We start from the raw sequence: 72,089 nt of genomic DNA, 5'->3' as shown, positions 1-72,089 counted from the left end.
GTCCTGACTTTCCTTCTAAGTACACTAGAATTACAGTCATATGGTAATGGCTTCAAATGGGTAAGACACTGCCTGTCTGATCCCTACTTTCCCCATACATACAATGAAGATTCTTGGAAGAAAAGTTATGGCAAATCTGGACAGCACATAAAAAAAACCTGAGACATCACCTTGCCAACAAAAGAGTGTAAAGTCAAAGCTATGGTTTTTCTAAGTAGCAATGTATGGCTATAAGAGTTGGACCCTAACGAAAGATGAACCCTGGAGAATTGACACTTTCTTTTTTCCCCCATTTAATAGTATTTTTTTTCAAGTACATGTAAAGATAGTTTTAAACATTCATTTTTATGAGATTTTGACTTCCAAATTTTCCCCCCTCCTTCTTCACCTGCCCCCTCCCCAAGACAGCAAGCAATCTGATATAGGTTATACAAGTACAATCATGTTAAACATATTTCCATATTAGTCCTGTTGCAAAAGAAGAATCAGAACAAAAAGAAAAAAAACACGAGAAAGAAAACAAAGTGAAAATGGTATACTTCGATATGCATTCAGACTCCATAGTTCTTTCACTGGACATGGATAGTATTTTCCATCATGAAATTTTTTGAATTGTCTTGGATAATTGTATTACTGAGAAGAGCTAAGGCTATGATAGTTGATCATTACACAATGTTGCTGTTACTACATACAATGTTCTAGTTCTGCTCACTTCACTTTTTATAAGTTCATGTCTTTCTAAGTTTTTTTTTTTGAAATCTGCCTGCTCATCATTTCTTATAAGGGAATAATATTCCATTACATTCATATAACACAACCTGTTCAGCCATTCCACAATTGATGGGTATCCCCTCATTTTACAATTCTTTGCTGCCATAAAAACAGCTGCAATAAATATTTTTGTATATAAGGGTCCTTTTCCCTTTTTTATAATCTCTTTGGGATACAGACCTAGTAGTGGCATTGTTGGAAAAAAGACTATGCAGAGTTTTATAGCCCTTCGGGCACAGTTCCAAATAGCTCTCCAGAATGTTTGCTTCAGTTCACAACTCCACCAACAATGCATTAGTGTTCCAATTTTCCCTGCATCTTTTCCAACATTTATCATTTTCTTTTTCTGTCATATTAGCCAACTGAATAGGTATGAACTGGTATCTCAGAGTTGTTTTAATTTTCATTTCTCTTATCAATAGTGATTTAGAGCATTATTTCACATGACTATAGGAAGTTTCAATTTCTTCATCCGAAAACTACTTCTACATATGCTTTGACCATTTATCAACTGTGGAATTATTGTGTTCATATAAAACTGACTTAGTTCTCTATACATTTGAGAAACGAAGCCTTTATCAGAAACATTGGCTATAAAGATTGTTCCCTAGCTTTCTAATTTCCTTTTAATCTTACTTGCATTGGTTTTGTTTGTGCAAAACCTTATTAATTTAATGCAATCAAAATTATATCCATTTTGCATTTTATACTGTTCTCTACCTCTTGTTTGGTCATAAATCCTTCCCTTCTCCATAGATCTGACAGGCAAACTATTTCTTGCTCTCCTAACTTGCTTATGGTATCACCCCTTATGTCTAAGTCATCTACCTATTTTGGCCTTATCTTGGTATATGGTGGGATATTGATTTACATCTAGTTTGTGCAATACTATTTTTAAGTTTTCCCAGTAATTTTCATCAAAGAGTTAGTTCTCATTCCAGAAGCTGGAGTCTTTGGTTTTATCAAACGGTAGATTACTATAGTCATTTACTACTGTGTCTTACCTACCCAATCTATTCCACTGATCGACCACTCTATTTCTTACTCAGTACCAAATGGTTCTGACAATTGCTATTTTATAATATGGTTTTAGATCTGATATGGCTAGGCCACCTTCTTTTGTATTTTTTGTCATTATTTCCCTTGATATTCTTGATTATTTTTTCTTTCAGAAAAGTCATTTTTTTTAGCTTTATCAAGTAATTTTTTGGTAGTTTGATTGATATGGTACTGAATAAATGAATTAATTTTGGTAGAATTATCATTTTTATTATTTTAGCTTGGCCTATCTATGAGCAGCCAATATTTTCCCAACTGTTTAGATTTGATTTTATTTATATGAAAAGTGTTTTGTAATTGTGTTCATATAGTTCCTGAGTTTTTCTTGGCAGGTGGACTCCCAAGCATTTCATATTGTCTATAGTTATTTTAAATGGATTTCTCTTTCTATCTCTTGCTGCTGGGCTTTGTTAGTAAGATATAGAAATACCAATGATTCATGTAGGTTTGTTTTATATCTTGCAGTTTTGATGAAGTTGTTTATTATGCAAGTAGTTTTTTAGTTGATTCTCTAGGATTCTCTAAGTATATATAGCATTACATCATCTGCAAAGACTAATAGTTTTGTTTCCTCATTGCCTATTCTAATTCTTTCAATGACTTTTTCTTGTCTTATTGCTAAAGCTAAAATTTCTAGTAATATATTGAATAGCAGTGGTGATAATGGTCATCCTTGTTTCACCCTTGATCTTACTGGAAAATCTTCCAGCTTATCCCTATTACACATAATGCTTGCTGATGGCTTTAGATAGATATTGCTTATCATTTTAAGGAAAACTCCATTTATTCTTCTGCTCTCTAGAGTTTTTAATAGGAATGGGTGCTGTATTTTGTCAATAGCTTTTTCAGCATCTAGTTTTATTTATAATTTCAATAGTTGAATTTTATTAATTTTATCTTTCCTTTGATTTCCAAAATTTCTAATTCGCTATTTAGTAGGAGATTTTTAATTTGTTTTTTTCTTAGCTATTTTTAGGTGCGTGACTAATTTCATTGATCTCTTTTTTTTTCTATTTTAGTCATGTAAGCATTTAGAGATATAAAATTTTCCTAAGAACTGCTTTGAGTGCATTCCATAAATGTTGGTATTTTGTCTCATTATTGTCATTCTCTTTGATGAAATTATTGACAGTTTCTTTGATTTGTTGCTTGACCCATGCATTCTTTAGTATTAGCCTATTTAGTTCCCAATTATTTTTAATCTATCTTTCCATGGCCTTTTATTACATGTAATTTTTCTTGCATCACAATCTAAAAAGGATGCATTTAAATATTTCTGCCTTTCTACATTTGATTATGAGGTTTCTGTGCCCTAATTCATAGTCAATTTTTGTGTAGGCGTAATGTACTGTTTATAAAAATGTGTATTCCTTTTTACCCCCTTTCAATTTTCTCCGGAGGTCTATCATATCTAACTTTTCTAAAATTTGATTTGCCTCCTTAACTTCTTAGTTCTTTATTTTATGGTTAGATTTATCTAGTTCTGACAGGTGGAGGTTGAAGTACTCCACTATTATAGCTTTGGGGTCTATTTCTTCCTGTAACTCATTTAACTTGTCCTCTAAGAATTTGGATGTATACTACTTGGACTATATATGTTTAGTATTGCTATTACTTCATTTTCTATGGTACCTTTTAAGCAGGATGTGGTTTTCTCCCTTATCTTTTTTAATTAGATCTATTTTTGCTTTTTCTGAGGTAAGGGTTGCTACCTTTCTTTTAACTTCAGCTAAAGCATAATATATTCTTCTCTAGCCTTTTACCTTTATTCTGTGTGTATCTCTTTGCTTCAAGTGTTTTTCTTGTAAACAACATATTGTAGGATTCTGTTTTTTAATCCACTCTTCTTTCCACTTCTGTTTTATGGGAAAGTTTAACCCATTCACATTCACGATAATGATTACTAACTGTGTATTTCCCTCCATCCCATTTTTCCCATTTATACTTTCTCTCTCCTTTCACCCTGTCCCTTCTCACTGGTGTTTTGCTTCTGACCACCACCTCCCTAAATCTGCCCACCTTTCTTTCAGTCTTCCCCTTGTCTTTCCCCTTTACCCCTTCTACTTCTACTCTCCCTTCTGTTCTCCTTTCTATCAGTCCCCCCCTATTCCTTTTTCTTTCCCCTTTCCCCTCCTACTTCCCTACAGGGTAAGATAAATTTCTATACCACATCTGAGTGTGTGTGTTATTCCCTCTTTGATCCAATCTGATTAGAGTAAGGTTCTAGCAATGCTCATCCCCTCCCTTCTTTCCCTCTACTGTAATAAGTCTTTTGTGCCTCTTCTTGTCATATAACTTACCCTGTTCTCCTTCCCACTTTCCTCTTCTCCTAGTACAATCCTCTTTCTTACCCCTTAATTTTTTTATATCATCACATAAGTTGAACTATACCTATACCCTCTGTCTATGTATACTTCTTCTAACTGCCTTAATAGAGATACAGTTCTCAAGAGTCACAAATATCATCTTCCCTTGCTGGGATGTAAACATTTAATCTTACTGAATAACATGGGTTTTTTTTCTTTCCTGTTTACCTTTTTATGTTTTTCTTGAGCCTTGTATTTGAAGATCAAATTTTCTGTTCAGCTCTGATATTTTCATCAGGAAAGTTTGAAAGCCCCCTATTTCATTAAATGTCCATCTTTCCCACAAAAGACTATGCTCAATTTTGCTGTGTAATTGATTGTTGTTTGTAATCCAAATTCTTTTGCCTTCCAGAATATTATATTCCAAGTCCTCTGATCCTTTAATGTAGAAGCTACTAAGTCCTGTGTAATACTGACTGTAGCTCCTTGATATTTAAACTATTTCTTTCTGGCTGCTTGCAGTATTTTCTCATTGACTTGACAATTGTGGAATTTGGTTACAGTATTCCTTGGTATTTTCATTTGGGGATCTCTTTTAGGAGGTGATTGATTTTTTCAATGACTATTTTACCCTCTGGTTCTAAAAAATCAGTGCAGTTTTCCTTGATAATTTCTTGAAAGAGGCTGCCCATGTGTATTTTTTTTTCATGGTTTTCAGGTAGTCCAATAATTTTTAAAATTATCTCTCCTGGATCTATTTTTCAGGTCAGTTGTTTCTCCAGTGAGGTAGTTCACATTTTCTTCTAACTTTTCATTCACTTGGTTTTGTTTGACTGCTTCCATTTGCCCAATTCTAAGTTTTTAGAAATTATTTTCTTCAGTTAGCTTTTGTACCTCCTTTTCCATTTGGCCAATTCTACTGTTTAAGGAGCTGTTTTCTTCAGTGGATTTTCTCCCCTTTGGCTAATTGTATATTTTAAATAACTGTTTTCTTCAGTCAATTTTTGTCCTTTATTTTTGAAGCTATTGACTCTCTTGCATAACTCTCATTTCTTTTCCCAATTTTTCTTCTACTTTTCTTATTTAATTTTTAAAATCCTTTTTGAGCTCTTCCAAGAAGGCTTTTTGGGCTTGAGACCAATTCATATTTCCTTTTGAGGCTTTGCATGTAGACCTTTGACATCGCTGTCCTCTTCTGAGTTTGTGTTTTGATTTTCCCTGTGACCATAGTAGCTTTCTATGGTCAGGCCTCTTTTCTGCTTTTTGCTCATTTTGAGTTTATTTCTGCCTTAAGGTTCTTGTTCTGGGGGCCAGGTACTTGGTCACTGACTTTCTATACCAGGGCTTCAGATGCTGGTGACTTGCCCACTGCTTATGGATGACCTGGCCTAATCACACTTGTTGTGCTATGGGTTCCAAGGCTGGCAGTTTGCCTTCTGCACTGGGGCTATAGACCTTACAGTTGGTCTGCTGTATCCCTTGCCTGCTGAGCTAAGAGCAAGGGGCCTTAGTTGCTGATCTGTGCAGTGGCTGACAGCCACCCTCTGGCTTTCCTGTACAGTGTCTGAGCTGGGCTGCCCTCCCCTTTTATTTAAGTGAGACAGACCTTTAATGAGGTCTTCCTAAGTTATCTTAACCTGTAAAATTGTTTCACTCTGTCTTTTTGTAGCTACTGTTACTCCAGAATCCATTTTGAAGCTTGATTTAATGTTTTTTCTGAGGGAAACTGGGGAGATCTCAGGCAACTTCCTGGCTTTTCTCTTCCATCTTAAATCAATACTTTCAAATTTTGGTTCTGGAAAAGACTTTTGAGAATCCTTTGGACATCAAGGAAGTCAAATTGGCCAATACTTAATGGAATTAATTCAGGCTGTTCACCAGAATGTTAAATCCAGAAGCTAAAGCTTAAATACTTTGGCCACATAATGAGAAGATGAGACTCATTGGAAAAGACCTTGATGTTGGGGAAGATTGAAGGGAAAAGGGGACAGCAGAGGATGACATGGATGAATAGTTTCACAAAAACAGTGAACATGCACTTGGACAGACTTCGAGAGAAAGTGCAGGATAAAAGAGCCTAGCATGCTATGGTCCATGGCATCATGAAGAGCTGGACACAACCAAACAACTGGACAACAAGAAAGAAATTGAACCAGACAATCTCTAAGGCCCACTCCAGTTTGAAATCTATGATCTTATAACTTTTGTGTTTTTCTTCATAACTTTTTCACTGTGCCTAGAATTCTGTGAACCAAATATCAGCCTGTTGTTATTCTACCCATTCTTCAAAGCCCAACTCAAGTGCATTCTCATCCAAGAAGACAGAGCACTGAACCAGGAGTAAGAAGACCTGGGATGAGGTCTTCTTTCTGAAGTGAGAAATTTAACAAGTAATTTGAACTCTTTCGGCATGGTTGTTTTCATTCTTTTTCTTCTGGTCTTTTTTTTTTTTTGGCGGAGGGAATAGAACAATGGATTAAACTACATAACTTTTAAGATCTCCTTTATCTTTCCTGATAGTTGGTGATTTCTTCCCTTTACCTCCCCCAACCACTGTTGGAAGTGATCTCTCCTATGAATCCTCATAGGGCTCATTCTCATTTATTTTTATATGCATATGTCTGTTTTTCCTGTACTAGATACCTTGCAGAACAATGTTTCTAAAGTCGAAGTCTCTTTAATGATAAATTACATTCTCAGAATGAGTTTAAACTTCAGAGTTCATCTAACAGAGGAAGTCTTTACCTTTTTTGTGTCACAGACCATTTTGGCCATCTGATTAAGCCTCATACATCAATGGCTTGTTGCTTAGATTCATAATTGAAGGGGTTGTTTAATTATAGTTATATATACATGCACATGCATGTACATACACACATGTATATGTGTATATGTATGTATATATGTATGTGTATACACACACAGAGGATAGTGAAAATAAAAAGGTAATTTTTCCTCAACAAAGTCCAAGACCCCCGAAACTTATCCATGAAACCAGGGACCCCAGATTACAAATCTTGATTTAGTCCCACCTCTGACTCAAGCAGGACTTTTCTCTACAAAATTCCCCATATCTGGTCATCCAGCACATTTGTGCCTTATAGGCAAGTCATTTTATTTTTTAAATTTTTATTTCTTACATTTAAGGAATCATGTCTTTGTAGAGTAGGCTTACATTGCTCTTGTTGTCCAGTTTTTTCACTCATGTCCGAGTCTTCATGACCACATTTGGGGTTTCCTTGGCAAAGATACTGGAGTAGTTTGCCATTTTCTTCTCCAGCTCATTTTACAGATGAAAAAAAATAAAAACTCAAGTAAACAGGGGTAAGTGACTTGCCCAGAGTCACACAACTGTCAAGAGTCTGAAGCTGAATTTGAGCTCAGGTTTTCCGGACTCCAGGCTGGGTGCTTTATCTAGGGTATCACCTACTTTCTTAGATTAGGATTACTAAACCCCTGACATTATACAGGCAATACATCTTCAGGTTATGTTTGGAAGTGGCTCCACTTAAAATAGTCCTATACAAGAAATTAAAGGTAATCACTTACTCAGCCACAGAGGACAGCCATAAGACTGAGATAGGGGTACATGCTGAAGACAATAAATGTTGCCTCAATCATGGAAAAGAAACTACTACATAAAAGTATACCTAGTTCTCTACTCTCCTCCCTCCCTCCTTCCCTCCTTCCCTTCTTCTTTCCTCTTCTATTATCTTCAGAATCAAAACAAAATTTTCAGTTTGGCATTCAAACACTTCAAAACTTGGTATTTCCTACCTTTCTCATCTTTTTACAACTTACATCTTCCCTACCTCTTCCCGTTGTACACTGTGATCCATTGACATTGGCCTCCTTGCTCTTCCTCACACAAGACACTCTATCTCCTGGCCTGGAACATTTTTTTTCCTGGCTGTCTCTCATGCTTAGAATGCTCTTCTTCCTCAACTCCACTTATTAACTTCCCTGGCTTCCAATAAATCCTAATCAAAATCCCTCTTTTATAGGACGCCTTTTCCAACTCCTCTTAATTCTAGTGTTTCCATTATTAATTATATACTATTCCTCCTAAGTTTAATTTGCTTTGTATATGTTTGTTTGTCTGTTGTCTTCCCAAATAAATTGTAAGCTCCTTGAGGGAAGGAATTGTCTTTTACCTCTTTTTGTACACCCAATACTTAGCATAGTACTTGGCACATAATAGGCACTAAATAAATGCTTATTTATTCATTGATCTTCTCCCAGACAAACATCCCAGGTCCTTGATGGAACTTTTATGTATTTTGGTCTTTAGGCCTTTCTCTAGCATCTGCTCCATCCTAGTCACTCACCTCTAGACACATTCAAGTGGCCCATATAATATTTTCTCCTTGATAGGCACATATGATTATATTATGGAATTGATACAAAAATTCCTGATCTAAGGATTTATTTTCCATAGTTATTATCCCAAGGAGTTCCTATTCTGAAGCATGGTGGATTTATACACATGTAACACCCAAGGTCTGATCTCTGTTATGACATTCATCTTTTCTCATGAACAAAGATAGGCTATTTCATTGGTATATCCATCAGATGATGAGGTTTCCTTCTCTTTATCCATGAAGATACGTGTCATAACAGAGATCACCTGTCATGATTTTTTTTTCTTTTACTATGCAGAAGATATAAACAGTGCCAATTGCTGACAAGAAGCTGGTCCTCACAGGGCCAAAGCTTCAATCTGCCCATTTTCTACTGAGAAATGAATGTAAACTATAATGTATTGTGACTGGTATTTTTTAGTGGTTTTTTTTTTGGCTTCCTTTTCTTTAGCTTTTTTCTTTTCAAAAGCCAGAAAAGCAGACACTCCCTGCTCTCAAGGAGTTTATTTTATAATACTTTCTCTCTTTCTCTTTCTCTCTCTCTCTCTCTCTCTCTCTCTCTCTCTCTCTCTCTCTGTCTCTCATTCTCTGTGTGTGTGTGTGTGTGAGTGTGTGTTAGTATGACAAGAACTTTCATTTGCAAATCAGATAGAAAGACCCCATAGTCCTTAGAGTTCAGTAGCAAAGCTGATGCTAATGTTTGTTCTTTAATAACAGATCCATTGATAAAACTAAATCAATTTCTGATGTAGAACCATTTGACAATAGCAAGAACTTTCTTTTACAGGTCCTTGGTGTCTGTGGCTGCTGAGGAAACACAGACTAAAGCATCTTAGTGGCAGTTGGTCAGTAATGGGAGATGTTGATTTGACTTGCCCTGCACATGCTGCCTCCTATCTTTCCTTCTGAGTGCCATGATGTTTTACCTAGGTTGGTTTCTCTACCTTAGAGATGGCAGCTAGATTAGACAACTTGTTAAACTTGTCCATAGAAGACAGACCTAGATACTATCAGGTATACACTACAGAAAGGTCAATTTAAGCTTAATGTAAGGTGTTTGATGTAGGATAGTCTCCTAATGATTAGAGATATGAAAAGGGAAATAGTTGCCTTGGGAAGTAGAAGGTGCCACCTCACTGGGGATCTTCATGCAAAGCACTTAGCACAGTGCCTAACACATAGTATTTGCCTAATAAATACTAGTTGACTGACTGTTTTACTGCTTTGCTGATGTATCCTAAAGACCATGGGCCCTTTCCATCTGATTTGCAACCAAAACCTTCCATATATGTTATCTCCACCATAAATTATTAGTTCTTTGAGGGCAGAGAATGTTTTTTTCTATTTCTATCCACAGAGCTAGGCATACTGATTTACATAGAATAAGTCCTTTTTCATTCTTTTATTCCTTTATTTATTCATGAAAGAGGCCGGGCAAACATTTACCAGATAATTTGTAATAGGAATTTTTGGTCAGATTATATTTTTGATTAAATGGCTTCTGATGGCTCTCTTCTCAGGGGCCCTCAAGCCAGAATGAAATCCTATTTTATATCACATTTCCCCTTCTAATTATGTGTATTTGCAGCTATTTGTTGGTCTTCTATTATATATCTCTCCCTGCCCCCCCCATACATCCAATTAATAATAGACAAGCATCACAAAAAAGTGATGATCAAATACAGCTTTATGTTAAGGGTAAGATGCATTTGAGGACACAAATCTGTAATTATAAATGAACTTAAAGAACAGAGAAACCATGGACTTACTTTCTGTCATTTGCATAAGAAATAAAGGCAGAAGGGAAAGAATTAAAGAACTTTACTAGTTTTCTCACTCTCTGTGAAACAGTTCAGCCACATTTCTCAATGGGGCTTTTAACTAGGTGAAGATGACTTAGCACCACCCCACCAACATAATCTTAACTTCCATTCAAGTATGTGACCTTCCCCTTGCTTCCTCCTCCTCCATCAGAGTTCCCTTCCATCTATACAGGGGTGTGCTGGAGCCAGCTCAAACTGATTCTTGAGAGCTGATTATTAAATTTGTAGTGAGAGCGTTTACAAGAATCAGCAAATTCTACAAATCTGGGCTTTACTTATTGTTTTGTATATTGTCTAGATTTGGAAAGTGATGAATAAAATAATGTAAATTAAATTTAAAAGTGCTAGGTGATGCAGTTAATTGAATACTGGGTCTGGAGTCAGGAAGACTAAATCTTTCTGAGTTCAAATCTGTCCTCCGACACTTATTAGCTGTGTGAATCTGGGTAAGTCACTTAACCCTGTTTGTCTTAGTTTCCTCCATTTTACAGTTTCCTGTAAAATTAACTGGAGAAGGAAATGACAAATTTGCTAAGGAAATCCCAAATGGGGTCACAAAGAGTTGAACATAACTGAAATTATCAAACAACTTCAACAAAACTTAGTGTATCTGGCATACTTTTTATGAGAGATAGGTTCGAAACATTTGTCAGTACATTGGTATATTATTCTCTTTCTAAAATTGAAATAAAAGCCTCTTCTCTGCAAAAGTTCAACTCAGAAAGGCCAGGAACCAGCTGCAATAAACAATTAATCCCTCCCAAGATGGGAAGAAAATGTTGTCTGCCTGAGACTACAATTCCCACAATTCAGAAAGCTTTGAGGAATTTCCTTATCCCAGAGGGAAAAGTCTAAAAGCTTAGTTACTAAAGAATAAAAAGGTCTTCAATATATTCAGTAGACCCTATGAACTTGGTGTGAATTTTAGTCTTTGCTCTATACAAGGATATAACTATAAACAGGCAACTGATTTGGAAATGACTACAAAGTTAGTAAACAGTTATTTCTTATCTGTTAGGAGATAGTAAGTTTGTGGTGTGTGTATGTGTGTGTCTGTGTGTATGTGTGTGTGATTTTGTTCAATGTGTATTCAATGTATCATATCCCTCTGCATGAAGAAAATGTTAATAAAACAGAGATATAAGGCTTCTGAATAATCTGCATCCATCTTGCTTCTTTTATCTCTTGATCTGTCATTTTTTCTGACATTTTTACTTCCCTCCCTTGTGCCTATCTTCACAATGAAATAAGTAATTATAAAAGCCTATAATAACATATTGGCATATCTTCTCAAATTCTTCAGATTTCTTCACTTGCATGTTTTGAGTATAATCCTAATCATCATCATTCCCATCACAGACTCTTCAATAGTGCTTTAAGGTTTGTTTACAAGGCAGCTTCATTACATCAAGCTTTTGAACCTTTAGCCTCTTAGAGTTCTTGATTATGGCCCAATCCTTTTTTCCTTCATCCTCATATACTATTCTACTTTGATGCTGTACTTGGTTTAGAAAACCTTGTCGAGTTCTTCATCAATTTCTTCTGTTTCTTTATCTTCTCTACCTGATGTGACACATGAACTGCAATTATTTTTGTGGCAGTCAGTTTGTTTTCACTCATCATGAGCAGACTAAATGTCCTATTTCCCACTCCTTCTAGGTCACCCGATTCACCTAACATAGCCAATTCCTTTTCCTCCTCAAGGAAACTCATTGAGTTTTCTTTCCATTTAGTTACCACTTCTTTATGTCTGAAGATTTTATCCATATGGAAAAACTTCAATGTGAATTGGATTTGGCTCTACATGTAGTTTGTCAATTCGTTGGTCTTTGAATTAAAATCACAGATTGAGTGCAAATAGTTAAATGAATGATCAAAGGTAGTTTGAAAAATATTCTTCTTGTCACTCTGCTCACTTTTCTGCCACTCTGACACTATTGATGCCAAAGCAAAAGGGAGTTGAGAATGCTTTTATATTTTTCATTAGTTTTCACAGCCAAGGAAAACACATTAGTTTTCAATCAAGCCTCAGGAAATAAGCCTGCAGTGGTAGTTAATGTTGCCAATAATTAATCATGTTATTGATAAAAAATAATCACTTAACTACCTCCACTAAATTACTATTTTGCTGCCACATTATGGATTCAAGCAAAGCAATCTGAGTCCTCAAAGAATAGGCCAGTGGAGCCCAAGCTCTCAAATGTCCAAAGAAGCCAGAAAACCTTCAAATAGGCAGCAAGTGAAGACATATATCCTACCTGAAGACCAATATAACCAAAAGGAAAAATTCATCAAATTCAGAGCAGGAGAAAGAAAGGTTTGGACACAGAAACTCTACATTATAAAATTTGCAATCAACAATGGAGGGAGTAACCATTCTGACAAACAACACGGCTCCCTGAAACACTAGAGCATTTTTTTTTGGTTTGTTTGTATTGTGTTTTTATCTGGTCCAATGTTAATGGAAGTAACTCTCTTCTACGGACACTTCTTTCACTGATATAGTACCTTAACTCACAGATAATTTGTAGTCTTAAATAATTGAGTGGACCATGTATGTTTAAATGGCTTTTCCAAAATCACATAACTAATATCATAGGCAGATTGTGCCTGATTTTATCAATGCATCTTACTGAAGAAATAATCATCAATAACAATAAGTTTTTCCACAAGCCAAGATGGCAAAGTAAACAGGAAATCACCATAAATCTCCCTTACTCAGCTCCAAACAACCATAAACAGCGCCCCAAAACAAATCCTGGAAGAGCAGAACCAGCAAAAAATGAGGTGATACCATCTTTCAGGGAAAGAAAGCTGGAAGATCAGCAGCAAAAGTCTGCCTCACTAGGGTAAAAGGGAGCACAGTCCAAAACAGAAAGCATCTCAGCAAACTAGTGGGAGATCCTTAGCCCCATTGTGGTGGAGCAGGCAAACACCAACACCAGGACCTTCCACAAGCCTCAACAGAGCCAGGGAACAGGTAGATGCCAGCTCTGAGAACTACCATGTGCTTCATCATAGCCTCAAGCAAATAAGCAGCAACTAGCACTGGGATTCACTATGTACCTCAGCATTGGGGCAGCCCCCAGCTCAGAGACCTGCCTCATGCTTCCATATCGCTCCAGGCAAGCAGGAAAACAGGAACATCCCAATGGTTCAGCACACACTAGACAACCGCACTGGAATGCCACATCAGCACCAGGTAATTCCAGATGCCTCCAGCCTCCAGCAGTGACAGCCACCTCACAACCCTCACCCCAGTAAAGTAACAGGCACAAGGGTCCCCTGTGTACCCCATGGCAATATCAATGCAGCATCAGGTAAGTAGCCTGAAGGCCCTAGAACATGAAGCCTGAGACAGTGCCCCTTCCAACTAGAAGTAGAATTCAAATTTATAAGTAAGGGAAAAGGATGAAAAAGATGGGCAAAGAGCAACAAAGAAGAATCTGATAATAGAAAGTTATTATGGTGATAGGGAAGAGAGAAGACCAAGACAAACATTCAGAAGAGGACAATAATGTCAAAACATGTATGGGCAACCCCTCCCCCCCAAATGAGAAGTGTTCTCAAGCCCAAAACGAATTCATGGAAGAACTTAAAAAGCAGCTTAAACATCAAATAAGAAAAGTAGATGAAAAGTTGAGAAAAGAAATGATTGGTGCAAGAGAATTATGAAAAAAAAATAAAAGAGTCAACAACTTAGAAAAAGAAAGCAACTGCTTGAAAAGTATAACTGGCCAAATGGAAAATATGCTGAAGAAAATAATGCCTTAAAAAGTAGAATTGGCCACATGGAAAAGGAGGTAAAAAGCTAACTGAGGAAACCAACTCCTTAAAAATTAGAATTGGGCAAATGGAGGCTAATGATTCTATGAGACACCAAGAAACAATACAACAAAATCAAAAGAATGAAACATCAATGAAAAAAACAAAGAAAATATAAAATACCTCACTGGAAAAACAACTGATCTGGAAAACAGATCCAGGAGAGATAATCTCAGAATCATTGGACTACCTGAAAAATAATGGTAGATAGATGTAGATACGTGCACACATATATACATATACATACACATACATATACAGACATACATGCACACAGAGAGACACACATATATACATAATTATATACCTGAAAATAGTCATAATCAAAAGGAGGGCCTGGACAGCATCTTTCAAGAAATTATCAAGAAAAAATTGCTCTGATATCCTGGAACAAAAGGGCAAAACAGGCATCGAAAGAATCCACCAATCACCTAAGGAAAGAGATCCCAAAATAAAAACTCCAAGGAACATTATAGCCAAGTTTCAGAACTATGAGGTTAAGAAAAAAATATTGCAAGTGGCCAGAAAGAAACAATTCAAACATCAGAGAACACAATCAGGATTGCACAGGACTTGGCAGCTGCAACATTAAAAAACTGAAGGTCATGGAACGTGATATTCCAGAAGGCAAAGGAGCTAGGACCACAGCTAAGCTTTACCTACCTGGTGAAAATAAACATAATACTTTGAGGTAAAAATGATCATTCAATGAAATAGAAGGATTTCAAGCTTTCATCAGGAGAAGACCAGAATTGAACAAAAAATGTGATTTCCAATATCAAGGCCCAACAGAAGCCTAAAAAGATAAAAAGGGAAAAGAAAACATAAAGGGTTTAATAGAGTTAAATACTGTTTACATCCTTAAAAGGGAAGATGATACTTGTACTGTTAAAAATGTAATTACTAACAGTACAGGTAGAAGGAATATACAAAGACAGAGAGTATGGGTGTAAGGTGAATTTGAGGGAATAACATTTAGAAATTAAGAGATGAGAAAGAAGAGTACACTGGGTGCAGAAGGAAGGGAGAAGTAGAAAGAGTTAAAATATATCACATGAAGAGGAATGAAAGACCTATTACAGTGGAGGGGAAGCTGGGAAGGTGGGCTATGGGCATTGCTTGAAACTTACTGTCATCAGAATTGGCTCTGAGAGGGAACAATATGTACAATCAGTTGAATATAGAAATCTATCTTACCTGGCAGGAAAGTATGAATGGAGGAGATTAAGTAAAGTGAGGTGGTGGGGGGAATGCTGACAGAAGGGAAGACAGATTGAGGGAGGTGGTAGACAGAAGCAAAACACTAATGAAGAGGAAAAGGATGAAAGGAGAGAGTGGACAAACAGGAGGAAAAATAAGATGTAGGGAAATATACAGTTAATAATCATAACTGTGAATGTAAGTAGGACAAACTCTCCCATAAAACAGAAATGGATAGAAGATTGGAAAAACAAAAACAAAAAAAACAACCCAGAACCCTCCAATATGTTGTTTACAAGAAAAACACTTGAAGCAGAGACACACATGCAGAGTAAAGGAAAGAGGCTGAAGCAGAATACATGATCCTTCAGCTGAAATAAAAAAGCAAGGGTACCAAACCTATGCTCAGAAAAAGTAAAAGCAAAAATGATTTAACTAAAAGAGATAAAGAAGGAAACTATATCTTGCTAAAAGGTCCCATAGACAATGAAGTAATATCAATATTAAACATATATGTACCAAGTGGTATAGCATCCAAATTCTTAGAAGAGAAGTTAAATGAGTTACAGGAAGAAATAACAGCAAAACTGAACTGGAGGGGACCTCAATCTCCCTCTGTCAGAACTAGATAAATCCAACCAAAAAATAAACAAGAAAGAAACTAAACAGATTAATAGAACATTGGTAAAGTTAGATATGACCAATCTTAAGAGAAAATTGAATGGGAACAGAAAGGAATATGTCTTTTCTCAGCAAGACATAGCACCTGTGAAACTATGTATTAAGGCATAAAAACATTAAAATCAAACATAGAAAGGCAGAAATATTAAATGTATTCTTTTCAGATCATAATGTAATAAAAAGAATATTCAACAAAGAGCAGTGGAAAGATAGATTAAAATTAATGGAAACTACATAATCTAATCCTAAAGAATAAGTGGATCAAACAGCAAATCATATGAACAATCAATAATTTCATTAAAGAAAATGACAATGGGAAATTATACTAAAATTTATCAGATGCAGCCAAAGCAGTATTTAGGGAAGATTTTTTTTTTCTAAATTCTTACATAAACAAAATAGAAAAAGAGCAGATAAATGAATTGGGCATGCAACTAGGAAAACTAGAAAAAGAAGAAATTTAAAATCCCTAATTGAGCATCAAATTAGAAATTCTGAAAAAAAACAAATGTGAAATTAATAAAATTGTAAGTAAAAAATACTATTGAGGTAAAAAAAAATAAAACCAGGAGCTGGTTTTCTGAAAAAAAAAAAAAGAACACAATAAGAGAGATAAGCCATTGGTTAATTTGATTAAAAAGAAGAAAAAAGAGAACCAAATATCCCGTATCAAAAATGAAAAGGGTGAAATCACCAGCAATAATGAATAAATTAAAGTAATTATTAGGAAATAATTTGCTCAATTATATACAAATAAATCTGACAATCTGAGAGAAATTAATGAATATTTATGATAATATAAATTACACAGATTAACAAATAAGGAAATAGAATATACAAATAACTCTATCTTTGAAATAGAAATTGAAGAAGCCATTAATGAACTCCCTAAGAAAAAATCTTCAGGGCCAGATGGGTTTGCAAGTTAATTCTGCCAAACATTTAAAGAACAATTAATTCAATATTGTATAAATCATGTGGAAAAATAGCTGAAGGCATCCTACCAAATTCCTGTTATGATACAAATATGGTACTGATACCTAAACCAGGAAGATCTAAAACAGAAGAAGAAAATTATGGACCAATTTCCCTAATGAATAGCAAAAATAAAATACTAGCAAGGTGATTACAGCAATATATCATAAGGATTATATACTATGACCAGGTGGGATTTATATCAGCAATTCACAGTCAGTTCTATATTATGAAAACTATCAAAGTAATTGATTATATCAATAACAAAACCAACAGAAATCATATGCTTATTTCAAAAGATGCTGAAAAAAGCTTTTGATAAATAGCACCTAATCTGATTAAAAACACTAAAGAGCATAGGAATAAAGGGAGCATTCCTTAAAATGACAATCAGTATCTATCTAAAATCATCAGCAAGCATTATCTGTAAAGGGGATAAAATAGAAGTCTTCCCAATAAGATTAGGGGTGAAGCAGGATGCCCATTATCACCATTATTATTCAATATGGTACTAGAAGTGTGAGCTATAGCAAAAAGAAAAGAAAAAGAAATTGAAGGAATTAGAACTGGCAACAAGGAAACAAAACTATCACTCTTTGCAGATGATATGATAGTATACTCAGAGAATCACCTTAAAAAATACTTGAAATAAGTATTAACTTTAGCAAACTTGCAGGATATAAGATAAGCCACATCAATCATCTGCACTTCTTTATATGACCAACAAAGCCCAGTAGCAAGAAATAGAAAAATTCCATTTGAAATAATTGTAAACAATATAAAATACTTGGGAATCTACCTGCCAAGACAAACCCAGGAACTATGCTAACACAATTACAAAGCACTTTTCACAGAAGTAGTCAGATCTAAACATTTGGAAAAGCATCAGTTAGTTGCTCATGGGTAGGCTGAGCCAATATAATAAAAATGACAATTCTGCCTAAACTAATTTACTTCTTCAGTGCCATACCAATCAAACTACCAAAAAAAAATTTGATAGAGCTAGAAAAAAATTTAAAAAAATCATCTGCAAGACCAAAAGGTCAGGAAAATCACAGGAATGGGGCAGCTAGGTGGCACAGTGGATAGAGCACTGGCCCTGAAGTCAGGAGGACCTGGTTTCAAATCCGACCTCAGATCAAACACTTTACACTTACTAACTGTGTGACCTTCGGCAAGTCACTTAACCCCAATTGCCTAAAAAAGAAATCAAGGGAATTACTTGAAAAAATACAAAGGAAGGTAGCTTAGCAACACCATTCAAACTACATTATAAAGCAGTAGTCATCAAAACTACTTGGTACTGGCTAATAAATAGAACGGTGAATCAGTGGAATAGATTAGGTACAGAAGGCACAGTAGTAAATGACCATAGTGTTTGATAAATCCAAAGAGCACAGCCTCTGGAATAAGAACTCACTATTCAACAAAAACTGCTTGGAATTTGGAAAACAATAGGGCACAAACTGGGTGTAGATCAACAGCTCACACTGTATATAGTCAAAATAGGTATATAATTTAGACAGAAAGGGTGATACCATAAGCAAATTAGAAGAGTAAATAATAGTCTGCCTGTCAGATCTATGGAGAAGGGAAGAATTCATGACCAAACAATAGATAGAGAGCATTACAAAATCTAAAATAGATAATTTTGATTATATTAATTTAAAAAAAGCTTTTGCATAAAAAAAGCCAATGAAACCAAGTTTGGAAGGAAAACAGAAAGCTGGGAAATATTTTTTTACAGCAAGTGTCTCTGATAGCCTCATTTCTCAAACATGTAGAGAACTGAGTCAAATTTACAAGAATACAAGCCATTCCCCAAATGATAAATGGTCAAAGGATATGAACAGGCAGTTTTCAGATGAAGAAATCAAAGCTATATATAATCATATGAAGAAGTACTCTAAATCACTATTGATTAGAGAAATGTAAATTGAAACAATTCTGAAGAACTACCTTATACCTATCAGATTGGCTAATATAACAAAAAAGAAAAATGATAAATATTGGAGAGGATGTGGGAAAATTGAGACACTAATACATTATTGGCGGAGTTCTGGACTCATTCAACCATTCTGGAGAACAATTTGTAACTGTGCCCAAAGGGCAACCAAGCTGTGCATACAACTACTAGGTCTGCATCCCAAAGAGATCATAAAAAAAATTCAAAAGGACCTACATGTGTAACAATATTTATAGCCATTCTTTAGTTCTGAAAAAAATATTGGAAATTGAGGGGATGCCCATCAATCGGGGAATGGCTGAACAAGTTACAGTATATAAATGTAATGGAAAACTATTGTGAAATAAGAAATGATGACCAGGCTAATTTCAGAAAAACCTAGAAAGATTTGTATGAACTGATGCAAAATGAAATGAACAGAAGCAGGAAAACATTGTACACTATATCAGCAACATAGTGCAATGATCAACTGTGCTGACTATTTTCAGCAACAAAAATAATCCAATACAAGTACAAAGGACCCATGATGGAAAATGCTATCTGTGTCTAGATAAAGAACTGATGACCTCTGAATGCAGATTGAAGCACATTTTTTTCACTTTTTTTCGTGTTTTTTCCCCTTTTGATTTTTTCTTTCGTAACTGTGACTAATATGGATATGTGTTTTACATAATTCTACATGCATATAACCTACATCAAATTGCCCACCATTTTAGGAAGAGAGGAGGGAATGAAGGGAGAAAAATCCAGAACTCAAAATCTTGTAAAAATGAATGCTAGAAATTTTCTTGACATACAATTGGAAAAAAGTAAAATGCTACTTAAAAATAACAATTACATATTCATATCAATGATACTTTGCCATCACTGATTAAAACTAAAACATTTAAAAGGGAAGTCTACCATAGATGAACTGATGTGAATGACATTGATTCTGATTTCCCCTTAAAATTGCCCCTTAAGAATGTGTTTCACAATTAATGATTGCTATCTAGCTACTCAGAGTGGTATTGACAGAAATTCACTAAATCCTTTTCTGTGAGAATCAGTGCTACTATAACTTAAAAGGAATAGGGACAAAAAAAGAAAGAAAATAGAACAAAGCAAGAATAAGGACCACAAACTGCAGATATAATAAATGATATTTTGACATGCCAATGAGAGAGTGCAATTACTTTGGATATTTTAATAAAATAGTCAAGGACTCCTAACATGGGACTTGAAATTTAAGGGGCTCAGATTCTGGCTGGAGACTTGAATTGGACATAGCATAGTAGAATTCCATGCATAAATGGAAAGATTTCACTGGCAGCTTGTTGTAATACAAAGAGCAGTAATCTGGATGTTAAAAAGCCTGGTTTTGACTCCCATATCTTCTCTTAAATAATTGTGTGACCATATACAAAACATGGAGGATTTGGTGTCAGAATAATATCAATTCAACTCTGACAAGCTGCATGACTTTGATAGGGGTAATGACACCTGCTCTGCCTACCTTTCGGGAGTATTGGGAAGTTCAAATGAGTTAATGGATGATAAAATATATTCTAAACCATAAAACAGTTTACAAATATAACTTATTATTGATGATGAATTCCTACTTAAAGTGACATGGAACACTAGAACAAATGACCCCAAACCCTTCCATACCACATGTTATCTATGGGCTTTCTATCTATACAATTGCCTAATTCTACTGGCTTTTTTCCCTTTGCCTTAAAATGGCATTGCTTAGTGGATAGAGAGCTGGTCTTGGTGCCAGGAAGATCTGGAGTCAATTCCCATCTCCTACAAAGTTGGCTGCATGACTCTGGGCAAGTTACTTAACCACTCACTATTCTAGACTATAATTTGCAGATAGTGCTTCACTGCATTGGTCAAAGGGAATTTCCTTACCTGGAACTTCCTTATATCAGTGAAATCAGCCTATTTCTGGAAGCAGCATCTTGAAGACAGCAAATGAAAGGCATCATAGAAATAATATCAGTGGATGCCTGGGAACAAGATTGACCTCACCTGTGAAATATATAATGAATAAAGGAAAAAGTATCAACAATCAACTTCTTAAAACAAAACAAAACAAAAAAACTACAAATAGAAACAAATGTAAAAAAAGGTCAGGTCTGCCTATAGCATTAAGCGCAGCACAAGTCTTTCCAATACTGGTATGGATCAAAGAAGACCTAAAAGATGGCAACTCACAGAGATGATACCAGTAGAATTCAATTTTTGTGAACTTGGCAGGGCATCAGAATTGCTGCTATATCTAAAAACCTCTTGAAATTAAAGCATGTTGCTGAAATGTGTTATATACTATGTTTGCTATTTATTATTTTACACAGCACATTTGCAAATGAAAATATGGGGTTTCTGTAAGATGGTGAGGTTATGTTTGCTGATTACAAAGCAAGGCAAAGGTCAGATACAAACAAAATGTTTTCTGTTTATTTTGCTTAAAGTTATATACAAGATTTGAACTCTAGTTGTAGTCATGAGGATCCATTGCTGGATTTTGAACAAGTATATATGTAAGGCAGTAAAATATAAACTTTTTGAAGGTGCAGTTTACTTTGTTGTCTTTTTTATTCCTAATACCTACCACAATGCCCTAGCGTAAGGGGTTCTTGGTAAATACACACAGTTTCAAGTAAATGTTCAAGTAAATGTCAGCTCCTTGCTAGTCATATACATATGGTAAAGAAAGAATGACACTACCAAAAGTTATAGGGGATATTTTTACTGTTTTTTTTAATCATTATTTCATTAAATGCATGGCCTTGGATGATAATAATTGTGTCTTCTGGCTAACTGAAAAAATTAAAAACATCACTGAAGGGGGCTGTGATCTATGCTCAGGAATTGATGCAGATCCACAAAATAACCTAAAATAAGGGTAATATTGGCTGAGGGACCCACATGGTAATTGGGAAGGGATCCCAGGTGTTCTAAATGTAAAGAGAACATTATTAGCCTGATAGCATGTGAAATATAGACTGGAATAGGAAGTGAATGGAAGTAGGGTCATTTAGGAGTATATTGCAAAGTATAGACAATCAGTTTTAGTGCCTCATAAAGAAAGCAATATTTTTAGAACCTTAAGATCATTTATTATTTAAGAGATTTTATACATAACCATCTGTGCACTATATACTCCTTGACTTCCAGTTAAGATGACAATGTGAGAGGCCACAGAGTTAGTCACAGAGGCTAAATATATCAAACCCCAGAAAATATCTGAAACAGACCTCAGAAAGACCAGTGAAATAGAGTCCTTCTTACCCACCCCCCAATAAAGAAGAAACAGAAGCTCTTCCATCTAGTCTAGAATAGCACAAAAAGATCAGATGAAATTTTTGTTGCATAAAGGAAGCCAACTTGATTAGAAGCCAGCATAGGTGTGGAGAGAAACTGCACCAAAGAACTTTGTGGGTGATCAGGTAAATGTGGAAACCTACAAAGGCAAAGAAAAAGTAGCCACGTGCCATAACTCAGAGGTCTAACAAATGGACATTAAGCCAGCCAGCACCTGGAACAGGGCAATGCAAGTCAGTATAAGTTCCAATACTTAGGAACCTGAAGCCAGATCCTAACACTGGCCAATAAGAATAGAAACAGGTGCAGAATCAGCCCATACAGAGTACTACACAAGTATATGTGGCCCAGATATGCATTTGTCAGAGTACTGGGAGTTAGAGAGTGTCACAGGGCCAACTCAACCCTTGGGCACAAATGGCAGTGGGGCTTTTCAAGGAGGTTAAGACTAATATAATTTCCAGTTTCCCACTGAAGTTAATCAGGAACATAGTCCAGAGATGGAACCAACTCCCAATTTTGGAGTTGGAAAAATAGACAGATATCATATGAGGTCAGAATCCACAGTGAGAATCCACAAAGAGAGAGATAGAAACCAAATATTAAGGCAGAGTATACCAGTCAATGCATAAAGATCAAGAACAGCAATGCCACCTAGGTTACTGAGGAGATAAAACCAAACAATGCTTACTTGATCCATTTGAATATTCCAGGAAAGACTAGCTCAAACATGGAATCCTGATCTAAAAGTTAAAGCTTAAAATATGAGTAAACAAAAGAATATACTGAACAAAGCAATACCACAGATTAACAAAAATCCAAAAGATAAAAACCCAAAACAGAGTATCCCCATAACAATTACAAGTAGAGCCCTAGAGGAAAAAAAAAAGACTTCTTCATTTGCCCTCAGGCTACATTCCAGACTTTCTCTACTTTGTCCCAGAAACCATCTCGAAAGCTCACTTGGGCCCTGGAATTCAAACATTGGAAATATTCTGCATCCCAATAGCCTTTCCCTTTGAACATATTGCTCCTCCTAGAAACTCTCTTTAAATAGGGTCACTAAGTGAGTCGTCTTCATTACTCATGAGGCTACAACCTGGGCTTTCTTCGCCACGCCCTCTTGTTGGGTACCTCACCATTTTCCACTTCTTTTAAGTGTTCTTTTAGTCCATTAGGATGTAAGTTCCTTAAAAGCAGGGGCTGCCTTTCTGTCTGTATTTGTATGCTCAGTGCTTTTCACAGTGTCTGGCATGTAACAAGCATTTAATAAAATATTGTCAATTGACTGATAAACACAACAATAGTGGCTACAAAACAAATAAATAGTAACCAAAGAAAAGTAGAAATAGAATAAACAGAAAAGGATATCAATAGCTTAGAAGAGAAGGAGAAAAACCTTATTCAAATAGTGGACACTCTGAAAACTAAAATATAATGAATAGAACTCTATGAATCCATGATATAAGAAATATTTAAACCAAATCAAAAGACTGAAAAAAATAGAAGAAAACAAAAGTCAAATATGTTAAAAAAAAAACTTATCTGAAAAACAGGTTGAGTAGATATAATTTAGGATTCATTTGACCTCCTGAAAAATGTGATAAACAAAAAACCTGGGCAACATATTTCAAGAATACTGTGCAGATCTATTGGAAGCAGGGGAAAAAATGAAAAGAGAAAGAATATGCCAATAATCTCCTGAAAGAAACCCTAAATTAAAAATGCTCAAGAATGTAATAGCCAAAATTGAGAGCTCTCAAATCAAAGGAAAAGCATTTCAATAAGCCAGAGAACTGAAGCACCAAGGATCCACAACCATTAATATACAAAGCTTGACATGAAATATTTGAATGCTGAGAAACTCTTGCAATGTAATATTTTTAAAAAAATAAAGGCTAACAATCAAGAATAATTCATCCTGAAAAAATGTATGATTCTATGAGAGAAAAAAAGTATTTTTAATAGGATTGAGAATCTTAAAGGATTACTGAAGGAAAGATCAGTACTGAATAGAATCTTTAAAATGTGAACAGTGGACTCAAGCAAAACTTAGAAAGATAAATACATTTGAACAATTGGAAGGGGTTAAATGATAATAAAGTGGCTACCTATCAATAGAGAGGAAAGGGACAAGCATCACACCAGAATTGCAATGTCTTCAAGAGTCACAGAGAGTTGAATATGGCAAACAGAAGCCTGGGTTTGGTCTTGTTCTATGTCATTGGGTTTAAGAGAAAAAAACAGAACATAAGGAAATTGATATAGTTGGGAACGAATGAGGAAGAAGAAGAGTGGTCACAAGAAAAAGAAACTAACTCTTGATGAGTGATCATTTAGCAATGGTAAAAAAGAGAGAAATAAAGCATAGAAACCAGATCTCAGGGCTAGACTTCATGAAGAAAGGAGGGGCAGAAAAATAAGATCAAACCACTTCAATTATAAACTACTATTGATCAAATTCTTTCTCTTTATCCATCCCCTTAATCTTTGTAAAGAAGAGAGACAGAGGAAAAGAAGGGAACGTATAAGATACTATGATAGAATGTAATAAGTAATCATAGCCATGAATGTGAATGGTATGAACTCACTCACAAAATGGAAGAGGGTGACATAATAGATTGAAAAGAAAATCTAACAATATGTCATTAACAAAAAAACACATTCAAAATATAAAAGTGCATAGACTTACATTGAGTGATTGATACAGGATTTATTACACTTTAGACACATTTTTAAAAGCAATCATGATTTCAGACAAAGTAACAGTAAAAATAAGCAAGATTAAAAGAGATACACAAGATAGGGACAGTTAGGTAGTGCAGTGGATAGAGCACTGACTTTAGAGTCAGAAGGACCTTAGTTCAAATCTGGCCTCAGACACAATACTCACTAGCTGTGTGACTCTGGGCAAGTCACTTAACTCCAATAACCTCATAAAAAGAGAGAGAGAGAGGGAAACTAAGTTTTCCTTAAAGATGAAAGAAAAAATGTACACATTTGTGCATATGAATGTGCGCAGAAAACAAAATAGCATCTAATTACTTTAAATAAAACTTAATAAAAATAGGAAGAGATAAATAGGAAACTGTAACATTTGACATGTCATTGTTGTCTGTTTTAGAACTAGACAAAAAAAAATAAAGAAAGAAATTAAGAACCCGGATAAAATTTGGGAAGAGATAGATGCAATTGAAATCTCATTTAACAGGAATATAAAGAGATATACACAATTCCTCAGTTGTGTAGATAAATTTACTCCTAGCTAGGACTAAAAATCCTCACAAACAAATTTAGAAAAGCAGATATCTAGAAAACCTTCATTGACCACAATGTAATAAAATTATAATCCCAATAAAGTAATTCTGAAAAAATAATTCAAATAAATGGAGACTAAACAATTTAATCCTACCCTACCTGCCTGAATTTTGTGCCATGGAAATAATAACCAATTTCATTAAGCAAAATTAGACATAGTACCAAAATCTGTGAGATGTAGCTAAAGAAGTTTTTTTGAAAAAAAAATTAAGCATCAACAAAAGAAAGAGCAAATCAATGAAGTAACCAAAAACAAAATTATGAAAATAATAGTATAGTCATAAGTAATTATTATTGTATAGGGGTAGCTGTGGGAATCAAAAGGAGGGGCAATAAGTTAATGGAAACCCACAAACTGATATTGAGTACATTGTTCTTAATAATATGATTGATATAAATAATTAAATACATAATGATAAAACTTCATCAACATGAGTACTCACTCCAGTGACTCAGATCACTTATGAGGTTATCTTCATGAGCTTCTGTGGCTCTCAAAATGTCATCACTGAGCAACCATACCTACTCAAATATTTTGGAATGCTCTCCAGAGCCACAATTGTAATGCCATACATATCTTTGTGCATTTCGTTCACAAGAACACTTAACTTCCAGGTTAAAGAGCTTCAATAATCTTTAAAACAACATAAAGAATCGGAGAGGTATCCCAGAATTGGAGAAGGGAATATGCTATTTAATTTTCAAGGGAAAAAAGGGAGAATGGAATTTAAAAACTTGAGGCCAGAGAAGTTGTCTTTTAACTCCTAGGAGAAAAAAAAAATTGAAAATCAAGTAGTATTCAAGAGACATCTAACAAATATTTAGGAAAATAAGTGATCACAAAAAGCCAGCATGGCTGTCTGAGGAAAAGACAGTGCCAAGCCAAGCTAATTTCCTTTTTGAAGGCTTTATTAGACATCAATCAGGGGAAGGCTGTAGATCAATGTAACAAGTGTGAACTAATGTGGCAAAGAAATATATTTCCCATATGTCTAGGCTCAGAAAAGTCCAGGTTACTTGCACTGAGAATAGTGTGTGGATGAGTTGATGGAAGGAAAAATAAGTTGTAGAATATAGAGGTCATTGACAGATTTGTGACTGGGTGAATAAAGAAGATTTCTGAGGATAATCAGAATGAATAATTTTTGAGGTATTACATAAAGCACAAAGAGTTCTGCCTAGATGAAACAAAGAAGGATGAGACTCTTTGCAGTGAAAAACCAGTGAGTTGATGACCATAACTGGGTGTGATGAATCATGACTGAGATAAACACATTTCAGAATAATGTTAATAGATATCATAAGTGGCTGAGTGATCAATGAGATAGCCAATAATAGTAGGAAGAGTTTATATGAAGATAGGACACTGAAGTCTTGAACTCTCTCATTTTGGGTATATCAAACCTGACCTTTGTTGAAACACGAGTCTTTTGGATGAACTCATTGCCAAAATTACTTGAGGGTTAGCAAGGGTATAGCAGTAGTGGTGAAGGAACGAAACTGTCCTCTTTCAGAAATGTCACTGAGATTTTATTTATTCATTTAATATACATTTTTGTCCCGTGAAAATATTTTGCATATAATTTATGCACTGTGGACCCATTCTCACTAGGCTAAGTCTGTTACGTCTCCCCCATCAAAGCACCCTGAAGGTTTTGTGAGTATCTCTTTTCATTGTCATTGCCTTGAACCCTCACCACCTATGTTCCCTCATATTTAAGGGCCAAGCAATGAGCACACAAGTTTCATTTAACCACTTAACATTGGGTAAATTTTACAAAAGAACAGTGATTTCACAGATCTAACAAGAACAAATGTACAAATCTTTCTCCCAACACCACAGGGAATAATCTCCCCTGTAATATCTTGATCTCTGATGGAAAGAAATGTGGTAGAGTACTCTTTAAACTTAATTCATTCTCTACAAAGCATTGATCCCACTAAACTTAGGTCCAAAAGTGGAATTGCTGCCAACTTCTGCTAAGCTAGTGTTCCAAAGGTGTGATGATGAATCACTTCTTCTACTTCAGGGCAAAAATGTGCCATTGACTGCAAAACCCATATTTTAAGACAATGAAATGCTGAGGGAGGCTCCACTGTCTTCATATCTCTGGATATAAATGCAACAATGGCTACAAAATCAAACTCTGGAACAATGGAGTTCCCAGGAGCTTTTTGGATCTTTGAACTCACAACGTCAAAGGTTTTACTCCTTGTATCTAGAATAGAAAAGAATAAATGAAAAGGTCAAGGACCAGGGCTCATTTCTTTCTTCTTTTTTTTTTTTAAAGGCAATTGGGGTTAAGTGACTTGCCCAGGGTCACACAGCTAGTAAGTATCAAGTGTTTGGTCTGAGGCTGGATTTGAACTCAAGTCCTCCACTGCACCACCTAGCTGCCCCCCAAAGGCCCATTTCTGAGAGATCATATGGCCTCAGAGAAGAAACGAGGGCCTAAACAACATTGTCTCACTAGATTGCTGAACATGAAAGGATAACCTTGACCCACCAGGCAAGAATACAGCAAAGAGAGACATTGGATCTGATTAAGCTTTATTTAAAGTTACTGACAGTTCCAACTAAAAAGCCAATAGAAAGAACCCTCCACATACCCTTAGGCTAAGCCAAGAACTACTGGTTAAAGAATATTCTCTAATGCACTTCCATCATATATTATCATGATTCTCCTGGAAAGAGTGCCCTAATCTATTTCATTTGAAGGCACCATCTCAAGAGAACTGGTTATGCATCAGATCCCCATATATACCATTGAAATGCTGTTCTTTGCCCAAGTTTGTAACTATAGTGAGTAACTAAGTATCTACAAGGGGTGGGGAACCTACAGCCTCGAGGCCACATGTGGCCTTCTAGGTCCTTGGGTGCGTTTTTTTTTTTTCCTGAGTCCAAATTTTATAGATGAAATCCTTTTATTAAGGGGATATTTTTGAAGTTTGGATTTGGTCCAAAGGCCACATTTGAGGACCTAGAGGTCCACATGTGCCCTCAAGGCCATAGGTTCCCCACCCCTGATTCTAGACTTTAATTAAAATTTGAAGTTTCCAATTTTCTAAATAGAGCAGTAGGTGATGCAGTGTATAGAGTGTTGAGCCAGGAGTCAGAAAGATTTGAGGTCAAATCTGGCTTCAGACACTCTCTAGCTCTGTGACCCTGAGCAAGTCATTTGACCTCTATTTGCTTCAGTTTCTTTAATTTTAAAGTGAGGACAATAATATCACCTACCTCTCAGGATTGTTATGAGGATCAAATGAGATATTTGTAAAAGCGCTTAGTACAGTGTCTAGCACATAGTAGGTGCTATATAAAAGATTTTCCCCTCCCTCTTTAACTGTGCAGTGGCAAAGAAATCAAAAAGTCATTAGAAAAATTAGAAAATCTCTATGATTTGAAATTAAGCACTTAAAGTGCTACAATGAGGAGAACACTCCAAATATATGGGAAGTGGTTATCTGAAATCTTTATTGATATTTCTGAAGTCCAGGCTGTTCCCAGTGGTAATGGCAATTTACTTAGTAGAGATTTTTCTAGCTAAGTAAACAAGCTTAATCCTAGGGAATCATTACATAATTATGTGGGGCTACCAGGGCTTTCCAGGAATTTGAGAAATGGTACTCTGTAGTAAATACAGACATTAATCAAGCATTGCTGATTTTGGAGGAAACAATGGGCTATGATGAGGATACTAATGAAAATATTTTATACATATGGCTATGGAGTCTTTGGGAAAAATACAGGATAGTGTCATTGGTAATATGTTTAAGAAGTACAAAGCAATTGCTATCTCTTGTGAACCATCTGAAATGGTGGGGATTTCCAAAACCCTGAAGTCAAGGAAGAAAATATACTTAGAAATTAGTTGCTAAGACCTGTACTTTTGACCAGGAATTCCAAAATCAATCTTAGACCGACACTAAATAAGGAAGCATGGACTATGGACATGGTGTAAAATGGAACACTATCTTCTTTGGGAAATTATCTCATACCAATATAGCTATGAATGAAGACTATGGAACATGACTTTAGTGCAATTGGCTAGTGAGCATGCTGCTCTATGAAAATTTAAGTTTATTATCAGTGGAAAAGCATGATTACCTGGAGAGAAGCCTTAACTCTGAATAGAAAATAACTTTGATATGAAGTAAGAATGGCAGGGATTGAGGCAGATAATTAGTTAATTCCTAGAGATATTCTGGGAATATGCTTTAGGCACTGGAGGTACATTGAAGATGCAAAACTTCAAGGTCAAAGTACTCAAGTGTTTGCAAATGTTGGGTAACAAGTTTAAATTTGGTGGCAAAAAAGCCTTGAGGAAACATATTGAAGATTTTTAGCTATTTCCTAATAAGAAATAGAGAAGGCCCCCTAACTTAATGTAGCAACTGTGAAATATAGAAGTCATTATACACTGACAAGTGATCAGAACTGTGTATCATATCTCCACAACGAAGTGTGAATAACTCCTTAATCAACTGGAGAGGATTATAAGATCTTGGTGACTGGAAAGAAGCAATTGACACTACATACCAGTCGTTCTCCTTGGAATTACCTATAAAAATAACATATTCAGTAGCTGCAATCCAAAATTGGAAGGGACACCCTTACAGGGTAGAGGTGGGATTTTATCTCCTCTTCATTCCCACAGCTCTTTGTACGATTGAACATGTCATAGGTATGACTGGACCTGTAGAAGAAATTGCATCTATTTGTGAACAGAAACACAAGTAAGAAAGTTGCTCCAAAGCTTGTGTCTTTTTATGAGAGAAAAGAATTGGCTATAAGTTCCAGGAAGGATTAAACCCAACTGAGTGGTCATCCCAGTAGAGATAATGTATCTAAGAGTTTTATCATGACTCTTCAAAAGAGAAATGACATTGTACTCTAAATTTACATCCATTCTTCCCATGAATTCCATGTGTAAGGGGATCCAGGTTCTTTGTTTTCTTTTTTTTTTTCTTGTGGAGATTTATTTGTACCAACTGTTTTTACTATAATATCTCAGTAAATGCCTTTGATAAAAATTTGTTAAATCTACTGGCTAATTGTTGATGGTAAGCACATTGATGGGGTTTCATGAGTTGCAGCAATAAGAGTAGCCATTGACAAGCTTATCTCTAAAACCTAGGAAAACCCTTACGTAGCTCCCCCAAGTCTGCTCTCCAACTCTAAACCTGTGTGAGAGAGTAGAAGTAAGAGAGTGGGCCAGAGACAGTGTTATCTGAAAGTGGGATGTACCCAAAGAGTGGCACATGAACTCTACCTCATCAACTCTCACATCTTTGAAAGTGGCTTTGGAAAGTTACTCAGAGATAAGACCTGAAGGAGCTGTCAGTCAATTGCATCAATAAGAAGCCTGGGTAAATTAAGTTGCATGTTGACAACTAGGCTTTAAGTACGTAAACTGAGATAGCTCAGTTAGTGAAATTTTAAACCCTACAGTCAATTAGGCTTGGTCATGGTGAATATCTTTTGAACATAAGTCTGTATCTCTTTGCTAAGATTTTCTTTTAAACTTTTATTAGAGTGTACTATAAATCACTTTCTCTACTTTATCTTTTCCTGGTTTTAGTATCATGATTATATATACATTATAAAAAGAACTTTGCAGAGTGCCTTTTTTCTCAATTTCTGAATATATTTTTGTCATAGTTATTTATCATGACTTTTAAACATTTGATCCTATATACTTTTGGACAGCCAATTTCCCTTCTCCACCCCTCCCCTCTGGTAATTCTTTATGGTTTGCTCAAATTATCTTTCTGAGATTGGCATTTTAAAAAAACGTCTCTATTTTTGTTCATTTGAGAATTTGCTAATTTTAGAGGTAATAATCAATACCCTTTACATTTCATTTTTGTTGTCACATAATTTCACGTAGTAGTTTCTACTAATGATTTTTATTTCCTCTATTCAAGCCAGCTCTTCCCATGGAAGGAGGAAGAGAAAGGAAACAAGCATCCATCAAGTGGCTACCATATGCTAGACAATGTGCTAAGTACTTTACAAATCCCATTTAAATCTCACAAAAATCCGGTGAGGTAGTTGCTATTATTATTTCCATTTGAGGAAACAGAAAAAGAAGTTAAATTACTCAGGGTCACAGAGTTAGTAAATCTCTGAGGACAAATTTGAACTCGGGTCTTCCTGATTCAAGATTCAGTGCTCTATCAATTGTATCACATAATATGCCATATATATATATATATATATATATTAGTGGGAAAATGAGCCTAAGGTGTTCTTTCTTTTTGTGGGGAGGGTTGTTTTGTAGCAAGTGTTTTTACTGTAGCAACTCTGTTAATGACTTTGCTAAAAAGAAAACTGTTAGTCTATTCATTGGTGAAGCTTTGTGAGTTTTAGTGGTAGGAGGGGTCATACACAGGCTTACTCTTAGAACCTATGAAAAGACACTACCCTGGACATCCAACAGAAAACCTGTAAGTCAGTAGGAATTAACATCGTGCATGTTTTATTTTGGTAATTTGTTTTCCTTCCTCTTCTCCAAAAACAACACAAAACTTATGTTAGTTAATGTATTATTTACTTTGCTAACTTTGTTTTTGGTTTTTATGTCACTTCTATGAACTTTTATACATTTGCTCAAAGACAGCACTTGCTTATTTGGTGTTTTTTTTTGTTATTTGTTAATCTGGTGAGTTTGTTTTTTTGATTAGTATGCTTCTGTAATTTTTTTTAATATTTTATTAACCCATTTTCACAAATATAACTTTGCTCTGAGTACTGCTTTGGTTGTATCCCTCAAATTTGGCATTCTGTCTCATTTGTATCATTCTCTTTTACATAATTATTGTTCATGTACCCCCTGATTATTCATAATATTGTCACTTAGTCTCTTTTTGAATCTGTATCCTCTACTTGTCTTACCATATTTATTAATTTTATTGTGTTGTAATATGTAAAGGATATGGTTAATGAATTTAACTTTTTACATTTATTTATCTTTGTGTTCTAGAATATGATTAATTTTCATAAAAGTATTATGTGACATTTAGAAATATTTATATTATTTAATGTAACTGTTCAGAATACAACATACATCTCCCAAATCTAATCTTTATAACGGTCTGTTCAGCACCATGTTTTCTTTTTTATTTAACTCCATTAGATTTATCTGAAAGAGGAATATTAAACTCTCCTACAATTATTGTGTTACCATTTATGTCTTTTTGCAATCTTGTTAACTTTCCATTTATGTATTTACATTGCATGCCATTTTGCACATTTATATTTAATAACGATACTGTTTCATTGTCTGTATAGCCTTTAAGCATAATATACTTCCTCTGCTGGTCACTCTAGACATTTGTGAATTTTTATTGTTGAAATAATGTATGAAATCATAATTAGGACTCTGTGTATTTGAAATTGATTGACATATAACAAATCTTATTCTAATCCCTCATTTTCTTTCTGTAAAGTCTTTTTTTTTATTTATATCTTGCACTTAGTGAGTTAGAGAATTTTATCTTACATTTTTTCTTTTCTTTCAATTTGGGGGGGAGATTAATCAATAACATAATTATTGATTTGCATTTCTTCCATTTGATCATTTTGTATTGGTTTCCCCACTCTAAACCTGCTTTAGATACTTATTAACTGGGAAAAGCTCTTAACATCTCTGAAACCAAGCATCTGTAATACGGTAATTATACTCATACCTAACTCATGGTGGTGTTATGAAGATCACATGAGACACTGTAGCTGAAATCCTTTGTAAATCTGAAAGTGCCACATGAGTATGAACTATTATTACTCTTTCTTTATGTACAAAAGAAGACAAAAATCTTATCTCAATATTTATTCCCATGGTTAGTCTTTCTGAATACAGTGAGATTGATTCTTGGGTGATAGTTTATCTATCTACACCAAAACTTTCCTGCTTTGTAGGAAAGCCCAAATTCCCAATCTTTCAGTATAACATTTGAGAACCAAAGGTGACTTCCATGTCATGATGAGGCATCAGAGAAGGACTTGAGTAGTTCCATTGAAATACAAAACTTCAGGGTAGCCTATAATGAGCATTATTTGTTAGCGTATACCTGTTTTTTTTTTTTAAGGAGATCTAATTTTAAGAGTGCAAGCTATTTTAGGGAGTAGTATGTTCACACCAATATATAAACTCATCAATAGTTGAGTGTTTTGTTTTCAAAAGACAAGGCTGAATTTGGTAGATACTTTAAAATGAATGCTACTCAACTACTATTTAAAACATTTCATATATTTTTCTATGTCACCCGTTCTTAGTCATCATCTAATTAAAAGTACCTTTTATTGAATTTTTAACTGTCAAGTTTGTCTTTTTGTGAGGAGTGGAGAGGTTGCTATGGAGAGGTACTTGTTGCTATGGGATGTGTGTGTCAGAAGAGAGAGCAAAATGGTAATGGTCATGTCAATTTCGATTAAAAAAAAAACCACCCTCAACAGCTTCATTAAAAAGGGGAACTTTTATTTCCTGGAGCTTCCTTCTTTCTTTTCATTATGCCAACCATAACTGAGTGAGAGAAATATTGGATTTTGTAAAGCCTATGCAGACAATGAGGCCAGCTACACATTACCAGTCGGGAGAGGGGGAAGATGGAGAGAGAGAGAGAGAGAGAGAGAGAGAGAGAGAGAGAGAGAGAGAGAGAGAAAGAGAGACAGAGAGACAGAGAGAGATAGTTCACACCACTTTGTTTGAACAGTCCTGGTATAGCCACCATTCTCCCAACTGGACACTGCTTAGGAGTTGTTTCTCCCTCCTGTTTGAACACTTTGAATTGGGGGTCTTTTTCAGTGACGTTGAAGAGAGAAACACATAAAAGAGGTTGGTATTTCAGAACTTTCCTTGAGAGATACACCATAAGGACACAACCTTCACAGCAAGAGGTAATCTCATTTTTCACTCCTGCTGGCCACCACATGGTTTACACACAATTCAGTTATGCCCACATTGCTGCTGGCTAGCATACTAAGCAGAGTCTGTTTCCAAAGGATTATATAGAAAGAGTAAAAGATAGACTGGTTTGGTCATATGCATGTCAATTAATTTAGATGAACAATAATACCTAGCATTCATACTGTGTTCTAACATTTGCAAAGTACTTTAGATATATATCTCATTTGATCCCCACAACGACCCTGTAACTTAGGTACTAATATTATCTCAATTTTACAAATGAGGAAACATACTGAGAGAGGAATTCCCTCTACAATATCTCCCCAAATAATAACCCAATATCTGAATAAATACCTCCAATGCTGGTAAATTCACTTTGAGGCAGTGCTACACAGTGGATAGAGTGCTGGACTTGAAGTTAAAAAGACCTGAGTTCAAATATACCTGATCCATTTACTAGCTGTATTGGCGCGGGGCAATGAGGTAGTTCCTGAGGTAGTTTATTACACTTTTGTATAGCTTTGATTTTTAGAATATTTCCTCTGAATCCAGCTGAATCTCTCTCTCTCTCTCTCTCTCTCTCTCTCTCTCTCTCTCTCTCTCTCCCTCTTTCTCTTTTTCACCTCTCTCTCCCTCTTTCTCTTTTTCACCTCTCTCTCCCTCTTTCTCTTTTTCACCTCTCTCTCTCTCTCTCTCTCTCTTTTTCACCTCTCTCACTCTCTCTCTCTCTCTCTCTCTCTCTCTCTCTGTCTCTCTCTCCTCTCTCTCTTTTCTCTCTCTCGCTTTCTCTCTTTGTCTCCAATTCAATTAAAATCAATTCAATTCATTAAATAATTCAGCAATATTTGAGAGCAGCTGGGCATGGGTCCAGATTCATCCTGTTCCCAGACCAGCCCCAAATGCCTTCATCACAGAAGTAACCCCTTTGGAGATGTGATCTGGCAACTGCTTCTGTGGGTTCTGCAGGCCCTGTCCCATCAGTAATGATAGCTATTGAAGGTTCAGAAAAGTAAGTTCTTAAAACTGAAGTCCTTAGCATGGTCACATGTCTTGACATCATCAATAGATATGATTTTATCAGTGGAAAGACCATGAAAAAGAGGTATTACATCTGCTTTGCTGCTACATCCAAAGCACCATGGGACTTTTCCATCTGACTGGCAGCTGAAATCTCCTTTATGTGTTATCTCTGCCATTAGAACATGAGTTCCTTGAGAACAGGAAGTGTCTCCACTTTTCTATTCATATCCCCAAAGTTTGGCACAGTACTTTGCATAGATCCTTATTCATTCATTCATAGTGCATAGAAATCTTGCCTTGCCAATAGAAGATATGAATTTAAGGTAATTCCGTAACAAATATTGACTGTGTGAGCCTGGGCAAATAACCTCAGTGGACCTACAAAAATATAACTTGCAGAACAGTTGTCAATCTGCATGGATAGGTGGAATTTCCTCATCAGGATTACTAACAATACTAAATATTAATTAAATAGTAAAAATACTAATGAAATCACAAGTCCAGATAAAGCAAAAAACAAAAACAAACAAAAAAAAAACACCAAACATTATTTATTAAGCATATATTGTGTGCAAGGTGCTGTGTTAGGGACTTTAGAATTAAAAGCAAAAATAAAAAGTGATAACTGGAACTAGCGTGGTGACCACGTGAGTGGTGTAAGGATGTAGATGTAAAGAGATTTTGGAGATAGAATCAATAAAACTTAGCAACTGGAGATGGACACTAAGCACAGGCAAGAGAAGGGAATAAGCATTTACATACCACCAACAATGTGCAGGCACTGTGCTAAGCGTTTTACAAATGTTAGCTCATTTGATTCTCGCAACAGTCCTGCTAGATAGATATTGTTATTAACTCCATTATATAGTTGAGGAAAGTGAGACAATTGAGTTACCCAGGGTCACATAGTTAGCAAATATTTAAGGCCAAATTTGAACTCAGGACATATTGTATGTTGGAAATTTTGTCATCTCAACTCAAGGCCAAGTTAGCTTTCTCCGATCACTTTATCACACACACACAAACACACACACACATACACACACACCCTTAGCTAGTGGACAGATAGCTATAGATACACAACACACACACACACACACACACACACACGTGTGTGTGTGTGTGTATGTATGTATATATATATATCTATATATATATATATATATAATATATATATATATATATATAATAGTTAGCTAGTATGTAGCTTTTATACAAAGAGGAAGACAGAAAGTGGAGATGGTACACAGACTAGGGTAGAAAAAAGAATACCGAAAAGTAAATGGATTCTTCAGTTTGGAAGCAAGATAAAATCTCAGCTAAACCAAAGACAGAATGTTCTCACCAGAGTACTCTGGTCTCAGCAGTCTCTAAGGGTGGAGATGCTGAAAATCAAGAGACAATTGGAGTATAGGGAGGGCAGTTTTCCCTTCACTTCTGAACCTGCAGAGACTCTTATTGGTAATTCCAAAGTTCATACCTTCTGTCTTGCCCCCTCTCTTCAACTCTGCTTCTCTATCTCCCTGAAGTGTCTTATCCTCACATACATCATAGAAAGCAACACCAGAAGAGGTCTCTCATCCAGACAGGAGTCACATCTCTCTGTCTCCTTTATATACGTAACAGCTGCATCAAACACTATCCTTCTGGCAACCACCAAATCTCCCTGGGGCATGAGTGGGGATTACACCAGAGACAGTTTTTCCTTCTCCCATAGTAGCAGAAGCATTACAGGATCCCTATCATGTCTAGGATCAAACGAAAAATCCTGTTTGGCATTCAAAGTCCTTCAAAACATGTCTTCCCTCATTCTAGCTTTCTACCCCTCCCCTCCTAAACACATATTCTGTGATCCAGTGACACTGCCTTCCTTGCTGTTCCTGAAAGGAGACATTCCATCTCTCAGCTACAGACAATTTTACTTGCTGTCCCCCATACCTGGAATGTTTTCCCTTCTTATCTTCACTTCCTGGTTTCCTTCACATCCAGGTCAAAATTTCACCTCCTACAAGAAGCCTTTCTTGATCTCTTAATCTTAGTAAATTTCCTTTATTGATAATCTCTGGTTTCTCCTGTATCTAGCTTACTAGTACATAGCTGTCTGCATATCGTCTCCCCATTAGATTATGAGCTTCTTGAGAGTTGAAACTATTTTTTATATTTCTTTGCATCCACAGTTCTTAGCATGGATCCTGGAACATAGTAAGAGCTTAATAAATGTTTATTAACAGGCTGACCCTTGCTGATGGGTTTCGAGGTTGGCAGGTGTTGTTTGAGGACTTTGTGGACTTTAAATGTGCTGATTGTTTTCACCTCCTAGCCAAGTCAGGTTTGTATGACAGTGTCTACAATTAACAGACAGCTGTTTCTTTTAAAATTTATTTTTGTTTCTATTTTCTTTATTTTGGGGGAGGGGTAGTGTAGGAGGTCATGAAGGTGATATGGAAGGCAAGAAGATGAAGATATGGAGTCATAAAAAGTCCAGGTTAGTCTCTAGGAGGAGCTGTGACAGACCACCAGCCTCTTTCTTCAAATGTAAGATAGCTGAGGGTAAAGATAAAGGAATTTTGATTAGATGCTTGGTTTGTAAATATCTGTGGATTTGACGAGAAAATACCTGGTGGACTAGTCTTTAAGGCTCTACTGAACTCGTATCCTAAACTAGCCCCATGGACTTTTTCTGATATGGTTAGGAAAAAAGACTCACTAAGAATTTTGCTAACAAGTGGAATGAAGACTTGGCCTTGGGTTGTATGCTTCCAATTAAGTTTGCTTAAATAGACATTTATTATTTGCAAAAAACTCTAGTAAGCACTTTGGACACAAAGATGAAAAATCATTTCTTTCTCTTCTTTAAACCAGTTTTTAACCAGGGGTGGGGGTGATGAAGAAGGCAAATATGCCATGCACAAATATGAGCATAATGCACTATATAGCATAAGAAGAAGAAAGGGGAGAGCCAAAGAGATATAAGGAAATTTGAGGAGATATTGGTCTTTTCTCTGGTGGTAGTGGTGGTAGAGTCAGAAGAATCAGAGAAGGATTCATAAAGATTAAGGTCATGACCTTGACCTTGAAGGAAGAGTCTTCCAAAGGAAGAGAAGAGGAGGTAGGCATCCAAGGCATAGGGATGGACAGCTCACTTAATTGCATGATTAGGAGAAAGTGGAAGAGAATCTAGACACATAAAAACAATAAAGAGAATTTTGACACTTCAAATGGAGATTTCACTTATTTATGCACTACCTACATCTTGCAACCATGTGGATTGCAGACTCTCAAGTGTTATGCGTGAAAAACACATAACCCAGTCAATTTTCTGGTGATGGACCTCTCTGAACTTATGTGTACCTATACCTATACCCTAAGGATATACTCCACCTATCAGTAGAAGAGTAAGTTTAAGAATGTTCAAAGCATAGTGGAAGTAGAGACATACTCAATTCATACAGATAAAGTGAGACAGTTTATTTTATGCAAAAAAAAACTTCAAGGAGCATAATTCTTGGCAGCAGGGAAGGAATATACCTATGGATTCAAGATATAGCCCTAGCAATCAAAAGCTGAGCTACAGAAATGGCTCCCTGAGGAGAGAAAGGACTTTTTAAAATTTTTAGTGCAGGAGTACTAGAGCTGTGAGTTACTTTGCCATACATATTGCTTATACATGTACATAAAAGACATTGTGTTTAAGCTGTACCCACTCTTCCCTATTGATATGGTGTGTCTTTGTGGGAGAATGATCCCACATTCCGAGGGGAAGGATTTTTTTAAGCCACTATTTTTACTACTATATCTTACTGCCTTCACTAAGAGCTGTGTCTACTAACTGATTGCCAAATGGGAAGCAGATCACTGAGGGTAATGAGATGTAATGAGAGTCCAGACCCACATGGTAACCTAGATTAGAGTACAACACTATCCACAACAAAATAATCTTGCCTGCTCTATGATTGACTCAATGGAGAATGATTATGTCAGCAAATCAGCAACCTAATTTATTAATTAAAATTACTTTTATTGGCTACCTGTCACTGAGCAACAAAAAAAAAATAAAATAAAATTTTGAGGAAATCAAGGAAATGCAACATATCATTGAATTTTAATGGATATACATTGGTATTTAACGTATTTCAACCAACACTGAAGCTATTAACTCATCAATATTACGGGCAGAAATTAACAAGCTTGACTGAGGAAATTGATCTCCATTTAAAAATGTAAATGTTTATTGATATCTTTCTTTTTTTTACACCCCCAAAGTTTCTCCCAGTATTCTTCCATTTTGGACAAATTAAACAGCAAGATAAACAGAGAGGAAAACACAGAATTGAACAAGCAAATGGAGAAAATTGAGTTAAGAGATTCAGGGCACCTTTTTTTGGGGGGGTGTCACTAGTTCTTTATTCTTTTGATGTGGAAAAAGAGAACATAATCATTATAAGCCTTATTCAACCTTTTTGCAACCAATAAAGCTAAACAGCTAAAGAAATCAAATGGTCAAGCAGTGCTTAAGCATTTCCTTGAGACCACGACTATTGACAGAGCAGATTTCATTTGGGTTCCCCCATCTTGCTTCACTTATTCAATTGTTTTCTCTTGGAGGCAGTGGGTTTCTCTGTCTTCTTCAATTCAGACTTTGCAGATTTCTGAATCTCAGATGTATCTGGTTCTCTAGACATCTTTTCAGGATGAGCAGGGTAGAGAGTTGGAATTAGGAGTTCCTGGGGTTCTGCCCTGGACAATGGGTCCTGGTTCAACACCAAGACGCAAAGGAACAAAAAGTTGAAACCAGAAATGGTTGTGCCAGAAAAAGAGTAGTTTCTTCATTGCTTTTGTGAAATGGGACACAGGGTGTGCTAAAAATAGCCTTTCTTTTTTTCCCTTTTAGATTTTCTTTTTTTTTAAATTTTTATTAATTTATTTTGATTTATCAATAATTACTTCCATGTGCTTTTGAGTTTAAAATTTTTCTCCCCCTTCCTCCCCACCACCCTCCCCAAGACGGTGTACAATCTGATATAGGCTATACATTACAATCCTATTAAACATATTTTCACATTAGTGATGTTGTAAGTAAAAATTAAAACCAATAGGAGGAACCATCAGAAAGAAGAAACAAAACTCAACAGAAGAGAAAAAAATAGCAATTCAACTTCCATAGTTCTTTCTTTGGATGTGGATAGCATTTTCCATCACAAAGCCTCTGGAGGTGTCTTAGATCCTTGTATTGCTGGAAAGGGTTAAGTTTATTAATATTAGTCATTGCACAACTTGGCTGTTATTGTGTACAATATTCTCTTGGTTCTGTTCACTTCACTTAGCATCAGACCATAAAGTCTTTCCAGGTTTTTATGAAGTCAGCCTGTTCCTCATTTCTTATAGAACAATAGTATTCCATTACATTCATATACTACAACTTGCTCAGACATTCCCCAATTGATGGGCACCCTCTCAATTTCCGATTCTTTGTAGGGCATCTTCTAAATGGGACTACTAAATTGATATATATATATATATATATATATATGTGTGTGTGTGTGTGTGTGTGTGTGTATGTGTATATGTATATACACACACACATATGTATATATACATATGTATGTGTATATGTATGTGTATATGTATATATGTATATATGTACATATATACATATATACATATACATACATATATATTTCATATATATTTCTTTATGCCACATAAAATTTTTATAAACATCGTTCATACATTAAGGCACAGAAATGTTATACATGAATGTTAAAAAGGCAGATGTAGTAGACATATCTTTACAAACAGTTTCACAATGAAAATAGTCATCAGTTCATGTGGCACAAACAAAAGACATATGCCCAAATGAAGACTTTATAATGAAATTCTAAGTAATAGATGGGTCAAAGAAGAAATCATAGAAACAATAACTATGTCAAGGAAAATTATAATAATGAAATAACACAAACATGCAACAATGCCTTCCTCAGGAAATTTTTAATCTCATATGTATATAAATATGTATCTATATCTATATCTACATATATATCTACATATATATATGTAAATAATAAAAAGGAAAGGGTTAAAGGACTTAACATTCATTTACAAATTAGAAAGTCAACAAATAAAGAAATCCCAATTAAATACAAATGGAACATATTTGTAATTGAAGTGGAATAGCTATATCAGAAAACAAAAAACCCCATAGATATGATAAAAAAATCTGCAAGCGGTTCTTTGAAAAGGCTAGCAACATTGATAAATCTTTAGCCAACCTGATTAAAAGATGATAAAGTCATCCTGATACCAAGTGGACAAGAAATCACAACAAAATAAAATATAATAATTATATCAGAACTTGCCAGCATGGTTAATAAAATTGAGAATACAAAAGAGAGGAATACCTTGAAAAATGTGATATGCAAATTAACAGAAGAATATATAGAGAGATCTTATGTAATCCAGCAGCACAAAATGAAATAGAGCTAGCTATAAAGGAACTATCAAAGAAAAAGAAAACTGCCTGGTCTTGATGGATTCATGAGAGAATTGTATTAAGCACATAAATAAAAATTAAGTATCAATAAATTATTCTCAAAATTTGAGAAATACCCTACCAGAACTTTTATGAGACAATTACAGTTTTAATATCTAAAGAAGAGAAGGAAAATGTAAAGAAGACATATGTTAATATCATTAATAACTCTTGATGTTAAAAAAATTAAATAAAATCTTGTCAGAATATAACAATTCATCCAAAAAATTGTTCATTATGACCATGTTTGATTTATATCATTAAAGTAAGGTTGTATCAACATTAGAAAAACAAGCAGCATATTTGAGCACATTAAAAACATAACCAAACCACTCGATTGTATCAACAAACACACAAAAAAAATCTTTGATAAAGGACAGCATTCATTTATGCTAAAACTTTACAGAGTATAAGCAGAGAAAGACCTTTATAATACCTTAAAATATATCTATCAAAAAACAAAAACAAACATTACACATAATTGAAATATACTACAAGCTTTCCCAATAAATGCAAGAGTAAAACAAATACAAGTAAAACAAATAAAATCTCTGATTTTATTTTATATATTTCTAAAAGTACAAGCCATAGCAAAAAGTGAAGAGAAAGAAATAACTGCTCTATAGATAAGCAAAGAAAATATACAAATAGCCTTAGTTGCTGGTGAAATGATGGTTTAGTTAGAAAATCCTAGGGAATCTTCAAAGATACTAATGGAGACAAATAGTTCAGAAAAGTTGCAGGCTAAAAATTAAACCCACAAAAACCAATGACATTTCTACATAAAAATAACAACAAAATGTAATGGTCAGTCATAGGAAGGGAAAATGCACTCTGAATAATTGCAAAGTGCGTATAAAATATTGGATCAATCTACCAAAACACAAAATAATGCCATTTTCAAACTGCTCCTTAAAGAAAAAAAATTGTTTAAATAACTGAAAGAATAGTGAGTGTTCATGGCTAGTTCATGCCAGTGCAGCAAAAATGACAATATTACCAAAACTATTTTATTGTTTTAATGCAATACCAATCAGAACACCAGAGTGATGCTTTATAGAACTTGGTATATTAATAACAAAATTCATTTAGATAAGCAAAAGACATAGAATTTTAAAGGAAATAATGAAGATAGCCATGAAGACAGAATAGTACTTCAATGTCTCAAATCATAATATAAATCAGCAGTCATAAAAACAGAATTCAATAATCCAGTAGTTTATAAATGGGAAAATAGATTAGTTAGGAAAGAACTCCATATTTGACAAATGTTGCTGTGAAAACTGGAAAGAAGTGTTATAGAAATTAGACTTAGAGCAACATATTATGTTATAATTCAAAAATAAATTCAAAATGAGTACATGGCCTTAATATTAAAAGTCTTGCCATGAAATATTGATAAAATATGAAGCAATGCTTCAAATAATAATAATGATAGAAATAAAATTTTAAAACCCCAGCTTTTCACACTAAACAAATTAACAAAATAGACAAAAGATAGGAAATGTCGATGTTGGGGGAGTTATAAAAGGATCAGCACATTAGGGCATTTTTAGTGTAGCTGTATACTGGCACAACCATTTTGGAACACAATTTGGAATTATGCAAGCATTTTATGATTTTTAACAGAGATTCTGCTACCGGGTATATAGTCCAAAGAGGTCATTGATAAAAAAGGAAGTCCCCTGTATATACCAAAATATTTATAGCATTCTTTTGTTTGTTTGTTTTTGCTGTTTGTGTGTGTGTGTGTGTGTGTGTGTGTGTATAACTGGAAACAAATTAGGAATCCATAGCTTGGGGGATGTCTAAATACATTGTATTACATGAATATAGCCAAATGTTCCAGTACTATAAGAAATGATTATATGATGAATACAAAGCATGAAAAGATTTACATGAACTGAGGCAAAGTGAAGTAGAGGTGATAAAACAATATGTACAATGACTACTACAATGGAATGAAAAGGAATACCACAAAACAGTAAAAAGTGATTGTTTCAAAATTATAAAGTACAAGCATGGCTCCAAAGAAGAGATATGAGAAGATGCTCTCACCTTCCTTCTTGTGTGTGTGTGTGTGTGTATTTACAACGTTTTTCTTCTTCCTCCACAGAAAATATTATTTGTTAAATGGACTGGCTCTGTAGGAAATTGCTTGAAGAAGATACTGGGAGATAGTTTGGTAATGTAAAATCATAATACACCCCAAAAAAGGTATTATAAAAATTGATATGCTGCCTTTGAGGCAATTAAAGCAGGACAAAAAGGAAAAGGCAATTGTAGTTCAATATATGAATTGACAAGGTTTTAGTGTATATTATGATCCACTAATTATGGAATCTTTTGGTAGCTAGGATTTTGGTAATGAGCCTATTGCCAGGTTGATTTGGGGTCTGAATGTTATCAAATGATGTGCAAACCGATGGTTTGCTATGTTATAGATGAAACACATATTTAGGTGGATTATCTCACGAACATAAAGCAATTTGATAAGTGTGCTAATGATAAAAAGAGTCAGGGTTTGATTTTATTTTATTGAAGAGTTGAGTAATTGATAATCAAAATAAAATAATGATCATATTGCTATGTATTTGGATGTTTATGTGTCATTTCTGCTTATACATTTGAAAGAGCTATGTTTAATTCCAAGAATATTATTCCTAGCCATCTCTATGGTGGGGGATGGGGGGAGGGAAGAAAAAGAAATTTACATTAAAAATTACTTTTTGTATGTTGAAAGGAGTAGCAAGTTGTTCATAGTAGATTTGCAGTTTCATGTGTGATTATCTTCTTCATTGTACTGTTATGGAAATGCTTGTTTTATTTCATAAACTAAAAATAAACTAAAAAGAATATTATTCCTTTTTTGAGTGATTAATTTAAAATAAATAATGATTTAGGGCCATGGTATTTGCAATATTTTATCTGAAAACCTGCTTATATAGTATTGTGAATCTATAGATTACCTATTGTTCTTTATTCAGTATATTGTTTTCCTTCACATTCGTAGAGATAAATGCATTGTGTTTTTAAAAAACAAACAAACATGACAGATTTTTAGCAATATGCTGGAGAGAATAATTGCTTCTCAGAAAAATTCGTATCTCCAAACAGCTAAATTTAAAGAGAAATACCCCCGATATAATCATTAAATTACAAAAAGAAAAGAAAGGAAACACTACACAATATTAAGACTTCTAAAATAGCAGTGAAAGACCACATGAAAGTCTTCATTCTTTCTATTTGTACCTAATCCACATTTGACCATGGCAGGCTGGCATTTTGAGCTTTGACTGTGGGTGCTTTTAGCCTGTCCTCTCTCAGCAGTAAATCACTATGACCCTAATCCCCACCCTTTCGTTTTAGAAGAGCACTGAACTCATTCAGTCCAGAGCAGAGAAATTAGTTTTCCAGGCTGGAAGAGACACTTTGTTCTACAAAGCTTATGAAAATGGAACAGAGTTCATTAAGGTAAGAGGAGATCATGCACTCCAGTCATCTTCTCTCATAATTTTCATATTGTAAAGACCCAGGACGACACTTCCATCCATGCTAACTCCTGAAATTGAAGGAGGTAATTGAACATAGCTAATCCAGGCAGCCTGGATAGGATAAAACTAGTGGCACTGGATTAGGGAGGTCCCAAACAATGAGGGACCCTTATGCAAAACTACCTGTAAAAGGAGAGAAGCTGAGAGAAAAGTAGAGGACAAATCTAGCCCCCAGGCAGATAAACTGATGGTAACACTTGTAAGGGGAAAGGGAAAAGAATGAACACCCTAGAAGAGGAAATTACACACTAAATAAGTGTGAAGTAAAGAAGAATAACTCAAAAAATATAGGTCTGTGAGAAATGAAAAAATAACTTTAAGAAACACTGGGATATTCCAGAAGAGAAATAGCATTTCTAAAAGAATTGGGCATTTTAACTAAAGGCAGCATAGCACAGTGTATAGCGATTTAACAGCAAAACCAGCAAGAACTAAATTTATGTGCCACCTGGTACATCCTGGCTGTTTTACCCTAGGCAAGTCACTTAAACTCTCAGTGCTCTAGGCAACTAACCAAGACTTTAAGGCATAGTGAAGGGGGCTACCTGCATTAATAGAGAAAATGTCTTCATCCAGGAGTTTCCTATTCTAATGAAATCACAGGCTCAGTCTTTATGTCTAATGTTGGAAATTAGAGAAAAACTTAAGATCAGAATAAAACTTCTCAAAAAACATATTGAATAGATAAACATTTCAGAAAGTAAACAATGTAGAACATACAGAAAAGTCTTGCAATAATAGAGGCTCTAAAAAAACAGTAACAGATATGAAATTCAGATGTTTGTTCACTTCCCTTTCCCTTACTTTTGTTTCTTTTGCTAACGACCTTAACACCTACGTTCTAGGTGTAAAGGATAAAAGTACAAAAAAGAAAAAAAGAAAAAAGGAAAAAGAAAGAGAAAAACAAACAATTCCTACTTGCAATGTGCTTATAAGCAAATGAGGAAATAATAAATACACATGAAAATATATACAGCATAACCTCATCCCTATTGTATCCTAAGATCTTAGAATGGGCCTCACACGAGGAAATCTCTTATTGAACGATTATTGTTGTTTTGAATTGAATTAAAATTTAAAAGCATACTTTCTTATATTGAAATTGAATCCCTCCTTGAAGATCCTACTTTTACAATTAAGACAACACCTTTCATTGAGGTTAGGTGACTTGGCCAGAAACACTGAGCTAAAAAAAAAATATCAGAGACAGAACAAGAACTCTCTATATCAGGGCTTCTTAAACTTTTTCCATTCATGACCCTTTTTCACCAGAGAAATTTTAGTGACCCTGGGTATATAGGTATATAAAATAGGTATACAAATCAAACATCTGTCTTTTGCTGTCAAGATTCAGTTCCTTTCCCGTCTGACATCATCATTCCCTCCAACTAGAGAAAGAGTTGGGGGAAGGGGTGGTAGAGAAGATGAAAAAGAGGAAGGAGAAAAAAATATCCTTCCCTGCCAACAGAAATACCTTTAAGTGTAACATAATTACCATCTCTCCACCCCCCCCTTTTCCCCCCATGGAACAATTCAACAAACCCTACAACATACACTTAAATCTTCAACTTCTACAAGACACTATGCGCAGATGGGAGCGATTTGATTAAAATTACAGTGCTTTAGGTTCAACTTCACCTATTAAGAAAAAAAAAAAGGATAAGATCTAGTGCTGGACTTATCACACCCCCCTTCCCACCCCTACTCTTCCCCCTCCAATCCCCTTTCCTAGGAACTAACTAGGCCACAGTAATTACTTAGAAGGCCTGCTGAGCTCCCTGAATAGGCCCCCTGGAGGGGTATTTTCCTGTTACCTGTCTTTGTAGGGATGTTGACATCAACATAAATGGTAACTGTGCCAGCTGGTTATTTATTTATTTTTTAATATTTATCTTTTTCCAAAGCCTCAGAGAAGGAAGGGTAGGAAGAAAGGAACAGGAACACACTTCATATAAGGAGAATCACAAAATCTCAAAGCAGAAACTATCTCTGAGGCATCCTCTTTCAACCTATATATGACCAAGAATTCCCTTTAAAATGTTCTCAATAAGGGGTCATCCAGTCTCCATTAGAAAACAGTGTGTGTGTGTGTGTGTGTGTGTGTGTGTGTGTGTGTGTGCATGTGTGTGTGTGTGTGTGTGTGTGTTGGGGGGGCTCACTATATTCTTTCTTTTTTATCCTCCCACCCCAAGCTTTTATTATACTGCCTGGTGCATACTAAGTGCATAATAAACACTTGTTGCTTAACTGACTGGTGCCAACCTTTCCTTTTTTTTTTTTTAATGGTAAGGCCAGATCTCCTTATTTTATCCAGTCTAGCATTCTATCATGGGCTATTCATAGACCCAATCCCACTCTGATCTATATAGGAAGTTTGACCTGCACCTTTCTTACCTGATCTGGTTCACCTCTCCTTAAGTAAACATGTGCTCTTCCTTGCTACTAGGAAACACTCTAAGACTTTAAATTGAATAAGAGGTACCAACTTGCATTGGAAGCAGAATTTTTTTTTTCATCTGGGGCTTATATACCAATGAAATTGCAAGTTCAATCCCTACCCATATTGCTCCGGTTCTGTCTGCCATTAAATCTATTATCATCTTCACTCTTGAATAGAATAGATTATGGCCTTCAAGTCAAAGACGAAGCCATACAAGAACATTTTATTAATCTCTTGACATACATGAATGACATCAAGTTATGTGCCTCCATGAAAAACACATTAAACAGCTACTCCATCTAGTAGAAACTCTCTCCAACAATATCAAAATGTCATTTGGACTTGACAAGTATAAAATTCTTAACAAGTATAAAATTCTAAACATGGCAAAGAAGAATAAAGACTACAGGCTTTGAGCTTGAATCCAAAAGGTAAAATTGAACCAATGGGTAAAGGCAATATCTACAACGATGTTGTTCTTCTTCAGGCAAGATACATTAAGTGTAAATCTATTGAAGAGAAAGCTGAGGTTGTGTATTTTAAGAGACACTGAAGTCCTAAAGTTGAAAGTTAATGCAATACTAGATTTAATGTAAAATCTTGGCACAGCAAAATAAATAACTGTTCAAATAAATGTGAATGATACGTTTACCATTACCTGTCTTTATAGGGATGTTAACATCTCACCCTAAGCCAGCTATAGAAAGAATAATGTTTCTTCATCAAAAAGGAAAAAGAGGACATTCTTAGATCAACAGGCCAAAATTTTATAAAAATACCTCTCTAAAAGTTAATTAAGTCTGACTGATGACCTGTGGGGACTCATTAGCAACAGTACTAGAAAGCCCAACCCTTTCAACTTATCCTTAGAACCCTAAGGAGAGAAGTAGCAGATACCCTCCAGGATGCCACTCTGACAATTAAGTGAAAGTTGGGGATATATTTCCAGAAGGGGCATCATAAAACAACACAAATTTATATTAATATATTCAGTAATTCAACTAATATTTGTTATTAAATATGCTGGTGATACAAGATGAAAAAGAAACCATTCCTGTCTACAAAAAGCTTACCTCCTATTGAGGGGAAACAGAAATACAGAGAAAAACAAATAAGAAATATATGCAAACCACAGGCACACCTCATTTTATTGTGCTTCATTTTATTTCACTTCTGTTATTGAATATTTTTACAAATTGAAGGTTTGTGGCAACTCTGAATCATCAGTGCCATTTTTTCCCCAACAGCATATGCTCACATCATGCCTATGTCACGTTTTGGTAACTCTTTCAATATTTGAAACTTTTTCATTATTATTATAGCTGTTACAATGATCTGTGATCAGTGATTGTTGATATTATCATCATAATTGTTTTTGGGCACCAAGAACCATGCACATATTAAATATCAAACTCAGTCAATAAGTGTATGTGTTCTGACTACTCCGTCAACGGTAGTTACCTGTTTTTCTCCCTCTCCTTGGGCCTCCCCATTCCTGAGACAGAATAATAATGAAATTATGCAAATTCACAACCCTGCAATGGCCTCTAAGTGTTCAAGTGGAAGGAAGAGTCAATTGATACAGCAAACTTCATTGTCTTATTTTTAGAAATTGCAACAACCACCCCAATCTTCAGCAACCACCACCTTGATCAGTCAGCAGCCATCAACACTAAGGCACCACCCTCCACCAGCAAAAAGATTAGGCTCACTAAAGGCTCAGATGGTGGCTAACCGTTTTTTTTTCTTTAGTAATAAAATACATTTTAGTGCTCTTAATCACCGTTGACTAAAGAAATGCAAATTAAAACAACTCTGAGGTACTATATCACACCTATCATATTGGCCAATATGACAAAACAGGAAAATGATAAATACTGGAGATGTGGGAAAATTTGAACACTAATGAGTTGTGAAATGATCCAACCATTTTGGAGAGCAATTTGGAACTATGCCCAAAGGGCTACTGAATACCCTTTGACTTCTAGGGCCATATCCCAAAGAGATCATACAAATAGGGAAAAGGACCCACATGTACAAAAATATTTATAGCAGCTCTTTTTGTGGTGGCAAAGAATTGGAAATTGAGGGGATGCCCATCAATTGGGGAATGGCTAAACAAGTTGTGGTATATGAATGTAATGGAATAGTATTGTACTATAAGAAATGATGAACAGGCAGACTTCAGAAAAACCTGGAAAGACTTGTATGGTCTGATGCTGAGTGAAGTGAGCAGAACCAGGAGAATGTTATACATAATAACAGCCACATTGTGCAATTACTAATATTGATAACTTAACCCTTCCTGCAATACAAGGATCTAAGACATCTCCAAAGGCCTCATGATAGAAAATGCTATCCACATCCATAAAAAGAACTGTGGAGTTTGAATGCAGATCGAAGCACAGTATTTGCTATTTTTTTTTCTTCTATTGTGTTTTGTTTTCTCTTTCTGGTGGTTCCTCCTATTGTTTATAATTCCTACCTTCAACATCACTAATGTGAAAATATGTTCAATAGGACAATATATGTATAGCCTATATCATATTGCACGCCATTTTGGGGAGGGAGGTGGGAAGGAAGGGGGAAAAATTTAAAATTCAAAAGCTTATTGAAGTGTTTGTAGATAAATCAAAATAAATTAATAAAAATAAAAAAGTACTTTTTAATTAAGACATATACATTTTAAAGACATAATGCTATTGTGCATTTAATAGATTATAGCATAGAGTAAACATAACTTTTATAGGCACTAGGAAAACAAAAAAACTATGTGACTCACTTTATTGCAACATTTACTTTATTGTAGTGGTCTGGAACTGAACCTGCAATGTCTCTATAGAGCCTGTAATTGGGTAAGATCACTAGCAACTGGGGGATCAGGGTAAGCTTTCTGGAAAACATACTATTTTGAGCTGAGACTTGAAGAAATCTGGAGATCATGAGAGGATAATTTCAAAGTTTGCAAAGTATTTTCCTCACTAAAACGCTGTGAGACAAATAGTAGAAATCATATGCCTTATACCTATCAGGTAGACTGTGGTTAATTGATTTTCAGATGGTCGCACAAATTAGTATATTGAAGCTTTGATTCAAGCTTGTGGCCCCTGATTTCAGGTTCATCATGTTTTCCACTGTACAACAATTCATTTCCTGTCCTTGTTATATTTTGCCTTGCATTATAGTTATCTGTGTAGATATTGTATCCCCTTACCATTCTGTAAGCACCAGGAAGGCAGGTGCAGTAACTCTTGGTGGTCACACTGTTTTATACATAACAGCCATTTAAAAAGGGTTTGTTCATTTTTATTGGTTTAGTCCCAACCAAAAGACTGAAGTTTGTGTTCTTTCAGACTAGCTCACAAGTGTCAGAAAGAATCAAGCAAGCTGAGATGCTTTTAAAATGAGCTTTCCTTAGGTTCTTAAAAAAGAAAAATAGAAAAAAATGAGACTGTCTAGATATGGTTCTACTATGGGTAAAGTTTAAGGCCTAAGCTTATTTTATCTAAGCTATTTGTCTCATCCCTATTAATACAACACAATACAGAACAATCCGTTCTTATTGGCGACCTACTGCCTACTCAAAAATAAAACTGTCTCCTCAATCAAGTGCATGAAATAATACAGCTTTGGAGTTTCTATTTTTTTCTCCTTTGTCCTTTGTTGTGACCAAGGCCAGGTTGTCTGGTCTGGATTCAGTTCTAATATGAGTGGATAGTGCTTTCTGGGGATTTTCTTTCAAGGAGCAGAATTTCATTGTGTCCTCAGCCAGCTTGTCTATTTGCTGTCTGTCTTTTTCCTTGGAGTGATTCAGGAGCAGGCTAGACCATCTGGCTCCTCATTCCAAAGCCATTGACAAAGATCAAGGAGAGTTATTGGTGAAAAAAAAACACACACCAATCTTATGTTCTTCTTTATTTAAAAGAAGATGACCAACTTGAATGAAGGGGATCTGATGAATGTTTAATAAAGGAAATGTAGAGGTAGTGTCAGTCTGCTCTCCTCCTTCTCCCCCAATCTATTTTTCATATTGCTATCAAAATCATCTTTCTCATTAACAAATCTATTTTTTTCCATTAAAAAAAATCTTCAGTGTTCTCTGTTGCTTATTGAATAAAGTTCAGAATTTTAGGCTTAAAGAAGGTCTTCCACAATTTGAAAGTAATAACTTATCCAACCATATCTTATACTATGGACCAAAAGAACCATAGCTTTGTAAGAACCATGTAGAAGATTGGGGCCTATGGTACCAATAAGACCAATAGGGAGTTACAGAGTGAGGAGAAAGAAGTCCAGGAGGAGGGGGGCTGGAGGTGCTTCTTCTGAAGAGTACTCCTTTACACTTTGAGGTCTTAGGAGGTGGCATCTAAGGCAAGGAAGTTATGGATTCTAACAACCTGTAGTGAGGAGGGAATGCATTCTAGGCATGAAGAACAGACTATACAAAGCTCTGGAGACAGGAGATACACTATGAAGTCAAGGGAATATGTACAAATTTAAGACAAGATCCACAAATGGACAATGAGATGAATCCAGAAATGAATAAGTGGAAGAAAACAAAGACTTGTACCCTGTGGTTTTTTTTTTTTATCACTTTTAGATAGAAAAAGAAAACTTTTTGTTAACTTTTTGATATCTTTTGATTTTACAACTCCTTCATGCTCCAATATTTCCCTCCCCATTCTGAGAGGTAGCCTATAACAAAGAACAACAAAGAAGAAAGAAAAAAGTCAAGCATAACCAAACAACATTTCATTCAAGTATGACAGCATATTCTGTGTTTCATCTCCATCGTCCCAAATACGAAGAAAGGAAGTATGTTCTTATAACACTTCATCAGGGCCAAGCTTTGTCATAATTATACTCAACATTCAGTTTAAATTCTTATTGTTGTTGTAGTTCTTTCCACTTACATTGCTGTAGTTGCTGTGAATGAATTTTTCAAGATTCCATTTACTTCACTTTGCCTGTTTATACAACTCTGCCCATGCTTCTCTATGTTTTTGATTTGATATGTTTAGTAATTCTCTGATCAATAGTTATCTACTCCCTACTCTCATTTTTTTTTGTTACTACAAAAAGTGCTACATAAAAAATATACATAAGGAGCTAAATCCAACTTCATTATCAAATAGGAAGCAGTAGCTGTATTGCTGTCATGGAATAAGGGAAGAGGTTTTGCTAAGTTGGAAGGGGTACTTAAACAGTTGTAATATTTTACCTACAGACCATCTTCCATGCACTAAATTTATCATGATAATGTGAATTTCAGATATTCAAACAAACAAACAAAAAACCCTAACTTTTAACCAGATCTTTCCTTGGTGTAGTAGAAAATATTGGTAGACTGCTATCTCCAAAGAATCAACTCTGCATTACTTGAAGGACAATGGAGAAAGAGGCAGGAGTCAAATTCATGTCTTCTGATCCTGGAGGCAATATGCTTTCCGCAGTATCGTGCTTATGGGGAAAAGTGAGCCAGTCACCTAGCATTTATTAAATGCCTTCTAGGTTCTGGGCTCTTGTTAAGTCCTGATTGGTCATGTTTTATTTGACTCCAGAAAGCAAAAAAGCACCAAGTTAAAAAAAAAAAAAGACAAAAGGGATGCCACTTACAGGACGGTAGATTTCTGCTCAACATAAGGAAAAAAACTTCCTAACAATTAGAGGTATCCAGAAACAAAATAGCTGCCTTAGAGAATATTGAATTATTAGTACTTTTCAAAACAGAGACTGGATGATTTATTGTCAGAAATATTGCAGATGAATTTCATGATTTGAGTATGGTTTCAATTAATTTACGTCTGTGCTTCCTTCTCACATTAAGAATCCATGATTTTACGAAGGCAACCTATTTAGGGCCATATCATAGGGAGGTGATGGAGCACATCAAAAAACAGGTGGAGTTTATCATGGTCTTTTTTTCCTCAATGTTACTGGCTGGCTTAGCTGTTAATCAGCATCAGGTCAGGAAGTGAAAGTTTTAATGAGTTGTTATAATGGTTTGGCTGGGGCTCCTGATAATGATTGACATTTGCAACCAGCCAGTGATAAAGAAATAGAGAAACTGAGAGCAAAAGTCAGAAGAATTGAATGAATCCTTACCCATATTTTTGATGTATGCCTGCCACTTTGTAAATAGCAAAGAGAGGAGACCTAGTGATCCCCCAATATAGCAATATTTCCAAAGAACACAGGAATTTTGGGGCTCTTCCTCTGTGTCCATTAAGATTCCTAAAATGCTACTGTTAGGGCAGCTCTACTGTAATGAGCTAATTCTTTTGTCCTTAAAGCTGAAGGAACTTTTATTTCAAAAGCACCCAATAAATCACAAGTGCTTCTGGCAAGGGTAATATTTTTATATGTTAGTTGATGATACAAGGTCATCTTCTACACTTGCCCAAATATGGTAAGGACTTATCATTGCAACAGAAATTACAATATTACCTAAATTAACATAGATTAATTTTATTATTTATTTTAAAGAATTGTTTCTATGTTAGTTTATAGAATACAAAGTCATATGAACTCTCGAAGAAAAAATCCCCATGGCCAGATGGATTCACAAGTGAATTCTACCATACATTTAAAGAACAATTATTTCCAATATTACATAAACTATTTGGAAAAAAATAGGCAAGGAAGAAGTCCTTCTAAATTCCTTTTACAAAATAAATATATTACTGATATCTAGGAAAAATAAAAACAGAGAAATAAAATTATTACCAATTTCCCTAATTAATATTGATGCAAAAATTTTAAATAAAACACTAGCAAGGAGATTACAGCAATATATCAGAAAGATAATACACTATGACAAGGTGGGATTTATACCAGTTCAGGGCTCGTTCAATCCTAGGAAAACTGTCAGTACAATTCAATTATAACAAATAACAAAACCAACAGAAATCATATCTTCTCAAAATAGATGCAGAAAAATCTTTTGGTGTAATGTGTGTTCCTTTTAAAAAACTAGAAAACATAGGAAAATATGGAGTAAATGCTGAAACTGATAAATAATATCTATCTAAGATCATCAACAACTATTATCTGTAATGGAGATGAAAAAGAGATTTTCCCAATAAGATCAGGGGTAAAGCAAAGATGCCTACTATCACCATTATTATTTAATACTATTCCAGAAATACTAGCTATAACAATAAAATAAGAGAAAGAAATTGAAGGAATTAAAATAGGCTAGGAGTACAGAACCTGTGGTCTCAAGGCCACATGTGGCCCTCTAGGTCCTCAAGTGCAGTTCTTTGACTGAATTCAAACTTCACAGAAAAATCCCCTTAAAAGGATTTGTTCTGCAAAACTTGGACCCCACTCCTGGAAAAGGAAATGAAGAAACAAAACTATCACTCTTCACAGATAATATGATGGTATACTTAGAGAATACTAAAGAATGAAGTTAAAAACTGCTTGAAATAATGAATAACTTCAGCCAAGTTGCAGGATATAAAACAAACCCACAGAAATCATCAGCATTTCAATATATTACCAATAAATTCCAATAGCAATACATAGAGAAATTCCAGAGAATATAAAATGCTTTGGAGTCTACCTAACAAGACAAACCCAAGAACTATATGAACACAAACAAAACACTTTTCACACTTATAAATAAGTCATATCTAAATGGTTGGAAAAAATATTAATTGCTAATGGATAGGCAGAGCCAATATAATAAAAGTGACAATTCTTCCTAAACTAATTTACTTATTCAGTGCCATACCAATCAAACCACCAAGAAATCATTTTATAGAGCTAGAAATAAATAATAAAATGCATGTGGAAAAACAAAAGGTCAAGAATAACAAGGGGATTGATTAAAAAATGTGAAGGAAAGTGGCCTAGCCATATCAGATCTGAAACTGTATTATCAAATGATAATCCTCAAGATACTCTGATACTGGTTAAGGAATAGGGTGGTAGGTCAATCAAAGAGCTTATGTACACATTACACAATAGTGAATGACCACAGTAATCCATTGTTTGATACACCCAAAGAGCCAAGCTTTTGGGACAAAAACTCATTATTTGAGGAAAAACTGCTGTGAAAACTGGGAAACAGTTTGGCAGAAACTAGGTATATAGCAACATGTCACAATGTATTCCAAGATAAAGTAAAAATGGATATGCAATTTACCTGTCAGATCTATGGCTAAGGAAAGAATTTATGAGTAAGCAAGAGATAAAGAGCATTACAAGATACAAGATAGATAATTTTCATTAAATTAAATTAAAAAGATTTTTTAGAAACAAAACCAATGCAGCCAAGATTAAAAAGAAAGCAAAAAGCTAGGAAGAAATAGAGCAGATGTTTCTGATAAAGGCCACATTTCTCAAATATATAGAGAACTGATTCAAATTTATAAGAATATAAGTCATTTCCCAATTGATATGAATGGATATGAACAGGCAATTTTTAGATGAAGAAATCAAAGGTACTACAGTCATGAAAAAAATGTTCTAAATCACTAGTGATTAGAAAAATGTGATGGGGGGGTGGAGCCAAGATGGTGGAGTGAAAGCAGTGACTTGCTTGAACTCTCCCCCACACCCCTCCAAATACCCATAAAAAATGGCTCTAAACAACTTCTAAAGCAGCTGAACCCACAAAAATACAGAGTGAAACAAATTTCCAGCCCAAGACAACCTGGATGATTGATCAGAAAGGCATATCGTGCTGGGCTGGAAGAGGAGTGGAGTGCGGTATGGGTGCGCAGGCCTCAGCAAACCTAGAGCAGGCCTCAGAGGACTGAATCATGGGCAGTTGTGGAGGTTTCCAGACTCCTCAATCAACTAATGCCAAAGACAACTCAGGAGGTTAGTGGGAAAAGTCTGTTTCTGCGGTGCAGAGAGAGGAATGCGGGGTCCCAGCTCCATTCCCCAGTAGCATGACCCTGGGGGGGGTCAGCTGCCTCCTGAGCTTCTGTCCCATAGACTGAGGGGGAATCCAGTGGCTGATCAGAAAGGGATTGCAGGGCTCTCGTTGCCAGTGCTGAGGCAGGAATCTCTTGTTTTGCCTGTGTTTGGACCTAGGTCACAGTTCCGGGTAACGGCCCTGGGGTGAGGAGGAGCGCTGGCTTGGAGGAGCTTGTAGTGGATGTAGAGAGGAACCCCTCCTCACAGTTACAGGGCAGAAAGGAGTACTTGTGGTCACAGGCCAGGAAAGGAGTAAACACCTCGCCCCTTATCATACCACCTTGCAAGAACTGAAAATTTAAGGTTCCCTACAAGTATCTCTGAAAACAGCTGTACAAACCCTCGAAGCTTGGGACAGTACATTCTCCACATTGGAAGCAGACTCTTACCTTAACAAAGAGTTTAAAACTCAAGTAATTGGCAGGGATCATGAGCAAGCAGTGCAAAAAGAGTCAGACTATATTATCTTACTTGGTTGACAAAGAAGATCGAAACATACAACTAGAAGAAGACAACAAAGTCAAAGCTCCTACATCCAAAGCCTCCAAGAAAAATATAAATCATTCCCAGGCCTTGGAAGAGCTCAAAAGATTTTGAGAAGCAAGTGAGGGAAGTAGAGGAAAAACTGGGAAGAGAAATGAGAGTGATACAAGAAAATCATGAAAAACAAGTGAACAGTTTGCTAAAGGAAACCAAAAAAAAAATACTGAAGAAAATAACACCTTAAAAAATAACCTAACCCAAATGGCAAAAGATGTCTAAAAACCAATGAGGAGAAGAATGTCCTAAAAAGCAAAATTGGCCAAATGGAAAAGGAAGTCCAAAAGATTGCTGAAGAAAATACTTCCTCAGGGCAGCTAGATGGCACAGTAGATAGAGCACAGGCCCTGGATTCAGGAGGACCTGAGTTCAAATCCAGCCTCAGACACATAAAACATACTAGCTGTGTGACCCTGGGCAAGTCACTTAACCCCATTGCCTACCAAAAGGAAAAAAAAATACAAAAATAAAAACAAAGATTATATAAAAAAAGAAAATACTTACTTAAAAATTAGAATGGAGCAATTGGAAGCTAGTGACTTTATGAGAAATCGAGACACTGTAAAACAAATCCAAAAGAATGAAATATTAGAAAACAATGTGAAATACCTCATTGGAAAAACAACTGACCTGGAAAATAGATCCAGGAGAGAGAATTTATAAATTATTGGACTATCTGAAAGCTGTGATCAAAAAAAGAGACTAAACATCATTTTTCAAGAAATTATCAAGGAAAGCTGCCCTGATATAGTAGAACCAGAGGGCAAAATAGAAATTGAAAGAACCCACCAATCTCCTCCTGAAAGAGATCCCCAAAAGAAAACTCCTAGGAATATTGTAGCCAAATTCCAGACTTCCCAGGTCAAGGAGAAAATATTATAAGCTGCCAGAAAGAAACAATTCAAGTACTGTGAAAACACAATCAGGATAACACAAGATTTAGCAGCTTCTACATTAAAGGACCACAGGGCATGGAATATAATATTCCTGAGGGCAAAGAAGATAGGATTACAACCAAGAATCACCTACCCAGCAAAACTGAATATAATCCTTCAGGGGAAAAAAGGGTCATTCAGTGAAAGAGAGGACTTTCAAGCATTCTTGATGAAAAGACCAGAGCTGAATAGAAAATTTGACTTTCAAATAAAAGACTCAAGTGGAACATGAAGAGGTAAAAAGGAAAGAGAAATCATAAGAGACTTATTAAGGTTGAACTGTTTACATTCCTGCATGGAAAGATGATATTTATAACTCATAAGACCTTTGTCAGTATTAGCGTACTTGGAGGAAAAAAAATATATGTATGGATAGATAGATAGATAGATAGATAGATAGATAGATAGATAGACAGACAGACAGACAGACAGACAGAAAGACAGACAGACAGACAGACAGACAGACAGACAGACAGACAGACAGATAGATAGATAGATAGATAGATAGATAGATAGATAGATAGATAGACAGATAGACAGGGTGAGTTGAAGATGAAGGGGTCATATCTGGAGAATAAGATTAAGGAATGAGAGAGGATTATACTCAGAAAAGAAGAAAGGGAGAGGTAGAATGGGGTAAATTATCTCACAAAAAAAAAACAGAAAAGGAAAGTCTCTTACACTGAGGGGAAACAGGAGAATGTGAGAAAGAATGAGTTAATCTTACTCTCATAGGTTTTGGCTTATGGAGGGAATAACATACACATTCAATTGGGTATGGAAATCTGTCTTACCCTACAGGAAAATAGGGGAAGAAGTGGACAAGAGAGAAGGGGGATGATAGAGAGGAGGGTAGATTGGGAAAGGGGATAATCAGAAGGAAATACTTCTGAGGAGGGACAGGGTCAAAAGAAAGAATAGAATAAGTGGGAGGGCAGGATAGGATTAAGGGAAGTAGAGTTAGTTTATCACAACATGTCTACTATGGAAGTGTTTTGCATAACTGCACATGTATAAGCTATATTGAGTTGCTTGCCTTTTCAATGAGGGTGGGTGGGGAGGGAGGAAGGGAGAAAATTTGAAACCTAAAATTTTAAAAACATGTGTTTAAAAAATGTTTTCACATGCTACTGGGAAATAAGAAATACAGGAAATGGGGTACAGAAGTCTATCCTGCCCTACAGGAAAATAGAAGGGGAAGGAGATAAAAGAAGGGGGGAGAGATAGAAGAAAGGACAGACTAGGGGAAGGGAAATTCAGAATTCATGCCATCTTGGGTGGGGGGAGGGGTGAGATGGGATGAAAATTTGGAATTCAAAATCTTGTGGAAGTAAATATTGAAAACTAAAAATAAACAAATTTATATTTAAAAAGAAAAATGCAAATTAAAACAACTCTGATGTATGACATCATACCTAATAGATTATCTAATAAGACAGAAAAGGAAAATATTAAATTTTGGAAGGGATGTCAGACAAGTTGGGACTCTAATGCCTTGTTGGTAGAATTGTGAACTAATATTCTAGAGAACAATTTGGAACCATGCCCAAAGGGCTATAAAAATGTTTATAACCTTTGACTCAGCAATACTCTACTAGGTTTGTATACCAAAGAGACTTTTAATAAAGAGGAAAGGACCTGTTTGTATTAAAATATTTATAGTAGCTCTTTTGGGTGTGGTCAAGAATTGGAAACTGGGGTGATGTCCATCAGTTGAGGAATAGGTAAACAAATAGTGGTATATGATTATAATTGAATATTATTATGCTTTAGTAAATGATAAGCAGGCTTGTGTCAGGGCTCAGGGACTATCTCCTTGCTTATCCTGGGACTGGGGCCTCAGTGGTGCTTGCATTGGAGGCAGGGCCTTACAGTCTTGCCCTAAGACTGGAGGACTTGCTATTGGCCCCCTTGGGTTCAGTGTGTTGCTGGCTTGCTCTGGTGTTGCACTCCCTCAAACCCCAGTGAGAAAGATGTTTTCTAATTATCCTCCAAATTGTCCTGAACTAGAAAATTGCTTCATTGCTCCAAATTGGTTTTGAGGCATTATTGCAATGGTGTTTTGGGGGGAATTTCAAAGAACTCAGGTGAGTTTTGCCCCCCTCCACCATCTTGGCTCTGAAAGTGTGATACTATGTGTTAAAAGAAATGATGAACAGAATGATTTCAGAAAAACCTGGAAAGACTTACATGAACTGATGCAGAGTGAAATGAGTAGAACCAGAACATTGTACATAATAACAGCAATATTATACAATGAACTACTGAAACTTAGCTCTTCTTAGCAATACAATCAATGATCCAAGATAATTCCAAAAGCCTCATGATGAAAAATGCTATCTACCCTCAGAGAAAAAAAACTGATAGAGTCTTAATGTAAATCAAAGCATACTAATTTTCACTTTATTTTTTTCATGTTTTTTCTCTGTGTTTTCTTTCATAATATGGCTAATATGGAAATATGTTTTGTATGATTATATATGCATACCCTATGTCATATTGCCTACTCTCTTGGGGTGGGAGGAAGCAGGGAGGAAGGGAGAAAATTTGGTACTCAAAATTTTAAAAGAGAATGTAAAAGAATTGTTTTTATGTGCAACTGGGAAAATATAATAGTATTTTTCAAAAAAGATTCCAGAGGACAGATGAGTTATCCATTATAGAATATAAGGTGCTATTCATTACATAAAGGTGATGGATTTAGGATGTGGAATTACACATGTATTTCTTATAGTTTTTAAGGTTATTTGTTTTGTTTATGTGTACATAATTGTCATGAGAAATTATTTTTCCTTTTCTTTTTTTTCCATTTCTTTTCAAAGTGGGAGGGAGAGAAAAGAGAGTTCTGTTAATTTTCTTTTAGAGATGTTATTATAGTTTTTTAAAGGTTTTATTTAATTATAATAGACCTCTTAAGTAGTAAACAGATTCTGTGAATCTTTGTAACGGATCAATGAACTTTAAAAAGAAAAAGAAAAAAGAAAGTCATCATCATCATCATTCCCAATATTTACATAGTATTTTTGAAAAGATCAGGAATCTCAAAGTAAATAATGAAATAAAAACATTTTGGCAGAAATTAGGTTTAAACCAACATCTATCACATCTAACACAATATACTGTAAATGGACATAGGGCCAAATTATAAAAGTTTATATCATAAACAAAATGATGAACAGGGAAGAGATACTTTTCATAATTATGATAGAAGAAGAGTTCTTGACCAATCAAGGTTTAGAGCAGGTCATAGAAAATAAAATGGATAATTTTGGATAAGAACATAGAAACAAACATAAAATAAAAAAGAAAAATTTCTGAGCAAAATCAATCAGTTTAAATTAGAAGAAAAATAATTAACTGGAAAAAATCTTTGCAACAGATTTTTCTAATAAAGATCTGACATTCAGGATATGTAGAAAATTGCTAAGCATAAGAACATCAAAATTAGATAAATGGTGAAAAGGTATGAACAATCAGTTCTCAAAAGAAAGATAAAGTATCAATAAACATATAAAAAGGTTTCAAATCATTATGAATCAGGGGGCAGCTAGGTGGTGCAGTGGATAAAGCATCGGCCCTGGATTCAGGAGGACCTAAGTTCAAATCTGGCCTCAGACACATAACACTTACTAGCTGTGTGACCCTGGGCAAGTCACTTAACCCCATTGCCTAACCAAAAAAGAAACCATTATGAATCAGAAAAATGAAAATTAAAAAAAGCTATTCTGAAGTCCTACTTAATTTTTGGCATGCTGTTAAATGCGATTTAAAAATGACAATTGTTGAAGCATCTGTGGGAGGATTCACTACTGGTGAATTCACTGTTGGTAGAGCTGTGAAGTAGTCTAACAATTCTGGGAAGCAATTTGGAGCTAAACTAAAAAATTCATTAAACTATGCATACATTTTGACTCAGGGATACAGCTACTAAATTTATTCTTCCAGGGATTTTTTAAAAAATAAAATGAAAGAATCCATATGTACAAGAACATTTATATTACTACTTTTTGGTGGTAAAGAGGTAGGAACAAAGTGGAAGCTCAGTTATTGGGAAATGGCTGAACAAATCAAGACATATGAATATATTAGAATATCATTGTAAGAGGCAGAGCCAAGATGGTGGATTTGAGGCAGTAAACCCCACATACTGCCCCAACATTCCCCACCACCAAACAACTTTAAAATAATGTGTGAAATTAAATTTTGTAGTGGCAGAACCAACAAAAGGTCAGAGTGAGATTATTTCTAGACCTAGACAATTTAGGAGGTTGGAAGGAGAGGCCTGTGACATCAGAATGGGGGGCTGCCAGGAGAGCATACCTCAGGCCTTGGAAGTAGCCATAAGAGTAGCAGTAGCAGCAGCAGCTTCAGGAGTTCTCAGCCCAGGGACTGTAAGAGGGTCAGACAATTGATCATAAAGAGATTACAGAGGGCCCTTTAGTGGCTCTGGGTGCAGGTGGAACTGACTTGCAACTGTGTTGCTCATAAGAAATTCTGGTTTACAGAGACAGCAGAGACCTTGTGATCCTTCAACAGGGAGCATGGGCCCTAGTTCTAGTTCCAAGGAAGAAAAGAACTCTAGTACATACTGTTGCAGAAGAGCAGGGGATCTGCTCACAGTTCCAGGGCCAAGAGGAGTGCTAACTTTCGTGGCTGTATATGCAGTAGGGGATGTCTCTGGGTAAGGGCCAGGAGAGCAGTGATGTCACCTCTCCTTGGATTATACCACCTTGGAAATGAAAACTTGTAGACCCCCTTAACTAGCTCTGAAAACAGAGGCAGTTTGTGGGGTTTACTGCCTCAAATCCACCATCTTGGCTCTGCCTCTTACAATGATATTCTAATATATTCATATGTCTTGATTTGTTCAGCCATTTCCCAATAACTGAGCTTCCACTTTATTCCTACCTCTTTCCCACAAAAAAGTAGTAATATAAATATTCTTGTACATATGGATTCTTTCATTTTATTTTTTAAAAAATCCCTGGAAGAATAAATTTAGTAGCGGTATCCCTGAGTCAAAATGTATGCGTAGTTTAATGAATTTTTTAGTTTAGTTCCAAATTGCTTCCCAGAATTGTTAGACCACTTCACAGCACAGAAATGCCTCAAGCTCAAGACAGTAATTGCCCAAACCTAGGTGAGCAGAGCTCAACTTTAACATAAAGTTCAAAGTAAAAAAAAAATAGGATGCAAAAATGAGCTAAAAACCTCCAAACAAAATGAACTTAACCATAAAAAAGCAACTGTAGTGGCAAGGAAGACCAAGACAAACTCAAAAGAAAACAACAACATGAAAACAACATAAGAGAAGTCTCAAAGAAAATTGCTAATCAGACTCAAGGCCAGCAAGAATTCTAGAAGAGTTAAAGAAAGAGGGGGCAGCTAAGTGGCACAGTGGATAGAGCACCAGCCCTAGAGTCAGGAGGACCTGAGTTCAAATCCAGCCTCAGACACTTGACACTTACTGGCTTTGTGTCCTTGGGCAAGTCACTTAACCCCATTGCCTACCAAAAAAAAAAAGAGAGAGAGACAGAGAGAGACAGAGAGAGTTAAACAAAGAGATGGGTGGTAGAGGAAAAAATGAGGAAAGACATTATAGTGATACACAAAAGGCACAAAAACCTATTACAGCATAGGGAAAGAAGGGAGGGAGATGAGCATTGTTTGAACCTTATTCTCATCAGATTTGGCTTAAGAAGGAAGTAACGTAATCAGTTAGGTGTAGAAATCTAACTTGCCCTATAGGCAGTAGGAGGGAAAAGGGGAAAGAAAAGGTAGGGAGGACAGAAGGGATGGAGGAAGCATTAAGGCTAAAGGGGAAGAAAAGGGAAGGGGCCAATAGAAGGGAGGAGGGACTGAGGGAGGTGGTGGTCAAAAGCAAAACACTAGTGAGGAGGGGAAAGGAGAAAGGAGAAAGAAAAGCATAAATAGGGGGGGAAAGGATGGAGAAAAAAACACAAATACTAATCATGACTGTGAATGTGAATGGGATGAACTCTCCCATAAAATGGAAGCAGATAGCAGTATGGAATGAAAACTATAATCCTACAATATGTAGTTTATAGGAAACACATTTGAAAAAGAGTGATATACACAGGGTAAAGGCAAAAGGCTGGATCAGAATATATTATGGTTCAGCTGAAGTAAAAAAAAAAAAGCAGGGGTAGCAATCCTGATGTCAGACAAAGCAAAAGCAAAAATAGATCTTATCAAAAGATAAGGAAGGAAACTACATCTGGCTAAAAGGCACCATAGACAATGAAATAATATCATTACTAAACATATATGCAACAAATGGTATAGCATCCATATTCTTAGAGGAGAAGTTCAGGGAGTTACAGGAAGAAATAGACAGCAAAACTATACTAGTGGGGACCTCAAACTCCCCCTCTCTGAACTAGATAAATCTAACCACAAAATAAACAAGAAAGAAGTTAAGGAGGTGAATAGAACATTAGAAAAGTTAGGTATGATAGACCTCTGGAGAAAACTGAATGAGGATAGAAAGGAATATACTTTTTTCTCAGTGGTACATGGCACATACACAAAAATTGACCATGTACTAGGGCATAAAAACCTCACAATCCAATGCAGAAAGGCAGAAATATTAAATGCATCCTTTTCAGATCATGACACAATAAAAATTATATGTAATAAAGGGCCATGGAAAGATAGACTAAAAAATAATTGGAAACTAAATAATCTAATCCTAAAAAATGATTGGGTCAAACAACAAATCATAGAAACAATCAATAATTTCATTCAAGAGAATGACAATAATGAGACAACATACCAAAACTTATGGATGCAGTAAAAGCAGTTCTTAGGAGAAGTTTTATATCTCTAAATGCTTACATAAATAAAATAGAAAAAGAGGAGATCAATGAATTGGGCATACAAAAAAAAACTAGAAAAAGAACAAATTAAAAATCCTCAATTAAACACCAAATTAGAAATATTGAAAACCAAAGGAAAAATTAATAAAATTGAAATTAAGAAAACTATTGAACTAATAAATAAAACTAAGAGCTGGTTTTATGAAAAAACCAATAAAATAGATAAACCTTTGGTTAATTTAATTTAAAAAAAAGAAAGAAGAAAACCAAATTACTAGTATCAAGAATGAAAAGGTGAAGCTACCACCAAGGAAGAGGAAATTAAAACAATAATTAGGAATTATTTTGCCAAACTATATGCCAAAATTTGACAATCATAGTGAAAAGGATACATATTTACAAAAATATAAATTGCCCAGATTAACGAAGAGGAAGTAAAATACTTAAATAACCCCATCTCAGAAAAAGAAATTGAACAAGCCATTGATGAACTCCCTAGGAAAAAATCTCCAGGGCCAGATGGATTTACATGAATTCTATCAAACATTTAAAGAACAATTAATTCCAATACTATATAGACTATTTGGGAAAATAGGTGAAGGAGTCTTACCAAATTCTTTTTATGATACAAATAGGTGCTGATACCTAAACCAGGAAGAGTCAAAACAGAGAAAGAAAATTATAGACCAATTTCCCTAATGAAAATAGATGCAAAAATCTTAAATAATATATTGGCAATAGATTACAGCAACTTATCACAAGAATAATACTATGACCAGGTAGGATTTATACCAGGAATGCAGGGTTGGTTCAATATTAGGAAAACTATCAGCATAATTGAGCATATCAACACCAAAACCAACAGAAACCACATGATCATCTCAATAGATGCAGAAAAAGCTTTTGACAAAATACAACACCCATTCCTATTAAAAACACTAGAAGCATAGGATATAAATGGAGTCTTCCTTAAAATAATAAATAGCATCTATCTAAAACCTTCAGCAAGCATTATATGTAATGGGACAAGCTAGAAGCATTTCCAATAAGATCAGGGTGAAACAAGGATGTCCATTATCACCACTGTTATTCAATATTGTACTGGAAATTAGCTTTAGCAATAAGAAAAAAAGAAATTGAAGCATTAGAATAGGCAAAGAAGAAACAAAGCTATCACTCTTTGCTGATGACATGATGAGATACTTAGAGAATCCTAGAGAATCAAGTAAAAAACTATTTGAAATAATAAACAACTTTAGCAAATTTGCATTTCTATATATTACCAACAAAACCTAACAGCAAGAGATAGAAAGAGAAATTCCATTTAAAATTACTGTAGACATTATAAAATATTTAGGAGTCTACCTCCTGAAACAAACCCAGGAACTCATGAACACAATTACAAAACACTTTTCACAAAAATAAAATCACAGCTAAATAATTGGAAAAACATCAGTCGCTCATGGGTAGGCCGAGCAAATATAATAAAAATGGCAATGCTATCTAAGCTAATTTACTTATTCAGTGCCATAACAATCAAATTACCAAAAAAAATTATTTTATAGAGTTAGAAAAAATAATAACAAGATTCATTTGGAAGAACAAAAGGTCCAGACTATCAAAGAAACTGATGAAAAGAAATGCAGGGAAAGGTGGCCTAGCAATTCCAGATCTTAAATTGTATTATAAAACAGCAATCATCAAAACTGTTTGGTACTGGCTAGGAAGTAGAGTGGTGGATCAGTGGAATAGGTTAAGTATGCAAGACACAGTAGTCAATCACTGTATTGATCTATTATTTGATAAACGCAAAGACTCCAGCCTTTGGAATAAGAATCCACTATTTGAAAAAAAAAAACCTCCAGGAAAACTGGAAAAGAGTATGGCACAAACTAGGCATAGATCAAAATCTCACACCATATACCAAGATAAAGTCAAAATGGGTTCATGATTTAGATATAAAGGCTGATAGTATAAGCAAACTGGGAGAGCAAGGAATAGTTTACCTATCAGATTTATGGAGAACAGAAGAATTCATGACCAAACAGGAGATAGAGAACATTAAAAAGCAAAATGGATAACTTTGATTACACTAAATTGAAAAGTTTTTGCACAAACAAAGCCAATGCAACCAAGATTCAAAGGAAGGTAGAAAATTTGGAAAGAATTTTTACAATCAGTATCTCTCATAAGGGCCTCATTTCTAAATATATAGAGAATTAAGCCAAATTTATAAGAATACAAGTCATTCCCCAATTGATAAATGGTCAAGGGATATGAACAGGCAGTTCTCATGTGAAGAAATTAAAGCCATCTACAGTCGTATGAAAAAATGCTCTAAATCACTATTGATTAGAGAAATGCAAATCAAAACAACTCTGAGGTATCACATCACATCTATCAGATTGGTCAAGATGACAAAACAAGAAAATGATAAATACAGGAGAATATGTGGGAAAATTGGAACACTAATACATTATTGGTGGAGTTGTGAAATGATTCTACCATTTTGGAGAGCAATTTAAAACTTTGCCCAAAGGGCTATAAAAATGTACATACCCTTTGACCCAGCAATAGCACTTCTAGGGCTATATCCCAAAGAGATCATACAAATGGGAAAAGGACCTACATGTACAAAATATTTGTTGCAGCTCTTTTAGTCATGACAAAGAACTGGAAATTGAGAGGATGTCCATCAATTGGGGAATGGCTGAATAAGCTGTGGTGTATGAATGTAATGGAAAACTATTATGCTATAAGAAATGATGAACAGGCTGACTTCAGAAAAACCTGGAAAGACTTGTATGGGCTGATGCTGAGTGAAGTGAGCAGAACCAGGAGAATGTTGTACACAATAACAGCCATGTTGTGCAATGACTAATATTGATAAATGTAACCCTTCCCACAACACAAGGATCTAAGACATCTCCAAAGGCCTCATGATGGAAAATGCTGTCTATGTCCAAAGAAAGAACTATGGAGTTTGAATGCAAATCAAAACATACTACTTGCTATTTTCTTTCTTTTGTTGAGCTTAGTTTCCTCTTTCTGGTGGTTCTTCCTGTTGGTTGTAATTCTTACTTACGAAATCACTAATGTGAAAATGTGTTTAATAGGAATGTAAATGTATAGCTTATATCAGATTGTGCACTGTCTTGGGGAAGGTGGTGTGGAGGGAGGGGGAGAAAAATGTTAAACTCAAAAGCATATGGAAATAATTGTTTATATATCAAAATAAATTAATTAAAAGAAAGAATTCTGAAAGAGTTAAACAAAGAGGGGGCAGCTAAGTGACACAGTGGATAGAGCACCAGCCCTGGAGTCAGGAGGACCTGAGTTCAAATCCGGCTTCAAGCACTTGACACTTACTAGCCATGTGACCTTGGACAAGTCACTTTGCCTACCAAAAAAAAAAAGAGTTAAACAAAGAGATGAGTCATAGAGGAAAAAATGAGGAAAGAAATTATAGTGATACAAGAAAATTATGAAAAAAGAACAATCTGTTAAAAGAGGCACAAAAATAATGAAGAAAATATCACTTTAAAATATAGAGTTGATCTAATGAGAAAAGAGGCACAAAAATTCATTGGAAAAAACAAAAACAAAAACAAACAACTCCTTAAAAAGTAGAATTGGCCAAATTGAATAAAATGTAGAAAATGTCACTGAAGAAAATGATTCCCTAAAAATTAGAGTTGGGCAAATGGAAGCTAATGACTCTGTGAGAAATCAAGAAACAATAAAACAAAGTCAAAAGAATGAAACAATAGACGAAAAAGCATACTATCATATTGGAAAAACAACTGACCTGGAAAATAGATCTAGGAGAGATAGTTTAAGAATTATTTGATTACTTGAAAGCCATCATCAAAAAACAAAGAGCTTAGACATCATATTTCAAGAAATTATCAAGGAAAACTGCCCTGATATCCTAGAACTAGATGATTAAATAGAAATTGAAAAAAAAAATCTACCATTCAACTCCTGAAAGAGATCTCAAAGTGAAAACTCCCAGGATATTATAGCTTTTCAGTTGGGTATAGAAACCTATCTTACCCAACAGAGAAATATGAAGGGAATGAGATAAAATAAATGAAGAGGGTGATAAAAGGGAGGGGAGAATAATGGAGGCAGTGGTCAGAAACAAAACAGACTTTTGAGGAAGGATAAGTTTAAAAAAGTGAGAGGATAAACAGAAGTTAATAGGATGGAGGGCACTACACCATTAATAATCCTAACTGTGAGTATGAATGTGATAAGCTTACCCATGAAATGGAAGTGGATAGCACAATGGATTAGAAACTAGAACTGTAAATAGCAATATATTATTTATGCATCTGAAACAGAAAGGCAGACACAGAAAGTTAAAATAAGGAGATGGAACAGAATCCATTATGCTTCAGCTGAAGTGAAAGAAAGGTAAGGAGAAGCAATCACAATATCAGGCAAAGCAAAAGCAAAAACAGACTCAATTAAAAGATAATTTGGGAAACTATATTTTGATAGAAGATACCATAGACAATGATGTTATATCAAAAAAACTTTTATAGCAAGTTTCTCTATAAAGGTTTCTTTTCTCAAATATTTAGATAATTGAGTCAAATTTACCAAAACAAGAACCATTACCCAAATGATAAATTGTCAAGAGATATGAGTAGGCAATTTTCAGAAGCAGAAACAAAGCTATCTATAGTAATATGAAAAAAAAATTCTGTAAATCACTATTAATTAGGAAAATTAAAATTAAAACAACTCTGAAGTACTATATTATGTCTATCAGAAATGAATGCTAGAGGGATGAAGAAAAATAGGAAGACCAATGAAATATTGATGTGGGTGTCATCAACTGGTCCAACCACTGTAAAGGACAATTTGGAACTATGCTCAAAGGATTATAAAATTCTGCATACCTTTTAACCCAACAATATCACTAAAAGATCACTAAAATATTTATAACAGCTCTTTTTGTGGTGGAAAAGAATTAGACATTGGGGGATTCCCATCAACTGGGGAATAAGTGCACAAGTTGTGGCATATGATTGTGATGGAGTACTCAGAGGATGGTTTCAGCAAAAAAAAAAAAAATGGGGAGACCTATATGAACTGATGCAAAGTGAAGTAGACAGAACCAGGAGATCCTTGTATGTAGTAAAAAAAGTATAGTAACGATTATCAACTATGAATGACTTAGCTAGTCTGACCTATGCAACGATCGAAGAAAATTCAAAAGGACTCATGATGAAAAATGCTGTATGCTTTCAGATAAAGAACTGATGAACTCTGAGTGTAAACTGAAGTAAAGCATTCTCACTTTATTTTTCTCATTGTTTTGCATAGTATAGCTAATATGTAAATGTTTTTTCTTATTATTTTCACAGGCATAATTGATATTATATTGCTTGCCTTCTCACTGATTAGGGGAGTGGCAAGAGGGATGGAGAGAATTTGGAACTCAAAATTTTACAAGAATGTCAAAAATAAATAAATATTAAATATTTTTAAAAAGAGACTCCCATTGCCTATTAAAAATGCACAAGCAGATGGATTCTGAAAAGCCTGGCGAGATTTCTATTAACTGGTGCATAGTGAAGTGGGCAGAACTGGGTGAATTATTTAATAACATTTATAACATTTTAAAGAAAATCTGTAAAAAGTATTATGATCAAGAATTAAGAACTATGATCACTCTATGACCAAAGTCCAGAATACTGAAGATGTATCATGCTTCCTATGTCTTGTGAACCTTAGCACTGAACCTCTAGAAATCAGCTTTTTCCTTCCTACTTTACCCTGCACCCCATTCTTTCCATTAGTATACTTACTTTTGACATTCTTCTGGATGCTGATCAATGGGTGAATGAGTGAAAATTCACCCAACATTAATACTCTCTATCCAACTCACAGCAGACCATGCTTCATATCCCGTGGATCTATGAGTCTACCAAGAATGGGCATCATTTCTTTGCCCTGCCACGATAATCATATCAATGTACTGGGGCTCTCCAGTCAAAAAAATACTTGGCCTTTTCTTCCCTGCACAAGTTTTACCCACCTTTTTGAACAAAAGCAATAAGAGCACAGGGATTGCCTTTTTCATTTATATCCCCATAACTTAACATAGTGCCTGGTATCCTGGAGTGGTTTAATAAACATGCATTTATCCATTTACATCTTTAAAAAAAACAATTTGACTTTGAATCCTCCATACATTTACATCAATCTCTTCAAACGACTCCCATATCTCACATTCACAGGAATTGTTTACTTTTATGTCTTCTATATTTCATCTCTTTTTTGCCTCTATTAACTTCCCCTATACGTGGGTTCCTACCTATTTTTCACCAGAATCATTTCAAACTTGCTCTTCTAAAATGAAGAGTGCATATCAGATAATGACCAGTTGTCTGCTTTTTTTTTAATCATAGATTTTGGGATGGAGTCCCAGAATTCCATTCCGACAATTACTTCCTCCCTATTGTTGAGAATCAGATCCAATACATTCTTTCCCCTTTTTGACTCTTTTACCTTTGGAAAGATGGCATCTTCACCTCAGTAAGACATTAGTTACTCTGCTTTTGTCAGAGAGAAAAATCTTGCCAACGTCTGGACAACTGAAATCTCCTATCACCACTATATCAAGCCTCTGTACTGGGCTTGTTACCCATTTTTCAAATGTTTCATCTATGTGTTTTTTTTTTCTGTCTAAGTTATCTGTAATTAATTCTGACAAAATTTTTTCAGTTTCTTCTCCCCCCCCCCTTTTTTTGGTAGACTAGACATTTTATTTTCTTCTGT

The sequence above is a fragment of the Phascolarctos cinereus genome, unplaced genomic scaffold (assembly GCF_003287225.1).
Source record: "Phascolarctos cinereus isolate Bilbo 61053 unplaced genomic scaffold, phaCin_HiC Scaffold_2;HRSCAF=192, whole genome shotgun sequence".
NCBI classification, from domain to species: Eukaryota; Metazoa; Chordata; class Mammalia; order Diprotodontia; family Phascolarctidae; genus Phascolarctos; species Phascolarctos cinereus.
The sequence above is the reverse complement of the archived record's forward strand: the minus strand, read 5'-3'. Positions refer to the sequence as shown.